At 33.8% G+C, this 72,089-nt stretch overlaps 5 protein-coding genes across 6 annotated transcripts; 1 reads left to right on the top strand and 4 right to left on the bottom strand.

Annotated features, from left to right (window-relative positions):
* Positions 1 to 17,169: 17,169 nt before the first annotated feature.
* Positions 17,170 to 22,643, top strand: IQD32 (IQ-domain 32). Its single transcript, XM_078317366.1, has 6 exons — positions 17,170 to 17,580; positions 19,371 to 19,862; positions 20,135 to 20,311; positions 20,476 to 20,556; positions 20,723 to 22,175; positions 22,315 to 22,643. The coding sequence occupies exons 1-6, from the start codon at positions 17,455 to 17,457 to the stop codon at positions 22,332 to 22,334; spliced, it is 2,349 nt and encodes a 782-aa protein (XP_078173492.1). The 5' UTR covers positions 17,170 to 17,454; the 3' UTR covers positions 22,335 to 22,643.
* A 2,138-nt stretch (positions 22,644 to 24,781) lies between these two features.
* Positions 24,782 to 30,264, bottom strand: LOC144567333 (Zinc finger C-x8-C-x5-C-x3-H type family protein). Of its 2 annotated transcripts, XM_078317438.1 has the most exons (4): positions 29,972 to 30,263; positions 27,354 to 27,569; positions 27,101 to 27,225; positions 24,782 to 26,311 (listed from the first exon to the last, which is right to left on the bottom strand). In XM_078317438.1, the coding sequence occupies exons 1-4, from the start codon at positions 30,038 to 30,040 to the stop codon at positions 25,045 to 25,047; spliced, it is 1,677 nt and encodes a 558-aa protein (XP_078173564.1). In that variant the 5' UTR covers positions 30,041 to 30,263; the 3' UTR covers positions 24,782 to 25,044. The 2 variants fall into 2 exon arrangements, with proteins under 2 accessions (XP_078173564.1, XP_078173565.1); XM_078317439.1 differs by lacking the exon at positions 27,101 to 27,225 and having other exon boundaries at positions 29,972 to 30,264.
* Positions 30,265 to 46,437: 16,173 nt separating this feature from the next.
* Positions 46,438 to 50,500, bottom strand: LOC144567268 (TLD-domain containing nucleolar protein). The gene is made up of 7 exons (XM_078317365.1): positions 50,257 to 50,500; positions 49,513 to 50,142; positions 48,933 to 49,105; positions 48,133 to 48,377; positions 47,510 to 47,709; positions 46,865 to 46,990; positions 46,438 to 46,682 (listed from the first exon to the last, which is right to left on the bottom strand). Exons 1-7 carry the CDS (start codon positions 50,413 to 50,415, stop codon positions 46,584 to 46,586), a joined length of 1,632 nt encoding a protein of 543 aa, XP_078173491.1. The 5' UTR covers positions 50,416 to 50,500; the 3' UTR covers positions 46,438 to 46,583.
* Positions 50,501 to 54,797: 4,297 nt separating this feature from the next.
* On the bottom strand, positions 54,798 to 56,846 carry LOC144567746 (peptidyl-prolyl cis-trans isomerase Pin1-like). Its single transcript, XM_078317910.1, has 2 exons — positions 56,277 to 56,846; positions 54,798 to 55,243 (listed from the first exon to the last, which is right to left on the bottom strand). Exons 1-2 carry the CDS (start codon positions 56,689 to 56,691, stop codon positions 55,119 to 55,121), a joined length of 540 nt encoding a protein of 179 aa, XP_078174036.1. The 5' UTR covers positions 56,692 to 56,846; the 3' UTR covers positions 54,798 to 55,118.
* A 5,396-nt stretch (positions 56,847 to 62,242) lies between these two features.
* Positions 62,243 to 69,877, bottom strand: MP (Transcriptional factor B3 family protein / auxin-responsive factor AUX/IAA-like protein). Its single transcript, XM_078317364.1, has 14 exons — positions 69,143 to 69,877; positions 68,760 to 68,872; positions 67,946 to 68,044; positions 67,645 to 67,701; positions 67,395 to 67,547; positions 66,800 to 66,884; positions 66,599 to 66,689; positions 66,205 to 66,369; positions 65,515 to 65,634; positions 65,331 to 65,406; positions 64,571 to 64,712; positions 63,296 to 64,248; positions 62,810 to 63,000; positions 62,243 to 62,615 (listed from the first exon to the last, which is right to left on the bottom strand). Exons 1-14 carry the CDS (start codon positions 69,231 to 69,233, stop codon positions 62,501 to 62,503), a joined length of 2,451 nt encoding a protein of 816 aa, XP_078173490.1. The 5' UTR covers positions 69,234 to 69,877; the 3' UTR covers positions 62,243 to 62,500.
* Between the last annotated feature and the right edge of the window lie 2,212 nt (positions 69,878 to 72,089).

Below are 72,089 nucleotides of genomic sequence, written 5' to 3'. Positions count from 1 at the left end.
GAGTGCGTATCCTCTGAGATATCTCAACTTTTGCGTGACCGACGTGTCCGGTGCCTATTCGGGAGTGATGTAGGTGGTCAGTATTATGTGTGCTTTGAGATTCGTGCAGAACGTATTTAAACAGTTGGGATTTTCCATAAAGTCACGCAAAGCTTGAGATATCTCAGAGGATACGAATTCTACTGAGTTGGGGACGGGTCCGAATCCCCTAAAATAATCCAACTTTTGGGTTTTGGATCGAGACCGTCCGATTTGAATCCGTCGTTCGAGATTACATCGGAATTCGGATTCATTGTTCGGAATGTGTGCGTTCCACTTGGGATAGATTTTCACAGATTCGAATTGAACGGTCCAGATCTAAAACCCAACTTTTGAGTTACTTCACTGATCCGAACTCGTCGGGGACTTGGGGTAAAAAAGAGAGAAAAGAAATGAATACAAGCACATGGCTGTAAAGAGAAGATTCGAAGCAGAGAGCGTAGTATACTTGGATAGTTGGATAGGAATCAACTCTGCTGCTTTTCTATAAGAAAAGCAGCAGGTTGTTTTTCCGAATCTAACCGTTCAAATTTGTTGAGATTTGTGCATAAAAAAGTTTTTTATAGAGATACGTGAATATAAAATTTTGAACGGTTAGATTCAGAAAAGCAGCAGATTCATATCCAGTTGGATATGTGCTAAGAGTAAGATTATAGCTAGACAGCAATAATAATTAAGCTGCGTGAAAACTGACAAGATTCCGACAAATTTTTGACCTTTTTGAAGCGCGTAGTTAGACTGAGAGTTTAATAATAGATCCATATTTCTTGCAACGTACTCCATTTTGTTGTCTAGTTTCCTTTCTCTACAACTTTTTTTAGTTTTTAACTTTTTATATAGAAGTGCTCTGCGGATTTTGCTTGTCAGATGAAAATTTAAAGAGAACAATTACCGTCCAAACCTGGCTAAAAAAGAAAAGTGCGAAAGTCACATGGCTTATTTTTATTTGTAGTTAGATTTTAAGGGTTTTTTATTTAAGTTACGTTAAGTACTAACTGATTGATTTTTTTTAATTTGCTCTATATTTATCTTGATAGAATAGTTTATATATATTTATATCCTCATTTAAAAGTGTATTATTATGTTTAAAATGTTATATATTTTTTGTATTAATAAGAATAGATTACTAATTAGCAGTTAGATTCTAATGTTTCGTTATACATGATTTTAATATTTAAAATATATATTTATTTGTTATTTGTTGCATGTAAATTTTTGACAGAAATTTATTTTTCAGTGAATATTTATTTTTTGAGAAATCAGTAAATATTATATTTTGGGCGTGACAAGATTGGGATCGATTTTTCACCTTTTCGAAGCACGCAGTTGGACTGAGAGTTTGATAATAGATCAATGTTTCGTGCAATATTGTACTCAAATTTCGTTCGTGAGTTTTTTTTTTAAAAAGAAAAAATTATATCCAAGTGCTATGCAGATTTTGCTTGTCAGATGAAAGTTTAAAGAGAGCAAATCTCTTCCAAATCTGGTTAAGAAAGAAAAGTGCTGAAGTCACATGGCTTGTTTATACTTTTAAGTTAGATTTTAAAGTTTTTTTTACTCATATTATTTGATTTTTTTTTTATCTTGATCGAATAGTTTTTGTATTCTTCTTTCATTTCTATGCCGAAAATATTATATACATTTTAAAATAAATATAACTCTTTATATTACTTGCAGACATTACTACACAACTAAACTTATTTCAATTTACATAGTTTTAACATTTTGAAAACATAACTTATTATTTTCAAATTTGCGGCATGTAAATTTTTAATAGGATTTTTTTAGGGCTCACTTTTGAATATTGAGGGCACAATTTTTTTTTCCATAGTTATACCGCTTTTGCCCTTAATTAAAACTTTTCAAATTGTTTTGTTAAACTAATTTATTTTGTATAAAGGAAAGTGTTTAATGAGAACAATACAATAGATGGCAAGCTTTCTAAAAGGAGTACATGCATCTTATTGAAGAAACTACTATTGACAAATTGACAAATGTATATACTTTTATAGAGCATTTATCCCCGCAGATACCGTAAAAAAAAACATGGGGGGACCGCTCAATCATTAATGAGCGTTTAAAAAACTACGGATATTTAACTTAAAGCATCAAAATATTTACCTTGAATTTGTCAGGTATTAAACCCTCTACAATTATCTCTATTTATGAAAGAATAAATCAATTCATTAATTGTCCCCGCACAAAATTTCCTTTTTTTTTGAATCGTCCCCGCACAACTGGGGACCATTAAACATGGGGGGACCGCTCAATCATTAATGACCGTTTAAAAAACTATGGGTATTTAACTTGAAGCATCAAAGTATTTAACTTGAATTTGTCAGGTATTAAACCCTATGCAATGATCTCTATTTATGAAAGAATAAATCAATCCATTAATTGTCCCCGCACAAAATTTCTTTTTTTTTTGAATCGTATTCGCACAACTGGAGACCATTAAATAAACAATCCTCTCACCCAATGACAAATACTCTGAGACATAATGATAAATATTTTATATTACATAGGTAAATACTTTACATTATATGGATAAATACTTTATGTTACATGTATAAATACTTTATGTTACATGCATAAATACTTCTCAGACATACTTGCAACTTTCAGTAAAACATCAATGATAAATACTCTATGTTACATGAATAAATACTCTATGTTACAAGGGTAAATACTTCTCAGAAATAATAATAAATATTTTTTTGAACATCAATTAACAGATAAGCATTTATTAACGGAGATTGTTATTAGATAACAGTATAATTAATGCGGAGATTGCTTTTAAAGGAATAATTAATGCGGAAATTGTTATTAGAGGAAGGCATAATTAATGCGGGGATTGGTATTAAATGACAGTATAATTTAATGCAGGGATAAAATGAAACTTTTAACGAAATTAGTGGGGGATATATGACAGTTAAGGAAGAGAGAGAGTGCGGGAAAAATGGGGGGATGAGAGTGGGGGGTTTCATATAATTATTCTAAATGTAATATTTAATAAAAAGTAATAAAGTACTATCAAATAAAGTACATAAGAGAATTGAGTTTTCAAACTTATTATTCATATCATCTGTATTCTTATTCATATGATTGTGTTTATCTCATTATTCAATCTGATAGGATAACTTATATTTTTACATGCTCATCTTCTTCTTTAAATTAATAATTTTGATGCATTTAAAGGAGAAAATAAGCATGTAAAAAATATAAGTTATCCGATAAAATTGAATGATGAGATGACACAATATGACAATTAAGAACACGGATAATATGGCATGAATAATAAGTTTGAAAATTTAATTATCTTATGTACATTATTTGACAGAACTTTGTTACTTTTCAATATTACATTTATTCAACATATATAAGCAATGTTATCAGAACCGGATCGGACATTGAACCGGTAAACCTTCGGGTCAACAGTTCACTGGTCAAACCAACGGATCAACTGGTTCGATTACTGGTATTTTAAATACTTATATTTATGAAATATGATTATTATTATAAATAATCAAATACAATCATGTTTTCAAATAGGAAAATATCCATCGTACATATTACACTATAAAACTTAATTTTATAGATTAATAAAATTTCTCATCCAAATATAATAAAACTACTTATTTTATCAAAAAAATGACAAAATATTTGCTTTAAAAAAATACACAACATTCCAAAATAAATAAAAAATGTACATATAGATAAGTTTAATTAAGTTCGTATAAAAACTCAATTACGTTCATGTTTTCAATGAAAAATACATTTTTATTTTATTTTTGTTTGTTTAAAACATGAAGTATCACTTCATTAACTGGGTTATAAGACATAGCAATAATTTAAAAAAAAAAAAAAACTGTACACACAATGGCCATGTTTGATTGTTTGAGTAAGAGGTGGAGTAAACCCCTTACTCCACGCTTAAGGAGCCAAACGAGGAGTAACATAGGCGGTTTAAAATGGAGTAAGATTTGAGCTAAACCGGAGTAACTTACACCACCTAGAGAGGTGATTTAGCTTACTCCACAAAATATGATTAACTTACTCCGATTTAACTTTACTCCACAACCAAACATGATCAATAAGAATTAAAATAAATTGAGTAGGAGAAGGCATGTGCTCTAAAAAGTTACATCTTATTCAACTCTCTAGACACTATATTCCAGGTGAACATGTGCTCTAAAAAGTTACATCTTATTCAACTCTCTAGAGTCTAGACACTATATTGAGGTGAACATGTGACCCTTCTTTCTCATTGGATGCTTAAAAGAAGACAAAACTCACTTAAACCGGATTTTTTTTTAAAAATTGGTTTGCGGTTTTCAATAAAAACCGATCAATTGAGTGATTTTTCCGGTTCAACAGCTTAAAAGATCCTTCAAACCAATTGAACCGGACAGGTGATCAGTTCTGATTTTTCCGGTCGAACCCACTGGTCCGATCCGATTCGGATAACACTGTATATAAGTGAATGCTCTGTAAAAGTATTTACATTTGTCAATAGTAATTTTCATAAAAAGATGCAAGTTTTTTTTTTAGCAACTTGCCATCTATTTTATTGTTCTCATTAAATACTTTCCTCCATATACAAATAATTAAGTTTAACAAAACAATTTGAAAAGTATTAATTTAAAAAAAAATTGTGCCTCAATGTTCTAAAATGAGCCCTCAGAATAGCAGCGTCTTTTTTTAAAATTTTTTTTTTTTTAGTTTTTATTCAGATAATATATTTTTCGGAGGGAATTTCAAAAAAAAATCTTACTTATATTTAGTGGCGGACCTATGTGAATTGAAAAATATTTTTTAATATTTACAAAAATTATCATTATTAGTCCCCCTCGTAAAATAAAATTACATGACAAGTATTCATGTAGCTTCCCGTCTCAATTTTCTAATTCCAACCTTGATTATATTAATCGGATCTTTCTTTTAGCTATAGAAATAAAGACTGCATATTTTATTTAAAAATTAATATATGACAATTTTGTATTTTATGCACGAAAGCAATCAATATCGTAATTTCTCTATGCTTAATACTTCTTCTAAAATCTTGGTGTAATATTTCATTTTAAGAGAGAATGCCTTAAGTAAAAAAAAGTAAATCCGGCAAAATCTTAACGGGTATTTCATATTTGACAGATGTAGTAACAATTTAACTATATTAAGGTGCTTTAATGCATCCATTAAGATGTTTTAAGATGTCTAAAGTGAAATAAAGTTAAACTGCTAGAATTTTCCAACTTTTGACATTTTTATCCTTATTACTCTTTTAATTGTTAACCTAATATGCGAGGACAGTTTAATTTTTTATTCTGTACTAGTTCATCTACTTCATTTATTTTTAAACTATTTAATTCGCTTTAAAATTACTTTACCAAACGCAAGGAACGTGTGCAAATACTAAAAAAAAATGAGAACTATTGTACTTTCTTAATTAATTACTAAAAACTGATTAATACTTGTGGGTATCAAACTAATTTGGGCTGTGCAAATAGAACTTTTACCATTTCTAAGAAAATTTTGTTGAGTAAAGCTCTGGAAATAGTTGTGTTGCTAGCAAATGAATCTTTTTTTTTTCCAATTATATTTTCTTTAGTGGCTGTTTATATAGATATTTATTAAAACGTCTGATGATCCTACTTAGTCTACAGATGGCACCATTTGTAATTACCTGGCAATGATTTTTAATTAATTATTCCAAAAGCACAAGGACAGCAATTAAACATAAGATATATCATGGCTTAAGAAATTCAAAGAAGCTTCTTCCCCCAGCTAACTAGTACCTAACTAGACAAACTAAAGGCATAGAAATTAAATATACCTCTCTTAAATGGCATCATATTATAAAATGATTTTTGAAATGACATTTCTACCGTATCATTAATGACATTGTCTTTTACTCGTTTCCACAAACATGTCACGTTAGCTAGTACTAGAATAATGACTTGGTTTTCAGTGTGTTTTAAGAGTAAGATTATTTTTTTTTTTAAAAGACAAAAAATGTTCATTTCATTGCTGAAATATAATAATTACAAAGACCAGTTTTAAGAGTAAGATAACATATAAATAAGGACGATTTCTTGACAATTTTAACAATGTATTTTTAAATCAAATTAGAAAATTTTAGAATTTTTTTATGTTTATGATGTTGGTTTTCAGTGTTAATTGTGCAAATTTCATACAATTCAAGTATAAGTTAAATTCAATCAAAGATCATTGAATATAGACTCTGGTAAGTTTTAATCTTTAAGTCGTCTTACGGGTAAACAAAATTTACATCATATTTTATGTACATCGTATAAATATACTATAATCACATTTTAAACCTAAAATTGTAACTTACTTTTATCATTATCAAATTAATATTTTTTTCATTGAATCTCAACCCAAAAAAAGAAAAATATAGAAGACTAAATGAAGAAAAAAAAGATAATGAAAACTTAAAAAGCATGAAGCTTATCACATGTGTAGTAGATGGGGGCTAAAATAAAGAGGGATCACCTAAAAATAAATATGCATCTCACATACAGTACAAACGCACTTAATTTCTTTATTTCAGAAAGGCATCACCTCCTATTAAAATCCAGCCTAACCCAATCCAATTCTTTGTTTTGTTGTACCAAATGACAAAAAGGAGTTCCAACACTAGAACAATCACATCGTTCGCTAAGTATTGATTAGTCATTACTTCCTAAAAAAATATTGAAAAAAATACAAGTAGGCTAGCTTGTGTAAAGATTAGAGAACTTAAAATAACATTGGAGATATATAAAGGCCCAATGAAGAAAGAAATAGAGAGGTACTCCCCTACTCGGAATAGCATCCCAAGTGGGCGTAAGTGGGCAAGTGGCTAATCAATCGATGGACCCCACAAGCCTTAAACTGCACGTGCCGGGGTACAATGGACCTGCGGTCACAGGTTATCCGATGCACTGCATCGAGGAGTGAGTGACACGTGACGGCAGATGGAGTTGTACATACGAGGATGGAACGGACCATGTTAGGTGGGGTCCACTCAATTCCAAGGAAGAACAGTGAAAACCCTGAAATGTAAATTATGCAATTATGGTGAGGGCTTTTATTTGAGGAAATTTCATGTATACCTCCTCAAAAACTATGAAATTATGCATTCATCCGTCTGAAATTTACCAATAAATACTTAGTTCAATTTTTTTTTTTTTTTTTATATATTTAACTAGTTATCTTTAACACGCAATGTATTATAACATTATAGTTTTCAAAACATGCTTGAATACAAGATAACAATTCTCAAACTAAATCTCGATAATTAAAACGAACCTGAATGTTTTATCATTATCGATGTTGTAGCTATTAAATCAATCAAAATTAATCTTTTTCTTTTATGCATTGCTATGGTTAATAACCAGTGCTGTAAATAATAATATGCGCTAATCAGACGGATAGAGTATCACCAAATGATTAATCGAGAATAATCGTCTGATTAATCAGAAAAATTCATGACATTTTAGTCACCGTCAACGATTAATCGTCCTAAACAAATGTTTTTTACAACACTAATATTAACATATATTTTGTTTATATAAACATTTAGTGAGCTATTATGTATAGCTAGTTGCCTAGTTTTTATGTTTAATCAATCATTATAATTATGGGAATTTTGACGGTGAACAGAAAGTGAACTGGTTGAAGTCAGATTTCTCTCGATACTATCTAATATCACGCTCTCAACAATTCATATTGATCATTAAATTGACAACATGAATTCATTTAGATTAGTATTTTCAACTAAGAGTATCATTCAAGTAATATCAAATATTTATTTATTATTAGCGCAAGATCTCCAGTTCCATTTTGTAGCGGCTGGTTAAATGCCGATATTTTTATTTTTACCCAATTTTTAAAATATTTTAATAAAAATAACTAGGATTTTGAAAAAAATTTAAACATATTCAAATCGTGAAAAAATCCACGGCCCGGAATAAAAATTCCCACCCGTGGAAAAAATCCACGGTCCGGGGGAATAAATAGCATTTTGATCTGCCTTTGTAACCGGTGGCAATTATTGATGATTTCAATAATGATTAGTTCTTAAAATTTCATGATGTGCCAAATTTTGATTTGCCTTTGAATGATAATTAATTATATTATATTGATAATCAAAGATGGTCAGAAGTTTTAATTGTTTAGATTTTCTTAAACTGCATCAAATTTAGGGGTGCAAACGGGTCAGATACGGATCGGATAGTGCTCAACCCATATCCGTATCCGTATTTTTTTTCAGATACGAATACGGATCGGATAGTAATCGGATACGGATACGGATCGGATATTAAACGGATATAGATACGGATCAGATATTTTCGGATACGAATACATATACGGATATAATTCGAATTTCTAATTCAAAATATATATCTAATTAACTTGTTACACCATTACAAAATATATATTTGATTAACTAAAATTCACCAACATAACTATAACTTTAATTAACAATACCAACACAAAAAATACTCTTTAAAGATATTCTAATACAGAAGATAAATAGACACAAAAAAATTCACTCAAATCTTAACATATCCGAATATCCGAAAAATTAAAATATCCGGATCCGGATAATTATCCGTATCCGATTCCAAAACTCAACCCGTATCCGTATCCGAATCCGTAACTATCTGTATCCGAATCTGCAAAAATTTGGATACGGATCCAGATTCGGACGGGTAATATCTGACCCGTTTGCACCCCTAACCGAATTGCATCAAACTTTATGGAATTACATATATTATTTTATTGAATTGTAATTTTTCGCCGATAACCTTAGAGATTTTTCACCGATAACCCTAGAACTATTTTTATTACAAATAATTATTTTGATTTACATCTACTATTTTAATTGATGAAAATTTTTCACCGATAATCCTAGAGATTAACTCACTGATAACCCTAGAACTATTTTATTTATTTACAAAGAATTATAGTCTAAAACTTATAATTAATATATACCTTTTATTATGAGAAATAAAGTCCATGATATGTATATCATTGCACAGACGTTCTGGTCAAAACCAACTTTAATATAGGTATGATCTTTTTTTGAAATCCTAAAATATATGTATGATCTTAAGGTAAAATAATATTGTATTTATATCTGGTTTTAAATACAAATATGTCCTATTTACATTTCCTTGATTCGGTCAAAACAAACTTTAATATATTATGTATGATTGAAATATCAGAAATGATGAATATATTGTATTGAAATATTAGAAATGCTGAATATATTTCCTTGAAAATAGATGAAATACAATATAATTTGATTTAGAAAGACTGCAACAAATAACTCGGATCAACATTTTTCAGGTCGGATTTTTCACAGCTGTAAGAAAAATTAATATATTTCTTTATGTCTTATTGTAAAAAAAAAATGCTTGAATTCTGAGTTATTGATCCCGATTTAAAAGTCACTTCTAAGTAATACATAAAATATTATCATCATTCTAGTACATTTAATTTTTAAAAAATTGTATCAATTGTGAGAATTTTTTTTGAATAACAATCATTAAATAACTTAAATTTTTTATTTTTTTACAAAAATAAATAAACTTTATTTGTATGTGTTGACAGCTGACAGTTTCATTATGAACCCAAATTTGCATCTTTGGTTAACATAGCAAAACATCTCCAAAAATCATGAAAATTGACTGACATGCAGTCTTAACATCGTAGAACAAGACTGTGAAGTTTCATACAAAATATCCAAACAGATCGTGATATATCATCTCTAAAAAATTGCCCAAACTGCTAAAGGAGTGCTTCTGAACCCAACTTTGCACCTCTGGTTAACATAGCAAAATATCTCCAAAATCATGAAAATTGACCGACATTCAGTTTTGACATCGTAGAACAAGACTGTGAAGTTTCATACAAAATCTCCAAACAGATCGTGAGATATCATCTCTCAAAAATTGCCCGAACTGCTAAAGAAGTGCTTCTGAACCCAACTTTGCACCTCTGGTTAACATAGCAAAACATCTTCAAAAATCATGAAAATTAACCGACGTGTATTCTTGACATCGTAGAACAAGACTGTGAAGTTTCATACAAAATATCTAAACAGATCGTGAGATATCATCTCTCAAAAATTGCTCGAACTGCTAAATGAGTGCTTTTGAACCCAACTTTGCACCTCTGGTTAACATAGCAAAACATCTCCAAAAATCATGAAAATTGACCGACGTGCAGTCTTGACATCGTAGAACAAGACTGTGAAGTTTTATACAAAATCTCCGAACAGATCGTGAAATATCATCTTTCAAAAATTGCCCAAACTGCTAAAGAAGTGCTTCTGAACCCAAATTTGCACGTCTGTTTAACATAGCAAAATATCTCCAAAAATTATGAAAATTGACCGACATGCAGTCTTGACATCGTAGAATAATTTTTGAGAGATTTCATACAAAATGTCCAAACAGATCGTGAGATATCATCTCTCAAAAATTTCCCGAACTGCTAAAACAGAGGTGAAGTTTCATACAAAATCTCCAAACAGATTGTGAGATATCATCTCTCAAAAATTGTTCTACGATGTGAAGACTGGATGTCGATCAATTTTCATAATTTTTCGAGATGTTTTGCTATGTTAACCAGAGGTACAAAGTTGGGTTCAGAAGCACTCCTTTAGCAGTTCGGGCAATATTTGAGAGATGATATCTCACGATCGGTTTGGAGATTTTGTTTGAAACTTCACAGTCTTGGTCTACGATGTCAAGACTGCACGTCAGTCAATTTTGATAATTTTTGAAGATGTTTTGCTATGTTAACCAGAGGTGCAAAGTTGGATTCAGAAGCCCTCCTTTAGCAGTTCGGGCAATTTTTGAGATATGATATCTCACGATCTGTTTGGAGATTTTGTATGAAACTTCACAGTCTTGTTCTACAATGTCAAGAATGCACGTCGATCAATTTTCATGGTTTTTGGAGATATTTTGCTATGTTAACCAGATATGCAAATTTGGGTTCAGAATGAAACTGTCAGCTGTCAACACATACAAATAAAGTTTATTTATTTTTGAAAAAAACAAAAAATTTAAGTTATTTAATGATTTTTATTCAAAAAGAATTCTCAAAATAGATACAATTTTTAAAAAATTAAATGTACTATAAGGATGACAATATTTTATATATTAGTTAGAAGTGACTTTTGAATCAGGATCAATAACTCAGAATCCAAGTATTTTTATTTTTTTACAATAAGACATAAAGAAATATATTAATTTTTCTTATAGCCGCGAAAAATCCGACCTGAAAAATGTTAATCTAGGTTATTTGTTGTAGTCTTTCTAAATCAAATTATATTGTATTCCATCTATTTTCAAGGAAATATATTCAGCATTTCTAATATTTCAATACAATTATTCAGCATTTCTAATATTTCAATCATACATAATATATTAAAGTTTGTTTTGACCGAATTAAGGAAAATGTAAATAGGACATATTTGTATTTAAAACCAGATATAAATACAATATTATTTTACCCTAAGATCATACATATATTAAAGTTGGTTTTGACCAGAATGTCTGTACAATGATATACATATCATGGACTTTATTTCTCATAATAAAAGGTATATATTAATTATAAGTTTTAGACTATAGTTCTTTGTAATTAAATAAAATAGTTCTAGGTTTATCAGTGAAAATTTTTCATCAATTAAAATAGTAGATGTAAATCAAAATAATTATTTGTAATAAAAATAGTTCTAGGGTTATCGGTGAAATATTTCTAGAGTTATCGGCAAAAAATACAATTCAATAAAATAATATATTTAATTTCATAAATTTTGATGAAATTCGGTGCAGTTTAAGAAAATCTAAATAATTAAAACTTCTGACCATCTTTGACTATCAATATAATATAATTAATTATCATTCAAAGGCAAATCAAAATTTGGCATATCATGAAATTTTAAGAACTAATAATTATTGAAATCATCAATAATTGCCACCTGTTACAAAGGCAAATCAAAATGCTATTTATACCCCTGGACCGTGGATTTTTTTCACAAGTGAGAATTTTTATTCCGGGCCGTGGATATTTTTCACGGTTTGGATATTTTTAAATTTTTTTCAAAACCCTGATTATTTTTATTAAAATATTTTAAAAATTGAGTAAAAATAAAAATGTGGGGGTTAAATGACCTGCCATTGTCATCTACCGACGAAGTCTCGATACAGACGATAAGCAAAGATGTTCTTAGAGCATCTTCAATCTAGCAATTGAAATTAATTGCTAAATAACAATTATGAAAATTTTAGAAATTAAGCAATCCACTCCTATATTAGTACAATCAACCAAACAATTGAGAATTAAACACTTGACCAATAAGAATTAAACATTTGACCAACTCATCTTTAGAAAATAATATCTTATTAAGCAATTATTTCCAAGAATTGTTAAATAAGCAATAGTCATACAATCCAGCAATTACAAAAATAATTGACACATCAGCATAAGCAATCCATAAACAATCACTGTTGGAGATGCTCTTAGAGCATCTACATCTCTAAAACTCAAAAAGATTTCTAAATAATTGTTAACTATTTTTTAAAAATTATGATCTTTAAAGTTTCTAACTCTCACATCCCTAAAACTCATTTTAGAGTTTCTATTAAGCCACGTCAGCAACAAATTAAAATAGAAGAAACAATTTGAGCCAATCATTTGGCCAATATAGAGTTTATAAATAGTTTTTTAATAAGAAACTTTCATCCATAGTTTCTAAATAAGAAACTCTCCTACATCCCTGAAACTGAATTAGAAACTGCCACGTCAGATTAGAAACTCTAATAGTTTCAGGAATGCAGATGCTCTTAGAGGACAAGATACGAAGTGATCTCCCTCCCCGTGCCAAGGGAGCGAAGGGACTTATCCAAAGGTCGTTTGCTCTTTCCTCCAGTCACGTGATTGGTCGCGGGATACAAGGGCCCACCACTGCGAGATAAACGAGAAGAATAGCTTCTCCGTTTCTCGTCTCCGCATTGATCAAATCCGAATCAGGTGCTGCGTTTTTTCGTGAAATTTGTGTTCGTCGTCTCCATTATTTTGAAACAGCAGACTTACAACTGGACCGTTCAGTGAGAGCTTGACCAAATTTAGCAAAACAAAATTTTATTTGGTTCTTACTGGTAGCTGCTACCAGTATTTCTCAAAAAAAAAAATTTATTTGGTTCCCAAAATCGGAGCCGAACCAAACCGATTTTTTCTAGTTACTGTTTCTGTGAAATAAATAAAAAAGTGTTATCGTTATTTTAAAAATAAATAAATTACGAGCTACGTAGATAATAGCTGCACATAAAGGTGCAAATGGATCGGATACATATTAAATAGTTGTAAAATTATACCCGTATGTGCTTTTATTTTTCGGATATGGATCAAATATTAGATGAATATGGATACGAATCACATATTAAAAGAATATGAATATTTTTGTTTTTATAATAATGCATAACATAGTTTTTTTTCATAATATATATTAAATTATATAGTATATATCTACTATTCCGAATATGGATAGTTCAAATTTAAAACTTTATCTGTATTCTTATTCATATCTGCACGAATATTTAAATATCGGATATCCGTATCTAATTTTCACATACTGATTCAAATACATATGTTCGATGTTCGATATTCATATCGGATATCTGTATCTAATTTATATATTTTTTTTTTCACTTACATCTTGGTTTTTAGGGGCATTCTATGGTCAGGTTAACATATTTTGTCAAAAATTTGAACCCGCCCAAATGATACGCACATGTTCTGTGGGTGATTCAGGCTAAACGGATTGTAACTTTGATTGAAATATTTAGATACACTTTTACTAATTTATTAATTATTGTTTACTATAACTTATGAATCGTAAGTTTGTTTTGACTAAATAGCAAAAACATTTACAGATATATAGACAACAAATAGGAATTTAGGATAATATTTTTTTCATTTATTGATTGCATGATACGAGTTATTCTTTATATTTCATTGATGATTAAATTGCAGATATAAGGCCCTGTTCGGCTGCACAGTGGGAATGAGAATAGGAACGGGAATATAAAAAGTTTGAACTGAAATTTGCTGTTCAAGTGGTAAAAAAGATTTCAGTCTGAGTGAATTTTTTTTTTCCCACGTGAACAGTATTTTCGGGATTACATCCGAACAGGCCCTTAAATGTTTCAGAAATGTATGGTTTAATGTTGAATAGGTTTGAATCGGTTTGAAGATGATTTTTGTAAAGACAGATTCACAATCAAAATCAAAATCCCATAAAAAATAGGATTTGAGTGCCCCTTTTTGTGTCATTAATATTCTCCGCTTTTCAACCGATCAATATAAAAAGTTTAAATTTCAAACAAAGCGTAATCATGAGATTTTGACATAAAAATGATATGGATATATTTTTTTCATTTCCATGGTTTGTCAGGGTTTTCTTACGAAGTCACCGTCACCAGGAAGTATTATTTTTCATACTTCTTACGTCTACAAAAGATTTGTTTTGCTTTTGCAGAAAGATTGAGGCTATGCTAACATACATACTACGGATTGATCTATGCTTTACATTCATATTTTTATTTTTAAAATTAAAATAATTGATTCAAATGTTAAATATAATCTCTGAATTTACTTCAAGACCAAATTTTATATTTTTAATTTTTTTACTATTCTTTTATATTTCAAAAAAGTGGTCCTTCATTTGAATGTTTATGTTTAATTCTAATATTTAATCTTGGTTTTATTTTTTTTATTCTATAAAAGTATTTTAAAAATAACAAAGTAATTTCAGGGAAGTTAGGAAGGGGCTTTGAAAATTAAGAAATTGTGAGAATCCTGTGAAAGAATGTCACATCAAATGACCAGAGGAGCTGAAGTCTATGAATCAAGGAACTCAATGCTCAACTTCCCGGGAGAGTATCCTCTGTGGAGTATTCTCTGCGGAGTTATGCAGAGCTTTTAATCTGATTCGTTCATTTTGATCGAACGTACCAGATCAGAGAAGGCTCAAATTTTGAGATCTGATCTGGTCCGTCCGATCAAAACGAATGGATCAGATTAAAAGCTCTGTACAGCTCCGCAGATGATAGCATTCCCAACTTCCCAGTCCCTACCAACTTCTTGGAATTATTGCCCAATAATACACGCTTTGATTCGTATCGTTTTTAAGGCGTTAAGGTTCATTTCTTAATTAAACATCTCCTTGGGAAATCATTTGCTTGATCGAGACTCCACAGCCATTTGAAAGTTAATTGATTAATAATCACTTTCTCAAATTAGAGCAAACAATAATTTAATTGTCGTATCATTTAGTCTATAAAGTCTTGCTAAAGTAATTTCAGAATTAGGAATAAGAAAAAAATGCTAGAACTTTACGGTTTATTATTTAATTTATATGAAAAAATAATTAGACATAATAAAGTATTAAAAATAAAAAAGGCGGAAGTTGTAAACAAGTTCATTGTCTATTTTTTTTTCTTACCATTTTTAAAAGAAAAAAAACAATAAACAAAATTGATAGGATTTTCATAAAAAAAATATTTTTTTCGGGAACATAGATTCTGTGCTCCAATCAAATCGATTGAATAATCTGATCAATCAAATTACAATCCGAATCAAACAAAACAAAACTTACCAGTTAAACTTAAAACACTATAAAAATTCAATCTAAACCTATAATACGAGACTCGATAACTAGTGATTCTCAAACATATACAAATTCAATATATGTAATATTTACTAACATCTTGGTTCATTTATTTTGTTCGATTTATTTGGCTAATTATAAAAAAAATTTCAAATCGAAAGTCAAACTAAGTAATTCTCAAACTTTCATTAATCAAATAAGCTGAACAACTATATCGTTTTATTTCAAAATATATATTTAGTTCAGCTAAAAGCAAATTACCTGAACTACTACTTTGAACACTAATTGTTGGAAGTTGGAAGTTTAACATATAGTGATATGATGTATGAGAAAGGGTTTGAATGGGAACTCATGCATAATTTAATAAAAAAAATGGATGACCATAATTCACGTAATTAATAAATGTATGTTTTAGATCTGTCCTGAAAATATTAAAATGGCTATGGCGGTTGGATATTTGATTATTATTTTTAACAATACAAAATGGCAATGGGTAATGTTTTTGCTCAAAAGAACAATTCAGTGCTTCAAACGGGAAGTAGAACTGTAGAACAGTAGAAGTATCGCTTTCAGTTATCTTATCTACATGACTACATGCAATCTGTTAGCGGGAGCCTATTTCAGCTATCTCCAACCCGACCCGTTATGCATCTACAAAACGTCGAACGTTTGGTAGGTTCATCTCTTCGAACTCACAGTTCCTCCGCTCCCTTGATAGTACAACCCTCTGTGTAGCAAGTTTAAGCTCTACCTTTTGACAAACGAAAAATTCGGGTTCTATTCGGCGGGTTCAAAAATTTGTGATTCGGGTATAATTCGGGTATAATTCAGGAATGATTCGGTTTCACAAGGAAGCAAAAAAAAAAAAAAACCTAAAAAAAATGTATATGTACTTTAATGTTTTTAATTTTCAATTTTTTTAGTAAAATTTGGAGGAATTTTTTTTTTGAGAAGTGTCCAAAAATTGAAAATTTATAGTATACATATGCTCATGCAAAATTTCATCCAATTAAGCTGCATCACAGACTACGGAGTACAGAGTGCGGACCTCAGAGTTGAGATAAGGAAAAAACCAAATTGGACCGAGCGAACTTTACGAATAAAACACGAAAAATTCATTAAAAAAACATATTATTCGCGTTTTACTTGCGAATAAATCGGTAAAAGTATGGTCAAGCGTTTTATTCGTTGTTCGGTTATCTCTAAAAAACATTTTATTCGCGTTTTATACCCGAACAAAACGCGAATCATGTTACTATGCCTTTAATCCTTTATGACTTTATCTATCCTCAATTCCTCATTCTCTTGAACTTACTTGTTACATATTTTCTTACAGAGAAGTGCATCATTGAATTATAAATTTACTGTGGCATAACGGAACAGAGACGTTCCTCCTGCGGTGCAATATAACGTCTTGGATTCTACCCAATCTTTTCACGAGATACCCACGTTACACCAAAAAGAAATAAAAAAAAAGTAATATTCAATAAAACAAAACACAGTATTACACACAATAGAGGGAGAGCGACGACAGTCGAGTAAGAGCAGTAGCTCAGGAGTCAAGACACTGAGCTGTGCTTGTCTAGAGATATATTCCTTTATCTAGTGAGAGAGAGATCGAAACGACCGGGAGTTGCTTATGAGAGAATAAATAGCTTAAATCATATTCAGGCGCAGAGAGAGAGAGAGAGAGAGAGAGAGAGAGAGAGAGAGAGGTGAGAATGGGGAGATCGAAAAATGCCTGCTTAAATATCCTCACCTGCGCCGGCGCTGGAGGCGGAGGTGGCGATGTCGCAGCCGATCCGACGAACTCAGCAGCTGCCGCTAATGATTGCCACTGCGAAGAGGTGTTTTGATTTTTTTATTTCTTTCTTTCATTTTGCATTTGATTAAGCGGTCATTTGCTCAGATCTACAGTTTCACTCGCCACTTGCTTTTTCTTACTTATTTTGCTCGCTATTCTTCCTATAGCGCATTAAACTGTGTCTTTTTTTTGCTTCGTTGTTGCTCTTGCTCCTTCAGAGACGTGCTAGCAATTTTTTGGAAATGGAAATTACAGTAACAAAACACAGCATTTTTTTTTTTGGTCCTTTGTTGTTTTTTTATGTGGCTTTTACCTGATGTTAATAATTAGGGACTTCAGATTTAGCAATTCAAATTCCTGAATAGTCTGGTAAGGTGAAATGTAACTCCCCCACATCTGGGGCATAAGCTGCAATGCAAGTCCCTATATTTTTCAACGGCTGTGCAGTTTGTTTACATCAAATTGGCAATCATGCATTAGAACTTTAATTTGAGGTGTTAATATTTCTAATACGGGGAATTTAGTGAGTAAAATGGCCAGCTAATTTGTATTGTAATTAGATCTTATCTAGTTTTTTTTGGTTCTTAGGCTCCTATTAAATTTATGATAATAAAACATATTTACACTGATCTTTTTTTGTTTTTTGTTTTGGACAACTGGTTTTATTATGTGAATAGTCTTTTGAGTTTTGAAATTAAGGTTCTAATTGAATTATCAATTGTCGTGCAAACATATATTCATAACAATTACATCAATTTCCCAAATTTCACCTCTTTTTTGAATTCATTATCTTCAATATATATCTCCTTCCTGTTATGCGTTTAATTACCTTGTAATCCCTTCCTATTTTATCATCACCATTATTTCAATGTTGAAGTTGAATAGCATCTCCACGGACCACCTATACTTAAACTGAAGCAGCATAAAGTAAATTGAGTTTATTTGTTCTACTAGTATCATCGCCATTATTTTACTAGTAATTCAGTTGTGTTTTGGTTATCGAGTTTATTAGTTTTGGATACTTGGTAAACTGGATTCCTGTTGTAAATTTAAAGTAGAATAGATTATTCTGGGGTAAAAGTTTTTTTAATTTTGGGAGACCATACAATTGAAGGGAGGAAGAAAGAGAAGTTTTCTTATTAGATGATAGTTTCAACAATGTAGTTAATGTGTCAATTTTTAGGTAACCAAATGTCAATAATTATTTTACTCAAATAAAACACCTGAACTATGAGACTTAGTGCTATCACTTTTGGATTAGATGATTTGTCGGTTTTCTGCCTCAGTAGCCAACCTCGCATTATTTTTTTTTATCTATATTTTTGTTATCATCACAAGATAACAAAGTGTATGGATTAGAAAATATATACATCAACAAAAGGTCATTTAGGCTTTTTATAAGGCTTAAACTTTACTGTGCTGATCGAATGCCTACCTCATGTTTTGTGCTGCATCATGTCACAACAGCATTCCGGCTTTGATAATTCAATGCCCAAATTTCAAATATTCCAACCGTTGATATTGTTCCATGCTTCATGTGTTGCATGCATGTGAAATTTTTTAATATTTGAAGCTCATTTCATACATGATCAGGGTGGAGAAATCAGTGAACTACTGATACTTTTGTGCCTCTTGATCTTGTATAAAATGAACAAAATTTAACGATGTCTGAGCAGCATGATGTAGAACAAGATCAACTGTTTGAATCTGCTATTTGAAATTTTGAATTGTGAAGTGACACCAAAGTGTAGTGTGCCTGATGTTGCACCAAAGCTGCCCAGTACATTTTAACAAGTTTCATACTCTTACCTTGTTTTCCTTTTTGCCTTTTAGAGCAAAGTACTGTCAGACAAAAGCAGATGGAGTTTTAGGAGAAGATCAACCCGGCACAGGGTACTAAGGAATAATGAATCCACCGAGGTGGAAACTGTTACCAACAATAAGGAAAATCCAAATGCTGATCTGATAAATGATAGCAGCAACAACTTCTGTTCTCCAAAATATTCCTCAGCTACTGATAAAACAGTCGAACAAGAGAAACCGAAAGAGCACAACATTGTAGTAAAAGAGATCGATGAGAAGCCCAGAGAGAGTGATATAGTGATTAAAGAGAGTGTCAAAGAAACACACGAGGAGTTGAAAGAGAACTTGGTTGTAGAAGAAAGGGAAGAGAAGCCGGAAGAGGATGTAGTGGTGAAAGATGTGGAAATGAATTTGGAGCAAGGCAACTTAACAGCTAGTGAAGAAGTGGCCAACATCCCAGAGCAAAAAGAGAATCTTGAGCAGGCAGCAGTTGTCATCCAGTCTGGTTTTAGGGGCTACACGGTAAGTATTTGATCTTTTTGTTGTATTTATTGTTTCATTTTGTATGGACACATTGTGCAAAGATCAAATTAACATTGCAAAACTATAGAAATCCATCTATGTTTGTTCCTTGAAACCAATGATGACTTATAGTAAAATTTAAAAAAAGAAGAAGATATTTTCTCAATGACTTAGCAGTACCTTCAGTCAAGATATTTACTTGATGTCTTTTCTGAGTCTTAAACTCTCGTCTTCTTCTTTTGACTTCTCATGTTGGAAAATAAAAAATTTAGGCTAGGAAAGAAACAGTGGTACTGAAGAATGTTGTGAAGATTCAAGCAGTGGCACGTGGATTCCTGGTACGGAGTCAGGCAGTTGGCACATTGAGATGCCTCCTTGCCATTATCAAAATGCAGGTTGTGGTTCGGTCCCGTCAAACACCCAAAAAGTCTGACATAACTGGTATTCAGGTGCGTATTTTCCACCTTTTTCTGAACAATTCTTATTTAACTTTCTTAGCTTAATTACATGTCAGAATGGACGCCTGGCATTGCTGTACGGGTATCCATTGGCTTGTAATGTATATATTTTTGTTGGCTTTCATGTTAAAGTGACATATTTTGTGACTAATCAGGGAAGTGGAGGTGCCTTCGGCCAAGGAAATAAAACATGTACTTCCAATGATAACTTGCTTTTGAATGGATTTGCTTGCAAGGTATGATTAATTCCCAATTTAATGTGATGAGTAAAATGGTATGATTATTCATGGGACTTTCCCTTTTGCCAGTAGGGTATTTTTTGAATTGTCTAGTATTTGTAGTTTTGACAGGTAAACTGGAAATAGTTCTTTTTCATTTTTTTTTTTTTTTTGAACTTGTCAGATATTGGATACAATGCCGAAGACAAAGGCAATTCACATTAAATGTGACCCGTATAAGCCAGACTCCACATGGCAATGGCTTGAGAGGTGGACTTACACTGTAACCCCATCCAATGGCTCACTATTACCTGATCAGAAGGAAATTATTGAATCAGAGACACTTACAACAGAATCAAATACTGAGGACTCACATGCAGACAGTACACTACCGTCAGATGCCCCAACTTCAGATTCAAATTGCAATTCTCATGACGAAATCAAAAAACTAGAAGATGGTTTTGGTACAGCTGCCATTCCAAAAGAAGAGCCGGAAATGAAATTGGCTGAGAACGGAATTCATGCATGTGAATTAGAAGAAGAACAATCAAATTTATCCCCAAAAATTGAAATCATACATGAGAATAACTCATCTTGTGAAATTCCTGAATTGGATGATGTGACTGAAACCAAGTCGGAAGAGAATGATATGCAGAAGAGTAGTAACAAAAAGGCAACAAACCCAAATTTTGTTGCAGCAAAGATGAAATTTCAAGAACTGAGTTCAAATTCAAATTTGAGCGTGGGTCGGTCAATCAGTTCAAACTCAAAATCTTTCACCTTTCCTTTGCAGGCTGATGATGCTTTATCAAAGAATGATAACAATATAAAAAATCATGAAACTAATTATATTACAGTTGGAGGTGCTTTGATTAAAGCCGTGTCAGAATGTGGAACCGAGATTTCTATCTCATCTACACTCGACTCACCTGACAGATCTGAGATTGAAGGAGGTGAAATTGTGCTTGAAATTGGAGCCTTAGAAACCAAAAATTACCAAAAACATACCGATTCTGTGGTAACGGAAACCCAAATTGAAGCAGAAACCAAGAACCCAGATTTAGAGTTCCCACCTGAACCAACCAAAGAGCAAAAAGAAACCAAAACCGACTCCATCAACACTGCCACCAAATCAGTTGAAACTGAGAGTCTCTTACGGTCACCAGTAGTAACTACAACAGTTACTGATGTGTATGGTACTCCTTCAAGCCAAAGCTCAGTGAATACCAAAACAACCAAGAGAGAAAGGAAGAAAAAAAAACCAAGTAGCATCTCTACCAAGAGGTCACTTAACAGCCCAATAAGCGATGCAAGTAACAACAACAATGGGGTGATAAAACGACACGGATCGATGAGTCATGGTGGTGACACAGAGCCACGGATTAGTAACAGCTCACTACCTAGTTACATGCAGGCAACAGAATCAGCCCGTGCAAAACTGCACCCAAGTGTGTCCCCAAAGCTGAGTCCGGATGTAAGTGAGACTAATGGGAGTGGGAAGAAGAGGCATTCATTGCCGATTGTTGGCACTGGTGGGGCCGGGGCCAAAGATTCATCCCCACGCATGCAAAGGTCTCAGTCACACCAGGCTGAAGCAAATGCTAAGGGAAACGGGACCCAGTCACTTGGTTCTGCTGGTAAGCCTTTCTTTGTTGATTTATTATTTACTGCATACTTTACACAAGTCTGAACATGCAGCTTACTAGGAAGGACGTATTGAAAGGAATTCACTAGATTGTTGCCTAACGTCAATATTTCTTTCTGTTCAAATTTCAGATAAGAGATGGCAAATATGAGGTGGTCTATCTAGCAATATTTTATATGTGAATTGTTTTCTAGTGGTTTCGTTTTTCTTTGCTTTCAAATCCATTTGTTATTTTAATTTGTTCCTTTTGATTATTTGTTATAGTGTTTTAATATTTTCCGAGGTAATGTATGATGAGGCCATCAGCTTGGTGTGTGATTATGTTGTAAAAATAGTGACTTTCTGCTTCTTAGGTTTGGGCCTCGGTTCTCTATTTTCTGTGTGTGGGTGTTGTTTTTGTATGATATGGTTGCTTTGTAGAGTACACTGAAAGTATTATATGCTTTGATTACTTGTGAAATCTAATGGCTAGATATTGAGACGAATACATGTCTGATTCTTTTACAATAATTTCCAGAAATGTCATTTGAATTTAGTTTTACCTTATGCCTTGATTCCTGAAGCACAATTCTTATGGGGATTAAATCGGCTGGGGAGGAAAACGGAAATAGATTGGAATAGATGTTTTATTCGAGTTGAATAAGATAGGAATTGCGTGAAATTGTGAAAATTGTAAAAGTGGAATTGAGTTTGAAGTTTTGCAGGAAATTTTTTATTTTTTACAAGGCCCTCTTCTACTCTGTTATGAATCAATTCTCTATTTCAGGGGATCGTGGAATTGAGGAATGGTCTTTTGTAAGAGATGGAATTGGCTCATCTCTAACCTGTGGTTTTGCAACAAGTGTTGCTCATAAAACCCCTCTTCTGTGTTTTGTCGCATCATTCTGCTTGTTAGCCAACCATCCAAGTGTTAGCCCAATTGGACTTACAGTTCAAACTTAGAACGTAGCCCAACATGCTAAAGTTTTAAGGTGGGGTTTTGTCCAAAAGCTTTGGACGAAATCTTTTTTTTAAACTTGGACCTAAACCGTCCAATCGGTATTAAATTCACATGGACGGTACGGTTGAAACTTACCGAATCGTTTAAATTTATTTAATTTTTATTTGTTAGCACGAATCTCAATGCAGATAGGACGGTTTGGATCCGAATTTGAATATAATTTGTCCATAACCTTTTGGACAAAACCCAATTTCAAAGTTCTATTAAATGATTAATTACTGTCTGTAAATTAGGCTGCTTAAAATTTAGCAATGAGTACGGGTAGTTATTTTGTTTGTCCAGAACCAAGGGAAAAAAGGATCAAGCAAACACTTCCACCGTTCCACGTATATTACTGGAATATGAACATTGTGGCTTCTCTTATAATATTCTCCTTTTCTCTTTGTAAGATCCCCTGTTTGTGCAAGGGAAGAAGAGAGCCCGTGCTTTTCTTTGGGCTGTTAGGACCGAGCTATCAGGGACTATTCATGATCACTGTATTATTATTATTATTATTGTTATTGTTTTATAAGTTACAACTTACAACTGACTGAGTACTGCCATGATTTTATGGAAATGGACAGCCTAGCTTCTGCTAGTCACAGAAATTGAGTGACCCAAATTTGTGGAGTCTAGCCATTCTATAGGATACTCGCAAGTCAAATATTTTTTGAATATTCCTATCCACAATGTATTACAAAATTTTTAAATATACCATACCAAAAAATAAAAAATAACCAAGTTTTCTAAAAAAATTGAATTTTGACACAGCCACATCCCCTAAATGCGGACCCCTTTTCTGGAGACCGCATCTAAAGAATGCAGACCATTAATGGGGGCTGTATCCCCTAGATGCCCCCCCCCCCCCCCCCCCCCCCCCCCCTTTTTTTTTTTTTTTTTTTTCCCTTTTTCCTTCTCCTATGGCGGCAGTTCAATTAAAACCGGCCGAAATGTTTGACCAATTGATACCGCAGTTCAATTTAAAAAAAAAAAGTTTGACCTTTCGGCTAGCAGAGAGAAGGAAAAGGAAAAAGAAAATAATAAAAAAAAAGATGGGCTGCATCCCCTAGATTCGGTTTCTAGAAAAGGGGTCCGCATCTAGTTGCATCTAGGGGATGCGGTCAGGGTATTTTTTGAATTTTCATGATTTCGTAGTTATTTGGTTTTTTTTTTTGGAATATGGTATTTTTAATTTTTTTTGCAAATGGTATGTTTAAAAATTTCGGCAATGTTTTGGTCAATTCTGTTACTATGAGATGAGCATATATAAAATTGTTCTCACCGGGATATTTTTGCTCCGGATTTCTTCATTATTTTCAAATTTCAACACCTGACATGTGAATTCTACTAAGACAAGTCCGAAATGAAGTTGTCTCGGATAATAATCAGCAAGCTCAAATTATGTATAATCCTTCCAACTTGGGCCTAATAAATAAATTCATTTCGTCAACTAAATATTCTGGAATCCCAATAGTCTTCTTTTGAGAGCTTGACAGGGGCTGTCAAGGTCTGGAATCCCAATAGTCACCATGGTTATTTACATGTAACAAGCGAAAAGAAACTCAAACGGATGGAAATTTTCTATAACAAATAACATTTTCAAAAACATGCGAAAAGTTTTTCAAAATTTCTTTTGCTTTGATTACCACAGCCTCCAATTCACAAAGAGGCCCAATACACTATTTTTTATTTTCATTGGAATAATCTTTCATAGAAATCAACCAAAGAATCCACTAACAGGATCTTGGATGATAAACATCATCCACTGAACCTAACATACAGAGCAAAACAAAAAATAGAGGGAGAGAAAAACAGAGGACACCAATATGCTCCTCCCCCTCTACCCCACAAAAAAATAAAAAAAATGCATATCAGAGATGCATTAAGTTCTACCCACAATACCATTACTATCTAGCTTAACTCTTTTCTTCGCTCTCTCATCCCTGGAATTCATTGAATTTTCATGTAAATACGAGCAATTATCCCCATGCCGGCACCCCCTCGCTGTATTATAAAAGGCACAAGTTTTTTTCATCTTAGACTTTGTCCCCTCACGTGTACCCGAAAACCCATGTTGCTGACCCTTGAACTGCACTGCACCTGCACCTGCACCTATTGCCGTTACATCAGGATTTGTACTTCCTAAATTTTCACCACCATGCTGCTTTATAAGACTCTTTGTACTTCCTAAATTTTCACCCCCATGCTGCTGTATAAGACTATTTGTACTTCCTAAATTATCACCCCCATGCTGCTTAATAAGACTCAAGTAATAGCTTGCATCCTTTGCTGGAGTAACACTTGCCGATGATCTGATTGTGGTTGTGATAATTTGTGGCGGCGGAGGCGGTGGTGGTGTAGCAACTGAACCAACCATAGTAGTTCTGACACCACTAAATTGAGGTATCATATGAGGCCGAGGTGGAGGTGGTGGGAGTGAGGCTGATACTGTGTTAGTTACCATTGGTTGGGGTGGTCTAGGATTGGCATTTGTGTTTCTCATGCTGTTAAACAAAGGAACGTTGTGATGCATAGGCTGAGGTGGCAGCGGAGGCAGTGGACCTGAAGCAGTGGTAGGGACCACTGGTCGGGTTGCCCTAGGGTTAGGGTCATTTGCACTATTAAACAATTGAGCTGAATGTTGTGGCGACGGCAGTGGTGGTGGCACTGGGAGTGGAGCTGACAGGGGCATACTAGCAGTGGCGGGTTGTGGTGGTTTAGGATTTGGTTTTTGGTTCTCAGTAGTAAGCAACATCTCAATCAGAGAGGGATCACTTAAGATTTTTATAAGCAGGTTTTGATCGATCAGATTCCCTTGCTCTGCACTTGTTAGTGCAGTTATTGCAGCTGCAGTGGCAGCTGCAACATCAGCATGCGAACCAAGTCTTGATAACATCTTTGACATGTCAGCAAGAGTGGGGCCCGAACTAACACTGCTTGGTGGGACTTGTGCAGGAGGTGGTGCGGTGGTTGGGTGCGGGTGCAAAACTGAGTTTGATTGATTCGATATGCTTAGGCTAGGCTCTGATTGGACTGATTGAGAGTCGAACAGGTCTGATGGGTCATCGTCTTCAATTGCGGTAAGAGGAACCAGATGGATCAAAGAGTCGTCACGGTGGGATTCTTGTGCTTCAGCTGAGATGCTAGGACTATACAAAAGAAAAAAACAAAGTTAAGAATATGCAAGATAATGATTTTCTAAAGCTTATGAAAAAATATATCAGCAACCTTTATTCACAATTCACCCTCCACCCCCACCCCTTCCCAAGTGTTGTAAAGGACATTTCCATTTGGTTTAAATTTTTGTGTGTCGTCTAAAGTAGAAGAATGGTGATCATAATAATCCCTCATAAACATGTTTCACAGGTATATTAAAATATATTTCACAGTTTTTATTGCATTTGCCCAAAAAATACCAACATTTCTCAATTTGCAATTAAGCACCCCCACATTTTGAGGTTATTTGCAAGCAAGACCCACCCAGCATAACCAATTATTAAGCCAAGCAACCAGTTTACTGCATTAACCTACAATTTTCATATTGACAATTTCAAGTGAGGCAGTAAGAAATTATCCCAAATTCTATTTTTCTCTAGCCTAATTTTATTTCAAATTGTGCTTAATGCAAAAGAAAGCAAAAAAAGCAGAGTTGGGAAAAACTTGTCAGTGTCTGTTGAAATATACGTACACGAATAAAACTGTTCTAAATGTGAAGTACCAGTTGCAAAAGTCCCAAAAACTCCAGGTGTATGTTTAAAATAGGAGAAATGTTTGGTATCATTGGAAATATGTTAAGATGCTGGCATATGTCCAAAATCCTTGCTCTTATATATGGAAAGCATACAACTCAGGTAATAACCAGCTTGTATCTGCATGATACTGATTTATTACATATACTGAACAAGGGATTATTTGAATAAAAGAAGGTCTATATTTACTTTGGAGGAATAGTAGATTGACGTGGATAAATTGCTTCAAGCACCCCAAAAGTTCTTTGATTTTGTTTAGCTACCTCTTTGCTTTCTTCCCCAGAAACTACATACCACTCTGGATTCAACACTATCTGTAGTTAACATGTCAAAAGTATTTAGAAGAAATGATTATACTTGTAAATCAAGATTTGAATTTCGCAACACATAAATTGGTTTGCCATACAAAGGGACTGCTGCAGTAAAAGGAAAATTTCAATACCTTGGGAGGGCATTTCCAGCGAATAAGAGGGATCTTGGAAATATCTGTCTTGGGGCGGTTTTGATTGTGTACCGACTCAAAGCCAGGTGGCAATGGGGAGTCGTCAGAGGTGGACCCAGAACTGGTGTGCATTGTCCATGAATCTTTTGCTTGAAGATGATCCTGTGCACTGAGTCCAGACTTACATGGCGCATCTTCTGACAGAAAGAGCCGAACCTGAGTATACAAACAACATATGAGCACAATTGGGCATCTTAATAAAATTTTAAAATAATTCATCCTCTATTTTTGTTTCTTGTCATTTTTTAACTGGTTATGAGTGTACAAAATAGATTTATCTTCACAAGTTCATTAGTCTTCAATATTTTAATATTCGGAGATTTTCTCTTCCCCCTTTTAAACAGTAAAGCAAGATTCAGAAATAGTACTGTGCTTGTATTAATCTGTACACGGAAGTACCCCATAGAACAAACAGATAAAATTAAGCAACACAAAAACATATCTTGTGCTTTGCAAGCAAAATTACAGATTTTATATGGCATCATATATATTAGACACAATAAAAAGAATATTAAGGGCTAAAATAGTTTGTTTTACAAAATTAATTTGAAGTATCACCAGGAAGGAACTCTTATTGATTTTTTATTTACACTGCACATCCCTGAATGGTGGATCCAGCAGCTGACAGTAGAGCTGTGTACCAGTAGAATTATGCATAGCCAAAAAATTTGTACAATTGTCAAATTAAGGTGGCTATTTTGTTCCCTGGTTTTTCACACTTTCAGAAAGGAGGTGTATTTCAGGATTACTTGTTCTATGATCTTTATGCTACAATGAATAAATTACAGCATGAAATTCCCATTAAATTATGTTCAGAAATGGAAATAACTGCCTGACATTGTTTTCTGTTTTTTCTTTTCTAAATTTAGCACGTGCCACCAGAACTGGTAAAGAAATCTGCTGATTTTTATTTTATTACTCAATTCTTTTTATTTTAGTGCTTTTAAATTTCATGGACACTTTTGGTGCAAGCTAAGTAGAAACTTGTGCAATCCAGGAGCAAGACCAGTTTATAAAAATTGCCAGAGAAACCATGCCCTATCTGATTTTCCATCTGTTTTAAAGATTTCAAAAATAATGCGGTTGTTCCAAAGGGGAATTAGACTGATTTTATTCTCCATTCCGGTACTTTTAGATCAGGCTTTTCTATTGTACTTCTATCACTAATTCCCTTTGGAATTACTTTTTTGTGTGAAGGGCAACAATGGAGTGATAATTCCATAGAATTTTACAAATTCTCACTCTACACTTCATCATTTCTGATGCTTAAGAAAATAACACTGCAATGTTAATTATGGAAAGTTCATTAAACAATCATATTTAGCATATGGTTTAGAGGTTTATTTAGAAAAGTGAGTTTGCAGGATTATAAAGTCACTGCAATTTTCCTTCTTGCTTCTTAGATAAGTATAGAACGTCCCTCACTGTTGTTTCAAAGTAACCATCTTTTATTCTTAGATAAGTTGGGAAATTCCAATTTACAAGACTTCAAATAAATCTGTGTTCTTGGTACCTAAAAGCTTAGTCCATACTAGATCTCAGATCAGCCATTTCTTGATGTACAGTATTGGCACCCACTTTATCTTGACAAACAGGTTTAAATTTGGAGATTTTATAATTACAAGCACAATAGAGCAGCAGTATTATTTTAAGCTAAATATAAAATAAAACAGAACTTCAAAATTAAAATATCAGCTCAAATTGACATGAACTTTTTTTTTTTTATTGATTTGCTGTTTTTACCACATAATTTCAGAAATAGTTTTGGTCTGCATGGATTTTCTTAAAACACTTTTACTGTAATAGGTTATTTCAAGCAATTATTTCTATATCGAAGAAGTTTCAAAAAATAAAACATTTAAGCTTTATTAGTCGGATGCTAATTTCTGTCCTTCACCATGAAGAAAATTTTCACCAATTCACAAAAAAAAAAACAAGGAAAAGAAAACAAAAGCACAATATTTGATCCCAATTATGCTGAAAGCTTATTAGGTTCTACTCGAAGGCATCCGCCTTGATTCCATACAGACAAAAATGGTTGCTTTCGTGTGCATATTACAACTGATATTACATGAGGATTTCATTGGGATTTTGGCACACCAATTGTGCAGAAATTAGATATCGTTTAATTAAAAAAATTGAGTACTTTCAAAAATAGCACAAATAACAATGATTAAGAAGATTGCAATTGAACATATTCTTGCTAGAATTGTCTTAATCAGTTGAAATTTTGCAAGAAGTTGTTTGAACAATAATAAATAAGTTTTTGGAATGCACCACTAATTTTTTCTCAAGTTATATAGTTAAGAGAAATTTTATATACATCACGGATCTCTCTCAAGTTTGTTTAAAGAGTGACATGTAGACCGCAGCCTAAATTTTAAATTTTTTTTTATTATTACTCAAATCTCGCAGAAAGTTAACAAATTTTAGGGAATATTGGATAAAGCTCGATTCAACAATTGTCGATTTATCGAACAGGAGCACTTATTTTATTATGGAAGGAAAATAAACAAAGATGCTTATTTGGATTGATCCATGTGTGAATTGGATTATACCTGACAAAGATTGACACCAGGGGCCCACGAAACCCTCTTCAATCGCCGTGTTCTTCCAATTTCTACCATAGAATCGACGGATTGAAATGTCACGATAATTTTAGAGATCCAAACCTAAGGATCTTAACAATTCCTACTTTTTTCAAACCCTAATCGCGCCGATTAGCGTTCAATTTTTCCTTTTCTCCGGGGGGGTGGAGGGGGAGGAGAGAGAGAGGAGAGGCAACTAGGCTTGCGAGAAGAGAAAACCCTATCGGTTACACGAGGCACTGCTCTGGAATTGTCTGACGAATGACGACTCTATTTCTATTATTTATTCTTTTATTTTGGGTTTCGGCGGTTTTCATCGCAATAGAGGATCAGCATTCTTCTGGCGGTGATAGTGCCCTATTTGTGTTACATTTCCATGATATACGGGCCCCGAAGAATATCTAATAATGTCTTGTCAGACTGTGTGGCTATGTACTTGTATTTTAAGAAATACAGGAGATCCCACCCATCTATTCTAAGTTTCTAGCTTTAAAATCTTTTATGGTAGTTCTTCTCTGCTTTTTTTTCTGTAATATCATATGTAGCGAATGAATGACCGGCCTTCTATCCGTTGCATAAAATTCCACACAGCTCGAGTTTCGGGGATTAGGTCATATACACTTTGCTTGTTCATCAGGCATTCAGGCTTTGAGATCTGAGATCTCCGTTGTTTAATTTAGCTACCAGTCTATGACGTGTGATCGCGGCATTAATGCTGATTTTTGTTATGATTATTTAAAAGGAAGCAGCTAACAGTCTCCAACTCCAGTTCCTCAAAAATTTCTGGATATTTTTAATTAATTCTGTAAACATCAATACTAAATCATGTAAACTAATTCAACAAATCTTGTCAACATAAAAATGCGTGAAAGCTGTTAAAAACGCATGACAGCTGTTAAAAACGCGTGAAAGCTATTAAAAACACGTGACAGCTGTTGAAAACGTGTGACAGCTGTTGGGGACCATCTTCTGTGAACATACACATAGTATCCTGTGAACATACACATATTATCCTATAAACATACACATATAATCCTATAAACATACACATATTATCCTGTAAACATACATATTGTACTTGAAATTATGGTAGTTGAAAGCGCGTCAGAACTAAGCTAAAAATAGAAGGCTTATACACGGAGATTTTCGGGGGACTGTAGCCCGTGGGACATTACATTTTCTCTATTTAAAAATAAATAAATAAAATGTATTAAACATACTGTATATATTTAAGGGAAATTTTTTTATACCACTCCAAAATTTAGAAATTATCAAATTGCCACTCCAAAACTTCAAATTATCAAATTACCACTCTAAAATCATTCAAATTATGAAATTGTCCCAATTATACATCTAATATACATATTTTATTAAATTTATTCTGAAAAATATTGTATTAAAAACGTATTTTAATATTTCCCAAATTACCCTTCCTTTCAACATAGAAAATTAGAAATGGAGAACTTCCATTCGTTCCCTTCACCTCTTTCACCCTTCCTCCGCCTCTCTTTCACCCTAAACCCGACAAAAGGAAAGCTAAACCCGATTCCGCCCCCCTCCTCCGCTAGGCCGACGTCACCTCTCCTCCACCTAACCTCTTGCCTCTCCGCCACTTGTTACATTCCGAAATTAAAAAAAAAAAAAAAAAACTTGATTAAAATTGATAAATCGATCAATTGACTTAAATAAAAAGTTTAATTAACTTAACGATCGTTCAGAAATTTTCTGACCGACTAAAACAGAACTAAAATTTCGTAATATAAATAATGTATGAAATTATGTATAACAAAATTTAGAGATTTAGAAATAAAATAAAATATAGCACTAGGAATAAAATTATAATTATTCGGTAAATTAGAAACTTAGAAAATCCGTTACAATTCCTTTGAATTTTTAGAAAAGAAGAAATTGATTTAATTGGATTCGTGTGAATAAATAAGTAATTGAATTCCAAATAAAAGTATAATTATACGAAATTATTCGTACAAATAAATTATATAAATTATAATTCTCGTTCATTTAGAATTTTTAGAGAACTAATGGAATATATATAATTATATAAAAAGAGATCGAATTATTCGAATCTTAAATTGAGAGATAAATATATGAATTATATGTACAAATATAGTTACAAAAATATTATGAAACTTCGACTCGAATTTATAAAAGAAACGGACCATAAATCAATTAAATGAGACTATACTTGAATTTCAGAATTTTGTGAACCCTTAGATTTATTTCAACACGGATCTTAAATGTTGTAAATTAAATGTTGGAATTTTATTAACCACCCATCCCACCCAGCACGAATCTTAAAGCAGTCATTTAATACCCCACCCTCTCCCTTCTCTCTTTCTCTCCTCTCCCTCTACGTGACAGAAAACCCCCCCACCCGTCCCCTTCCCCTGTCTACGCCAAACCAGAGGGGCTCCGCCCCCTCTTCCCTCCTCCGTCGCCGGTGAGCCGCGCCGCGCCCCATCTCTCTCCTTTTCTTCTCGGTCCGACCCACCAGACCCGCCAGAAACCCGCCCCCTCTCCCTCTTTTCCCGCCTCCCCTGCCCCTCCGCACCATTCCCTCCTCCTCTCTCGCTGACCCCCGCCACCACCACGAAAACCTCCCTCTCTTCTACCTCCGACCCGTGGACCCTCTCTCTCGACTTAATTCTCTCCTTTCACCTTTTGCCACTGATTTTGCGAGATTTCGAAGAAACCCTAGAAATATGGAATGGTGGTGGTGCTTGCAATTTCGGTCCTGCTGATGCCTTCCTGTGGTTGCCTTGGTGTTGGCTGGTGCCCGAGTGAGACGGTCGTGAGGCGTGGCGAAACCCTCGGAACCGATCACTTTCTTTCGACATTTTCTCTTTCGGTTAATTTCTAAAATTCTTGATTTGTATCTTGATGAATCGATTAATATCGTAACACTTGAATTGACTAATTATCGAGTTCGGATTGTTGATTTTTCCGACTCGGTCAGATTTAATTGATATCGTAGCATAATTGTAGGAAGTGATTTAAATGAATTAATGGGACAATGATCTTCCTATAACTGATTAGGTGATGTTGGGAAATTTATTTGGAATGCTTGATCTGTTTTGGTTGTTTTAATCAAAGAAACTTGTTGCACACCCTCTAATACCAAGCACTGCAACAATAATTCTAAATTATCTATCTCACTGGTATAGCCGGTACCACTACTGGTACGGTTTGTGTTGTTAGGAACCAAAGTATAAATTTTATAAGATAAGGGACTGACTTGCTAAATTTTGAGATCCTTGACAAATTTTCCTTGTCAGAGGGACTAAATTACAAAATAGTTATGCCTTTTTGGCCGACAAAAATAAATAAATGAAGAGATTTTGGGATAACTAAATTAATTAATTTAACATGATCTTTTGGTTGGATAGATAAAGAATAGAGTGGATACATAATTTTAGTTGAGTTTTCTCGGCTTAGTTCCAAGAAAAAAAAATATAACATTTATGTAAATAAGAAGGGGTGGTACAACTTGCCCCTGGTTCGAAATATATAATAGAACCGTGTATATTCAATATGTAGACTTGATTAAACTCTTAAATTATTGATTAGTTGAATATGGCATAAATGAAATGAAATTGTGTAATTTAAGACCAAATTGGTATATGTGATAAATTAGGCCGTGGCCGTTACTGTTGGCTTGTGGATGAATTGATTAAATGAATTGGGGGCCTTTGTTTATGTATGCATTGGACTAAATTAAATAAGTAAGCCATTGTATTAAAATGTATGACATGCATGAGAATTTTATACATGGGCCTTGAAAGTGAAAATAGTTATAATGAACCTGAAATGAATTGTAAATTTTAAATAGGAGGCTTAAACCTTTACTAAATTATGGGTCTTTAATTAAATTGAATTGGAATAAAATAATTGATACGTCCAATGGACCAAAGTGTAATAAGGTGAAAGTTTATATAAGGGCCGACCATATATATATAATTTTGGAATTGGACTTGAATTGAAATGATTATAAATGAGCCGAAAGGTATAAAAGAATTGACGAATTGAAAGACGGCTTTTGGAATTTAAGTTTTGAGAATGTGACCGAACTAAACCAAGTAATCGTATAATATAGGTGTAGGCTCAGTCGAGCAAGATATCGCGAGGTAATTCGAGACGCCCGATCCGTAAATAAGCGGTACGCTCGTCATAATAAGGTGCGGGATTCTTGGACTTGTTTGATACTTTATTTTCAGGAATTAAACTGTTATTGTTTGTCATGTTGAATCTCATTGATTGCATCATTGAATTGTGTAAAGCATTTGCATAGCCCAATCAAATTAAACTCGAATTGATATGACTTGAGTGATTTGCATGCTGGTATGGTTGTAGGTTGTGTCGATCTATCATGATCTGATTTGATTGAAAGTCACCACGATTTGATTGATATGTATGTGAATGGATTTACGAAGTTAAGCACTTGGATCCAATGAATTTGCCAAGTCGGGCTGTATGCTGACTTGGATTCCCAGGATCCTAATGGCCTTAGGTGAACGACCCTCGATGTTCCCAGTACCGGTTGGGACGAGGGAGGGTGATTGAAAATCGTGGGTGACATGTGTAATGTCTGTGGCTCGGTGGCATTCTCCTACGTGTTAATGCATTTGAAAGGTCAATTGAATATTACAACTGTTGGAATGATTCCAGAGAGGATTTTCTTTATATGATTCAAACCAGACCTTAATAAACTGTTAAGCCAAGCGATTGCAGATGGGTGTCAGATAAAGGGTCCAGCGGTTGGCCATCTGTAGGTGCCAGTAACCCTACAGATGTGGGTTTGATAAAAGGTTCAGCTCGAAAGAACATCTGTAATTGCTACAAGCCCTAATGAATTGAGTTAAGCCAAAATATCTGTTGTGTTTGAAATTCATCTTGGAAATTCTGTTAAATGTGATTCATCTGATAAACTGTTGTCAAGTATTGGCATTCTGTTATTTATGATTATATATATCTGTTTGCATTGTTATTGTTTGGGTTTCATTGTTGAATATAGAGTTTGATTGCAAGTCCAATAATCTAAACTGTGGCAAATTTCGCACTGAGAATTTATTCTCACCCCCTCTCCCGATTATTTTCAGGTTTATTACACGGACGCAGCAAATGAGGATATTGGCAATGCATATAAAAGATCCACTGCCTTGCGTGTATATGTGACGCTTGATTTATACACGCGGCAGGCTGTCAGACCCGGTGGATTTGGGGTGTGACACCACTAGTTTATGAATGAACTCGAATTTAAAATGGTTTGATTTACAATATTCAGGTAAGCACCCATGGATCCATATGTGTCAATTGTTATCGTTTTTGAGACTTGCTGTTTAGAAAAAGATAATTAATTTGACCTGAATTATATAATAAAGATTTTGTAATGTTGTTCTGAAACTATCCAATGGTCGGACTTTGATGTAGTTAGAGAGTAATTAGATTTCAATCAACGTCTCATGAGGTAATTTTATTTGGAGAAATGTGCATCCTTGACCTAGTTGATCTTGAATTAAGGTGCAGTTTAGTTAGAGTGGACTGTTTCAGAATTTTGTTGAAGGAAAGCAACTGGAAAATTTGCTTCAAATCCACTTTAGATACAAAAGAAATGAATTTTAAATCATTTTGTGGTTCTGTCAAAGAAGTCAAAACTTGAATTAAACTTGTAAATTATGTAGGTCAGGATGTCCTTCTTTGATAAGAACAACAAGTATTTCTATTGTCCTTTTTAAAGTTTCAAAGCTTATTTGTTTTGAATAGCTGGAGTTGGTTTCATGAATAAATTAATTTAAGTTATCCTAACTTTGCTTCTTCAAAATTATACGTTACAAATTAAATTTAAAGTTCCCTGTAGAAAGAAAATTGGATATTGGGTTTGAGGTAAAGTACTAAAGAATCAAGTTAGCCAGAGATGCATGTTTTCCTGGAAACTCATCAGCTTTTCTTCTGACATTCATATAGCTGCAGTATAAATTAATTCATATATACATGACTCAAAAGCAATACTTAGTTACTTGATGGCTTGTGAAACAGTTGCTAGGTACCCCTTGAAGTATCCTACTCTCTTGGTTAGTTAGTTAGAATGGTGCATGCTTTAGGGAGGGCATTGGAGGTGTGAATAAGATGGACAAGTCATGGATTCCCAGTGGGTAAGATTTTTATTTCAATTTGAATGGATGTTGCATTAGTATGTAATCTAACATTATTTCTACAATTGTGTATAGGTGTGACCCAGAAACTGCATTTAGGATAGAGGCTAAGATTGAAGGATTCCTCAAGAAGCAAATTGACGGTCGAAAGGATTATGTCAAGGGAAAGACATTAAAATGGGTGGTGGATTCAGATAGATTCTCTTTGTGTGATTTGAGGAGTGACTTTATTTGACGATCTATGTTGGGGGAGTTGTCAAACACCAAAGATATGGATGTCTGACAAAAATGATGGTAGAGAAGTGGAAGTAGTGTCTGAGTCACAAATATCAGAGATGTTTAGGATGTTCCAAAATGAAAGAAAAATCTCACTTCTTGTAGTAGTTTGTGATTTGGATAGAAGCTCGAAATATAGTGGTGTGAATTCCACTTATCCATACACTCCATCCCAACCATCACCAACCATAGCACTTGGTAGTCAAAGTCATATAGGGAGCTCCATGGATGTAATATTCAGGTCATCCTGATCAATCTGATAACCTTGACGAATATGTGGGATTCAATGAGGAGAGCCTATATAGTTCCGATGTTGAGGGTGATCTTGCTCATGAGGGTGCTAACCATGCTCTTGAGGGGGTACACGTTGATCCAGAGGAGGATAATGTGCACGAGGAGCCAGCGGTAGATGATATTGTGCAGTTCGAACCTATCATTGCGTTTGACCCTGAAAATCTTAGAATAGAGGTTAATGCGTTATTTCCTGATGTCGATACCTTCAGAAAGGCATTAAGGCATTTTGCCATTAAAAATGAGTTTGAAATCCATATACTGAAGTCGAACAAGAAAAAGGTTCATAGGAAGGTGCAAACATCCTGATTGTCCTTGGAGAATTTGTGCTTCTATACTCCAAGATAACAAAACCTTCATGGTATGCATGCAAAATTTAGGTATATTTATGTGTAATTCAAATTTGTAATATACTGTGTAATGATAAATTTGATTTTTTATAACTGTAGGTGAAGTTATTACCAGCTGAACATACATGTCCATCCACTACCATGGTTGACGGGAAGATGGCTTCTAAGTCTTGGGTTTCTGATAGGGTAGGCGATTGGTTACGAAAGCATCCCTCAGCTCGAGCAAAGGAAGTAAAGAATAAGTTAGATGATGAGTTCATGTCAAGGTGACTTAGAGAAAAGCTTGGTCGGGAAGGCAAGTTGATGTTGATCAAATCCACGGGAAGTGGGAGGAGAGCTTCCAATTGCTGTACAATTTTAAGGCGGAGTTGGAGAAGAGATCTCCCGGTAGCATTGTTGAGATACATTGCAAAAGTGATGACAATAAGATGTTCTTTAGCAATATTTTTGTGGCTCTAAAACCTTGCATAGACGGGTTTGTACAAGGTTGTAGACCACATTTAGGGGTTGATTCGACTCATTTGACGGGCAAGTGGAAGGGATGACTAACAGCTGCTGCCGGTATTGATGGACATAATTGGTTGTTCTCAGTTGCATATGCAGTTTTTGATACAGAAACTACGGAGAATTAGATGTGGTTTATGAGTCAGTTGAGGAATACAATAGGAACTCCACTGGGGTTGGCTATCTCTTTGGATACATGCAAGGGATTAGCAGCTGCTATTGCAAGCGTATTTCCCGATTCAGAGCATAGGGAATGCATGAGGCAGCTGATGGAGAACTTCAAAAAAAAGGTACCGTGGTGATGTCTTTACTACTCATATGTGGCCTGCAGCGAAGGCGTACATCATAGAAAAGTGCCAGCACCATTTGAGTGAGATTAAGAAATTATCACCTGAGGCTATTACATATCTCGAGAAGAATCACAAGCAACTATGGTGTAGAAGTAAGTTCTTGGAGCTATCAAAGTGTGAGTATGTCAATAATAATATATCAAGGAGCTTCAAAAGTTGGATAAAAGACTTGAAGGATTTGCATATCGTTGATCTCGTTGATCAGATTAGGGAACGATTAATGGTGACATTTGACAAGAGGAGGATTGTTGGTGCCAAGCTTCAAGGTGTGATTCTCCCAAATGTGATCAAGCAATTGAATACAAAAAGCAAGAATGTCGGGAAGGTGAGCATTAGTAGAGGTGGTGATAAGTGTGCAGAAGTGAGTGAAATGGACTCGGATGGCAATGCTTGGAGGCATGCGGTGGAGTTGGATAGAAAAGAGTTCACTTGTAGAGAGTGGCAGATCAGTGGAGCACCACACATTCATGCTATTGCATTTATTGCTCACTTCGAGGAGCCCGTCTTGAGGATTATGTACACGACTATTATTCACTTCACAGATTCAGAGTTGCATATGCCAGTGTGATCAGACCCATGACCGACAAATCATAATGGATCAAGCATGATCCGGGGTTCACGGTTTATCCACCCAAGGTGAAGAGACCACCCGGGAGGCCTAGAAAAGAAAGGATCCCTGGTTTTCTTGAGAAAAGGTCCAAAAAACAACAAAAATGTAAGAGATGCAAGCCGTGCTTTATATCTTACAATTTAATATTTCACATTTCTTATTTCTTTTTTCGCATAAATACTCGTTTATATCATACTGGTTCTACACATTCAGGTATTGGGACTACAGGCCCAAAAACATTTCGTTTTTCAAAGGAGTTTAACTCTGCCACAATTGCACCTTTATATTTTTGGAAAATTATTTATTTGACGACATTCTTTAATAGACTTCTAGTCATGATCCTCAATATTTATTATATTTAGCGCTATATTATATACAAAAATATTATTGATAACAATTTCATCTCGGTTCCATCTTATTTCATTCATGATATAATTTATCGAGATCTCTTTATTTTCATGAATTTCAGATACCCGAGTTTCTGCTGGAACTCCAATATTATTTATAAATTTGATTCTCTTCTGGACCTTTATCTGAAATTATCATATCCTCGATTTGACCATTTTCATTATTTGCTCCTTTTTTCGAGGATTTTTATATTTTTAATCTTTGGAACTGATTGTTTTTTCACGCTTCATCCGTGTTTTAATTAGTCTGTCCAACAGGGACACCGACTTTAATTGGAGCATTAGCAGCTGGTACATGTGATTTGATTACTTTCTTTGAGTCTGTGAATGTGTCTGGCAATTGATTCACTAATCTTTGCAAATGAATTATATTTTGAACATTTAGTTCACATTCTTTAGTATGAGGATCAAAATTGGACAATGATAATTCATTCCAACTAATATCTTTTTCCAGTTGATTATTTTCTCCCCCTAAGTTGAGAATATTGATTCATGACAATCGGCAAAACTAGCTGTGAATAAATCTCCCATCAATGATTCTAGATACCTATTATATATGGAGATTCAAATTCAATATAAATTCTCAACTTTCTTTGATGTCCCATTTTAGTGCGTTGTGGTGGAGCAATTAGAATATATACCACACATTAAAAAATTCTTATATGAGAAATGTTAGGTATGTGATCAAAAATCAAATATAAAGGGAAAGTTTTATAATAACTTGTTGGCATGGTGCGAATTAGTGTTGTTGCATTAAAAATATCATATCTTCTTTTGATATAGGAACATCTACAGGATATTCAACATTAATTTCGACATTGTCTAGACGTATTTTCTTAATCAAATCAATTAAGCAAGTAATCTTGCAAACACCAGGTTGCGATTTGACAATAAACATACATGTGATCATCTTATTGATGCATCAATTATAACCATAACATATTCAAATGGTTCACATGTTGGATATAATGTTTGATACCTTGCATATTTAGCCTATATTTGACTTGATTTCGTACCAAATTCACGTTCTAAATTGTCAAAATCATGTGCATTTCATTGATATATCCTTAGAATTTGGTACTGCTGAGAGTTTGTTTGTTTTCTGCAGGATTGGAGCAAAATAAACGAAGAAACGGCGTTTTTGGACTCTCTGGTACGGCCCTTACCAGGCTTGGTACGGCCCTTACCAGGTTTGGTATGGCCCTTACCAGACTTAGTCGATCCAGCCTCCCTCCCATCTTGTACGGCCTAGCCGTACCACTTTGGTACGGGCCGTACATAGATGCCGCCTGGCAGAATTCAAATCTTGGCAGAGGCTATTTAAAGCGAGGGATCTCTCCATTTTTGGGATCCACATTTCATTCCAGATTGAGAGCTCAGAGAAAGAGAGAAAGAGAGCAAAGGAGCAAGGAGAGAAGAAGAAGGAAGAGGAAGAGGCGAAAATCGACGGATCAACCCCTTCTCCACTCCCGATCTTCGATCTAGTTCTATCATGCCTCTCTTTATCTCTTTATTTGTATTTCTGGACAGATCTATGACTTGTGAGTAGTTGATCATTGTTTCTAGGGTTTGTAGATGGATTTTCTTGATTTGTGTTGCTTTTCTTGATTTGGATCTTGTATGAACTCTTTTGATTGTATTGATTGTGTATTTGCTTGTCTTGATTGCTTTGTCTTGCTGTGATTGCATGTGGTTTGCCTATAGTGGTAGATCAACCCTAACAAGGTCATGTGACCATTGCCTTCTCTCAACCAAACCAATCCCTTTAGGTAGACTTGTTCGAATTGAAGCCGAAAGGTTGAATTCTCCCCTAATTGACAGATTAGAGGATACCTTAGATCTCCAATCAATCAACTAGAGGATCTGGACCAAAACACGAGAGTTGAGGTTTAGAAACCCTAGAAGGTGAAGAATTGACTCTAAAACCTAGATCTTGAACCAACAAACGAGAGTTGAGATTTAGGAACCTTAGGTATGGTCAATTGAACCTTTCTCAAGAGTTTAATACAAGGTACCAGCAAGAAATGCATCAACTCGAACTTGTAAGCTCTGTTCTGGTAAATCAGTACGGGTCTTACAAGAGTGGTGCGGCCTACCCGTACCAAGCCCCACTCGGCTTGGTCGGACCAGGTTGGTGCGGCCTAGCCGTACCAACTTGGTAAGACCCGTACCACTAGAGGCAAATCAGAGATGAAGTCTGAAACCCTTGAAACATCTTTTATCCTAAATCAAAACACAGTTTATACCTTTCCTTGCACAGTTACTATTCTATTGCATTGTTTGATTGCTTGAGTTGATTCTTTAGGAATATTAAGTACCAAAACTCCCTCTTTCTCACTTCTAGTCTTTAGTCGAGATAAGTAGATTCTAGATAAAGAAACCGTCCCTGTGGATCGACACCCGATTATACTCCTCGATAGGGTTGTGCACTTGCAACCCTAATCGGAAGGTGTAACCGCGGTTTTAAAAGGTACGCTCCCAAGCGTACCGAAACTTGCGTTGCGCTTTCACGCGAACAATGTTCCACAAATATCATATTGTATACGTTCTAGAAATAAAATCAACACATAAAAAAATCATCAGATGAAAGAATATTCTGGTTCTTTGATTAATGTTCACATTAATTCTCTATTATTTTTCGCATCATTATTGATCCGGAATGGCCCAACCGGTCATGCCAAATTATAAACATATTCTTGTATGTAAACTTCTGGTTTACAATAACATGTTCTTTAATTGTATTAATATATGTGTAGTACAAGTCGGAGGAAAAACATATGCATTGTTTTCCATATATTCAATATTTTTTTTTCAATAGTTGTCTCAACATGATATCCATTTCGGCGGATATTCTTAAAACTTAACAAATTCTTTTGAGACTTACAAGAATATAATACATCATAAATTTGTGTTCCTCTATATCACAACAATGTAGCTCTTCCGGAGCCTTCAATCAATTATCTCATTTATAACAATTGCAAATAACAAAAATAAACATCACTACAACAAAAATAATAATAATAATTGCAAATAAGAAATAAATATTGTAAACATTACTTAATTGAGCGAAATATATAATTATGTTTCTTTGTTGAAACAAAAAGTAATAATAATAGCAAAGAATATAATAAATAAATAAATATGTTTTCTATTCTCTCGTATATTGTCTTTTTGCAAATCTCACAAATATTTTGTCATACTTCAACTATTTTTGATTTGTTATTATTATAATAGTTTGACAATAATTTTCAAATCAAATCAAGACAATATGAAATACACACATTGTTCCATTTAAGTAGCGCATCTATAAAATAAATTCAAAACTATTGAAAATTTGAATTTGTTCCATGAATGCCATAGCCAGCTCCAAATTTCGTTATTTTTCATTGGAATATGTGTCAGTACATGGAATTTCAAAATTAAAATTAGTTGCAAATATTGCCAAGATTATGAAGTTAAATAATTATTTACATAATTTAAAAAATATATTGGATATTTATAATTACAAACTTGTCTCTTAACAAAACTAATCTTGCCGAATAAATTAGCTTCTAAATATGCATTATCAACTAATTTGCTCGTGTTAATAGTAATAATTGCAAATAAGAAAGAAATACATTACAAAAATATTTTTTATTAATTAATTTATTTTTGAATACTATCATTACTAATCAAGTGATTAGTTTTTATTTTCTTTGTTAAAGTAATCAACAACATTCAAATGAGTAACATCAATTTGAATAAGATTGAGGTCACCTTCACAAATAAAATTTGTCTCGATTTTTTTTCTTTATTATTATTGATGCTTGATATAGGTCAACAAAATATTTGCACGTACGACAGGTACATGGCCAATAACATTTATCACCATAATAATAGCATGAATTATTTTACTCGCTATTATGTCACTTTTCTCATTCTTTTTGTTCATTAATTTTTTTTTTCACTTCTAGTGGTAATTCTTTTTGTTTATTATTTTTCCACTTCTAGTGGAATGGTGCGTCTTTTCTTCATTACCATGTCCATATCTAAGAGTGTGTCCATCATATTATTTTCCACTTCTAGTGGAATTATTATTTTGTTCAACCATAAGAAGACAAGAAATATACTCAAAACATTTCTAGAAATCTTCTTCAGGAAGATTAAATTATTAAAAAAAATATATGAACATCACATTAATTTTTGCACATTATTTAAATTTTCTTCATTATCTTTCCACTTCGAGTGGAAATATGTATTTTTGTAATAATCACCATGATAATAAACTCATTCTTGTCCACAATTTTTTTTTTCAAATTTATTATTTTATATTGCTATATTTACTTCAGGAAATGGAGCAGAACCAATTGAATTATTTTGTCCAACTCGTTATAATCTCTTCAACCATAAAGAGATAATAAATCAACTTAGAATATCTTTTAACTTTGATATCACATTATTAGACCTATTATTTCGACTTGTTTCCATACAAAAATCTATGTTTTGAACCAACAAATAGTGCCTTTTACATTGAATATCCATAGAATGTGGTACTGCTATGTTTTGGTTCTTACTTTGCAGGAATCAGGCGAAATCGGGCAAAATCAGGCAAATGGCAGACTTCAGGAAGATCTGATGCGAGTCGCATCACCCAAGATCCGGGTCGTATCAAAGCCCAAAGCGACCTGCGATGCGACCCTCACTCCTCACTTGAAGACCAGATGATGCGAGTCGCATCCACCTGATGCGAGTCACATCACGGGTTGCCGCCCAATTCAAATTGAACCTGACAAGCCCCAAGTCAGACCCGTTGCCTATAAAAGGAGATCCTATGCCAGAATTTCGAGAGCTTTTTCCCCTTTTACATTCCAGATCACTTAGAGAGCAGAGATCAAGAGAGAAGAAAAAGATTGGAGCTTGCTTGAAGAAGAAGAAGAGAAGAGAAGATTGCAAGATCCTCTCCAATCCACCTTGGATCTTCGAGCTTCATCATGATCTGCCTATTCTCTCTCTCTTTTATGCTTTCTTTTACTATGTTTGAGTAGATCTTTAGTTCCTAGGGTTAGGATGTAGTCTCTAAACTTTGTCTTTGAGTTGCATGTTGTTTTGATCTAAGTTTGAACTTGTGTGATTCTTTGTTTGAGTATTCATTGATTGCTTAATTTTGATTGTTTGATTGATTCTTGATTGTCTACTGTTAGATGTCTATAGCATCTCTTCTAGTAATTTGGCATTGATGTTTCTTGCAATTGTGATTTAGTATTTGAAGTAGATTTATGATCAATAGTAGCCGAGAGGTGAACTTTCCATTATCGAAAGGTTGTGGATACTTCTAGCAAACCAGACAATCAATTTAGGTTAGATACCAGTAGGTGAGAGCTACAGGTTGAAGCCTCGCACAAGAAATCAACTTAGATACGAACACATGTCAGCTCAGCTCGAGGGCCAAGCGACCCGCATCAGAGATGATGCGAGTCGCAACATACGGGTCACATCAGAGATGATGCGAGTCGCATGATAGGTCCAGAGAAGGCAAAGTTTGGGATGAAACCTGAGACCCTGGGAACGCCTTTTATCATTGTTCAAAACCAAAACCTTTAATTCCTTTCATTTACTGTTAATTGAATTATCGCTCGAAATTAGGAAATATAAACAAACCAAACCCAACTTTTCACACTTCTAGTACCTAACTCAGATTAGTAAGAATTTAGAGTCGAATTATTCCGTCCCTGAGGATCGATACCTTATTATACTATACGGATAGGGTTGTGCACTTGCAATCTTAGACGAGAGTAGATTCAAGGTTTAAACTGGTACAGCTAGCTGTACCTGAAACTTTGTAGCATACTTTTGTAAGCGAACAAACTTCTTCAAGAATATTAAATTATTGAAAAAAAAATATGAACATCATGTTAAATTTGCGCATCATATAATTTTTCTTTATATCTTCTTCAGGAAGATCTTCTTAATATCTTTTGAAATCTTCTTCAAGAAGATTCAATTATTGAAGCAAAAAAAATATGAACCACTATACAATATTTGTACATCATATAAATCTTCTTTAAGAAGAATTTTCTTTTAAATCTTCTTCAGGAAGATTAAATTAAAAAAATGCACTTCATTTAAAATTATATGAATCATACTAAACATCTCAAAATAAATATAAATAAATTGATAACTATTTTTATTTAGCAATTACTAGAAAGTATTATTTATATAAATAAAATTGAAATAAAAGTTATTAAAATTACCTCGAATCTTCAACTAGTAGAGCTCTCGTGCTGAGAACGTGTTATAAAATAAAGATAAACAAGCATAAGAAAAATAAACAAAATAAAGAGAAAAAAGATGGCAATCTCTTTATTCATATATTTCTCATGTATGTACAATTCAAGATTACAAAGTCTCTATTTATAGGCTAAATAAATGGAGAAATGAATTTCAATTGTAGTGGGCATCAATATGCATGGAGTAGTGGGAAAATAAATTGAGAATTAATATGGGAGTTACAAAATGAATAACATCCACGCATTTAATATATATTCATAACATTTTCAACTTAGATTAATTTTATTTTGATTAAGTTATTTAACTATGCGAATTGTTCTGAAAATTTTGCAACATCGAGAATACCAAACAAGCTAGCTTTTCATGAACGACAAATTAAATAGTGCCCTTAGGTACAGATTTCTGCATATGCTACCGACCCTTCGATTCCAGAAAGTCAAGGACTACCTTTGCAGCTTTGCTATATTTCTTTATCGTTTCCTTAAAGCTTTCAAATCAGGATCTTCTAAGAACGATCACGACTGAGGAGACCTCCTTTGTACAGCTCCATCGTCGTCCTTCCAGACCCTACCAGTTCCTCGCCACTTGTCCATAATAGCCATCTTTGCTAGTGCTAATTGATATTATCAGCTAGGATAAAGCAGGGCCACTCGTTGAAAAATTAGCAATGGAAATTGTTGCTGAGATTTAGATATTGGAATTCTCCGATTATGATACTCGCCAGTATTATACTTCTTTTTCTGAGTAACTTTAATTTGGTAGATATGTCAAATATTTGAATGTGTTGTGTACATCAGCATGGGCATGTTAGAATTTTGATCTGGCGTCCATATAACGCTTATTGTTTCGCGCCGTATGATACTACATTTTTTAACGTCTCCTCGGTGCTGACTTTGATTTTCAATTTCAAACGATAGTGATTCACTGATTTGTTATTTTTATTTTTCTATTAAAAAAGTTTCGGCCCAAAATACATAAATGAGAAGTTCTGTTTAGCTGCGCAAACTTCCCAACAATTAAACATAGACAATAATATTTACAAAATGATGTACATAAATTACAAATAATTCAATATAGATTGCAACAATATCATTTGTTGGGATTATCATTTTTCAGGTATTGTCATGATCATCAAGTATGTGGTCTAGACTATCCCAATCAGAAGTTCTCCTTTTCTCTTTTATCCGGTGTTTCTTTGTGACCTCGTATTCTGTGCAATGTCTGAAAAATTCATGTACTCAATGAAATTCAACTAAACATCCTTAATAAATATACAAACTGAGATCGAAAGATCAATAGGACAGAAAATGCTTAAATAGATAATTCTCCTAGGAGATTAGTATATAGAAGGCTAATAAAATCAACGTTCCTCTCGCCTGACTCGGTTTGGATTAGAAACCATGTCCATCATCATCTTCTCCGGTGAATCCTCCCAATTCCCAAATGTTTTCAAATCAACCTACATAGAATTTGAAACAACAATGACATAAATATGCATAAAGTAAAAATTGGTAGATCTCCAAATTACCCAACCAGTGTTATGATCCTCCCAATTACCCATTGATCCTCTGCTTAAGTTAAACATCATGCTAGGTATTATTAGTTATAGCTGTAAGATCAGCAATGTTGCAAAATGCAAACCTTTCTACGTTGTTCAGAAAAAATAGTCTCTCTCTTCTTGTACACGTCCTGCTGCCGTTTTGCACTCTCTCCACCCAAACCCCAAACCTCCACTTCTAGTATCTCCGCTTTAGTCGGTAAGAAGCCCTGGATTGCACAAGATGAAACAACTATTCATTGGAGACTCTTGCAAATCATAGCTAATATCCAATAGCATTTGCAAATATAACATTGGAAGTTTCTCGTCCCAATTAAAGTCATCAATTTTTAAGTCTAGAAACAATATACAATGTTAATACATGTCAAGCAAAAGATGATTAGTCCAAATTCTGACTTACATTAACTCAACTAAATCTATCATAGCTAGTTCAATCAAGCATGGAATATCTAATTTTTGTTCCTACTTGATATTAGTTCGAAATGTTTTTTTTTTTCTATTCGACTTTCTTGTTTCCATTTTTTTGGTAGAGGAGAGAATATTTAACAAAATATTCCCCAATAATTGGTTTTATTGCAGAATCTCCATTACAAAAGCTTGTCAGGCTTATTTGGAATAATTCGGTGTTATCACAATTAACAATAATCCCTTCAATTTAGTCTTTTCAATTTAAAGCAGACATGTACCAAGTCGAAAGATAAAAAAAATAAAACCAAGATAAATGATACCTGATTGGGAAAGAGAGGGCCATGTTGGTACGTCTTGTCAACAGCATGGTGGCGAATCACAACCCGGGTGAAATCCTCCTCTAATAATATTCTTTCATTGCCAAGGCTCCCACCAAAGGCAACGCAAATAGGTTTAGGGTTTGCTTGGTAGACCCTAACAGCAGGCTGCACGTGGCAATACACAAAGTTTTTCTCCTTCCCTGCAATACCAACATCCATAGGCTGTGTCTGGAAGAGGGATAACTCAGAGATAATGTTATCCCTACCTCCAACATGGATAACTTTATCCCTGAGTTATCACCAATCTTGCTACCAAACACAGTCATGGGGGATTCTTTTAATATCTTCATTATTAGGTGTAAAGGACCTGACTCGTACATGCTATTGACGCCAAACAGTTATTGGTTTGTTAAGATTTCAATAAACCAGATATGACTTTGGAGAAGAAAGTGAAAACTATAAACTCGAGCAAGTAACCTTGCACCCAATCTAGCTGCATGTTGGTAACAATACCTAAATTTTCTAAATTAAGCTTGCTGCCTTTAACAATGTTCCAGAAATATATCACAGCTAGAAGCATGAGGCTGCATACATTTAAAATATATTAAAAAATAACTATTCACCTGAAGGAGGAAAGGCCCGAAAAATCGGGTCTATAGCAAAAAGGTATGCTGAGCTTCCAAAATATACATCTCTGCTTTCCAATCCTTGTTCGCTTAATATACCAATAATCCATTTATTTGAAGTCGTTCTATTATCAGCTTCACTGGAGTTGGCTACCATGGCTGAAATAAAAAGCAAAATAGGACCATTGTACCCTTCAACATTCGACCAGAACCGGCTCAATCCCCTTCCATGTACCGATGCCCTGAAAAATGACAGCATTTCCTCTCGTCAAATTGAACTTTTTTTTTCTTCAATCAAGCGACAGTAATGTTCCCTTTGTATCAAACATTTGTTTTGGAAATAATAATATGGTCCAAAGATGCTTGTTTGGTCCCCAACCTTCCTATCTCATATTATCTTGTCTGCTGCCATTAAATTTTTCATTCCAAAAGATAAGCTAGATCAATTGTACTACGAAATATGTCAATATGGTGACCCGTGTTATGATACATTCACAACTTAATCACATCAATTCTAGTTCAAGTGTTCCCATCTCTGATTATTTTTATTAACTACTATAAGCTTGGCAAGCTCATCATGAAATATTTGTAATTTTGTTGATTAAAGTGTAACTTACTAGAAGTTCAAGTCTGAACTTGCAGACCCATACATGCTATTATATACATAATAATAAGTAGATAAAATCTACAAATAAATCATCTACATATCTCCATAGGTAAGAAAATTCACCGCCTCGGAAATAAGAGGATAAATTTTGATAGAGACAAGAGCAGAAAAGTTCAAAATTGCAACAAACCTATATAGAAGGTCATCATCATCCATTCCACCAAAGGATGCATTCAAAAGTTGATCACTCAAGGCACCTCGAAGAGAAAGAGAAACAGCCCATGCCCTACCTCGTGTTAATAAATAAGTATCATGACTTCCTGCAGCAGTGTCACTGGCTGATACTGATTCCCCAAGGCTTTCCTGCATCAGGATAGCAAGTACAAAAATATATATATATATCAAGTGGGGATTTTAGAACTCAATGCTTTCCTGCATGGGTCAGACGTAACCCATTAGAATTTTTTAAGTATGTTTTACATGTAATTTCCTGGCTTGGCAGGTATTTAAATGTGCATAGTAGGGCACAATTTCACCTTAACATCTAGTGAATCAAAAGAAATGAATACTGGTAAATGGTGCTTTAGACAACACACTGCTTTATAAGGATGACCATGGTACATAACTAATATCACCATGCAATCCACACTATTAGTAATTGCAGAGTTCTAGTATCATGACACATATAATAATATAATAGGCATCAACAATAATTTGCTGAGAAAAATACCAATTACTAACATATAAACCACTCCACATATTTCACAAACCTCTGAAGCAGCACACAACTGGATCTTCTGTTGCACATACTGTGCAAGACTGTGTGAAATTCCAACCACTGCAGACGTTACCCAGCCCTGAAGTTTTTGCACTGGTATTTCCATATCATCAGCCGAAAAATCAACCTTCCAAATATCACCATCATCTCCAACAAGACCACTACTAACCAGAGCAGAATTAAACAAATGGGTCACGTCTGGCAATACCAAAATGCCCTTCTCAACCTTTACTTGCCTCGAAACCCCTGCACCGTGCATCAGTACCCAACACATCCACAGGAACATGACCAATTGGGTCGGTACGAATGACCCGGTAACCTTCCCTGTACCCTCTTCACCCAAATCAAAGTCCAATTTTTTGCCTACACCAGCCTCATGGCACATTGCCGAAAATAGTTGGTAGAGTCTGGTAAGGGATTCGGATGTTGGTGTTTTTACACAGCACTTATTGAAACCTCGCAAGAAATCTACCCATGTTATTCCTGCTTCTGCAGTAGCGGTTTTGAAGAAAATAGAAGTAATGGAGGAGCCAAGATGAGATAGTAGTTCGGGAAACTTCTCTGGTACTAGAAGCAATTCAGATTCTGATTTGAAGTTTGATGTGTTAATAGAAAACGTTTCCTGATGAAAAAAATAGTTAAATCAGAACAATAAGAGACAAATGAATTAATTTGAGTTCCAAATTAGAGTGATCTTAACTCAACTGAATTCTGGTATTCTACAAGGAATTAGTACCTGGAGGGAAGAGAGAGGGATGGTGCCGTCGGGAGAGGACAGCTTGGTGAAGGAGGCACGGAGGTAATGGAGAGATCCAGTGGAGACAGCAAGAGACTCCTCCTCTTGCTGCTCCAGTGACTGTGCGGAGCTCCGGTCGCTCGAACTGGATGCTCCCATCTCTCTCTCTCTCTCTCTCTCTCGCGCGCGCGCTCCTGGCTCTTGCGATCTCCAAGGGACGAGGAACGAGAAAGAACTGTTCGTGTTGTGGCGAATATTAGGAGAGAGGTCGGTATTCACGAGTCCATATCCTCTGAGGTAATATAATATTTCAGTTTAAATTTGGACTGTCCGATCAGAATCCGGGCCAATCGTAACCCAAGATGAAATGAACGGGCCTCTTTCATATTCGTGCGGATTCTAATTGGACGATCCGGAACTAAACATAAATATTCTGTTACCTTAGGTGATATGAATTGCGGTTTTCGCGGTCTGAGAACTCGTGTCGTGTCGATTCGTGGGGGGGCCATGATATCATTTTATTACGATATTGCACCCCAAAAGCAATTATTAAAGTTAGAAAAATAATTATTAAATATATATTTTTGAGTAAAAATACTGTCCCCTCCTTTTCAGTCCCCTATCTGTCCTCCCCGATTAATGGTTTATGGTAGTTAATTAATGCAATCATTAGTAGTTCCCCGCTAACTATAATTGAAAATTCCTCGCTGAACTCGCTGAACTTCAAATTTTCCTTCTCCACGGCTTCCTTCTCCGAGTCTCTTTCTCGGCGTAGTGCACCGTCGAGATCCGGGGAGGAGAGTGTGGTGCACCGTCGAGATCTAGCAAGGATAGCGTGGTGCACCTTCGAGATTCGACGAGGAGAGCGTGATGCACCATTGAGATTCGACGAGATCAGGCGAGGAGAGTGCGGTGAACCATCGAGATCCGGGCGGGAGAGCGTGGTGCACCATTGGAGGGGTCCATGCTAGCCCAGCGAAGGTTGTCAAAGTGGAACATATGAATACTTCATTTGTTAGATATGCATACTTCATTTGTTAGATATGCATACTTCATGTTAGATATGAATACTTCTTGGAAGAGGTGGGGTGAGAGAGATGAATCTGACAATGAATTTTGAATTGTATAAATTATTTCGAACATGTATGAATACTTCGTAATCGTCAGTATGAATACTTCTTGGAAGAGGTAGGGTGAGAGAGATGAATCTGACTTTCAATTTTGAATTGTATAAATTATTTTGAACATGTATGAATACTTCGTAATCGTCAGTATGAATACTTCTTGGAAGAGGTGGGGTGAGAGAGATGAATCTGACTTTGAATTTTGAATTGTATAAATCATTTCAAACATGTATGAATACTTCGTAATCGTCAGTATGAATACTTCTTGGAAGAGGTGGGGTGAGAGAGATGAATCTGACTTTCAATTTTGAATTGTATAAATTATTTTGAACATGTATGAATACTTCGTAATCGTCAGTATGAATACTTCTTGGAAGAGGTGGGGTGAGAGAGATGAATCTGACTTTGAATTTTGAATTGTATAAATTATTTCAAACATGTATGAATACTTCATAATCGTCAGTATGAATACTTCTTGGAAGAGGTGGGGTGAGAGAGATGAATCTGATTTTGAATTTTGAATTGTATAAATTATTTCAAACATGTATGAATACTTCGTAATCGTCGGTATGAATACTTCATTTGTTTAGATATGAATACTTCTTTATTTAGATATGAATAATATATAGATTCACTGTAGTGGTCTCCAATCTTGGCAAATGTCGCTTTCAGACGGTTGCGGTCCCCAATCCAGACTGTCACAAGACGTCAGCGGTCCCCCTAGTCTTTACTGGTCCCCTCCAACTTGTGTTTACATATGACGAATGGTTCTGATAATAAGTATGAATACTATACGTTTTGACTATTAATAAAATAACATTAATCTTGCTCTTTGGTGGTAGTTAGCACGTTTTAACTATTTTTTTGTCTTTTAGTGCGAAGGACAGATAGGGGACTGAACTAGAGGGACTGTTAGTCGATCCCTATATTTTTTGTATTTGCATAAAGAGTGACTCAAATTTGATGAGAACGAAAACTAACCAGCAATCTATTATGTTGTAAAAAAAATAAATATTATTTCTGTTTATCAAAAAAAAAATATATTATTTCTGTCGGCACTCAATCACAGATGAAGGTTTCTCAAATGCCACCAACTTTGATACATAATAAATATGAAAACTTATTAGATAAACAATGATATCTTTTCCAATCTCAAAATGTGGTATCGTGCACAATTGATGTCATGGATCTGCAAATTTTGTTAGCATATTCCGTTAATTATTCTTTGAAACAATAAATTGATTTAAAAAAGTATAACGACACGTAAGTTTTCTTTTTTTCTGTGGAAAAACTTATATCAACAATTTATATCTTCGGATCAAAATAACTTTGCAAAAGGTAATCAGATGCAATCCCTTTTAACTGCGACACACTCTAGCATCAAGTTAGTTGCATAAGAATGTCTCAATATCATCAATGTTGCAGAAATAAGAAATGTAGCATTTACATAATTCAATCTGTGTAATATCAATTTAGGCCCCCATTTTGTATCTGTTTCTTTGATAATATTGTATAATATTTTTTTTTTTTGAAATACCGTGACAGAAGCTGTCAGGTGTTGTTGGATAATATTGTATAATATCAGTTTGTGTTCAGGAATGGAGTGCTTTTGAGGAGATCCTTGAAGTTTGATATTTGCTGCAAGAACACAAATCTTTCTCTTGTGTCCATATATAGAGAAGCCAGAACGATTTGGCCGACAATTTGGCAAAGAGAGGAAGGGTAAATGGATGGGACTATGTCAGTCAATACTTCTGAGTTTAGGATTGAACTTACATATCGGCACCTAATAGCTTCTATTAGGATTTAAAAAAAAAAAAAAAAAAAAACTTACATATCGGAATTTGGCTTAGATTGCTGACAATTGATAAATCAATACTTCTGAGTTCTGATACATTCTTGTAGTTCGACAACCCAAAACACTACACCGTAAGATTTTGCATTTGCCACCGAATTTGTTTTTTCTTATTTGTTAAGCTACCCCTTATACCAAATGTTGTTTCTTTTCTCTCTAATCCTTTTTATTTATCTATCAAAATTAAAAACTATATATATTATTATTATTGCACCTCGTGTTTCACATTCCTTGTCTATATTCAAACATATTTACTTAATATTCCTGTGCTCTGTATATGAATTCACAAGTTTATATGAAGTATGTAAAGTGTTTATCACTTTTTTTTTCTAAATAATTATAGGTTCAAGTTAAATAATATGTCGAATAAGTAGAAATACAATATTAAAAAAATATATTCTACAAGGACTTAAATATATTTATCATCAAATATAAACTTTTTTTAAGACAAATATGTTAACATATCTGAGGCGCAAGAGAGTGCAGATGATGTGTTGTTATCCCTCAATTTAAATTCTTGAGCAAGCAACTGTGTTGGACACTTCTCTCGTCCGCTCTCCTTTTCTATATATCCTGTTGTAGAGCAAATCCTAAGTGTCCATTATTCTCTTCCCGTACGAAATTTCCACACTAGATATTTTAGAATAGTTTTTCTAATTTGTTTCAGCACGAGTTACAAACAAATGAAAAACATAAATCTACAGTAACGGATTCTGCAAGGGAGGGGAAAGAAAATCAGAAGGTATACGACTTCCATATCTGTAGTTGTGAACTCTTTATAGAGAGAAGCAGAGAGGTAGTAGAGCAATCAAAATGTCTAGTCACTGCCATGGAGAGCAATGCCATTTTTACTGATTAGGCGAACTCTTTCTTCATTATGCTTTATTCCCCGTAATTTAAATTTGTATACGGGGCCAGCTAATCTGCAATAGAGCTACCATTATCAACAATATTACCTGAGCTGAAAACATTACCCCCTATAATTCCAAACCAATCCGATCAGAAGCTTTCTGGAGAGTTAAATAAAGCACTGAGATGCATATTAACTATTGGAAAGCCAGGTATAGGAACTAACTGTTATAACCAAAACCCAGCTTACATGACAAAGTAATCCAACCTTCCCTGGATATTGGTCAGAACTACATCAAATTTTACGGAAAAAATAATATGGAATAACCTGTACTCCCAGACTTAACACCTTAAACTCAAACAGAACCCGACTCTGAAATACAAAGACTGAAGAGAAAAATACGAACAACCAAATATCTGAAAATCATCCAAACCCGAATGATATAATTATATCCTACCCAGCTCACCCATTCTCTGCCTATAAATTAATACATGCTCCATGTGGAGGAGGTACAATATGCAGCCTACCCCTACCCTCCCGCTCTTCACCCTTTTTAATGTTCGAAGTTCAAACCACTAATATTTACAACATATGAAATTAGCTCTCCTCATCATTTAGATATTAGAAGCCCATGAGATTCAGCCTGAATTATTTCTAATCCCCTAACCTTCATTGCAAGTATTAATTATTAAAATAAGTCATAGCAAAACGATTGCCTCAATATATAAGCACTTGTCATTAGACACCGAACAAGGAAAAAAAAAAAGATTATGAAACCATTGTTTGTTAAACCGCAGAAAATACTCCGTACAAGTGTACAGCCTAGTTAAAAAAATATTCAAATAACAAATTTTAAGCTAATCATGTTCTTACTTGAAGAAGACAGAATCATCCCTAATCACTTGAACTCTTCACATTCATCTTCTTCTTTTTTTATTTCTTTTAGCAAAAGAATACCAAGTTAATATCAGTCCTAATTACTTCAATAGACTACATTGTTAACAACAGAAGCATAAAGTGACAACTAGCTTAATCAGCGAGTTCTCAAAATGATATGGACCCCACTGTCAGTATCAACAATTTCACTCATCTCTCCAACTTTAAGTGCAAAAGCAGCGTCTTCAAATGGTTTCTGCATTTTGCCACGCCCAAATGAACCTGTGAACATCAAAGTTTTATTTGGGAAATATAATTTGTGTGGTAGAACTAAGGCGTTCTTAAGCTCACCAAGTTTTTGGTGAGCTTAACTCCAAAACCTATCAGATTGGCTTCAACCGACGAATCCAAACTGTTGAAAATAATCCACTTCACACAAGTGATGCGTATATACATGCGAAATTTATAAAATTACAAATTAATCTTAGGTCAAAAAATGATGAAAAATGAATGTATTAAAATTAACTTATAAACCCTGTCTAGACTAAATTAATTTGAAAATTTATAAAATTTGCATGTAAACATATCACTTGTGAAGTAGATCGGTTGCAATGGTTTGGATTCGTCGGTTGAAGTCAATCCAACAGATTTTGTAGTTAAGCTCACCAAGGCTTGGTGAGCTTAAGAACACTCTAGTTTTACTCTAATTTGTGCATCTCAAAATTCAAAATATTTACTGTTAGATGAGGTACAATCAAGAAAATACCAAATTCTACCCCTACAGAACACCAGACTGTTCCACTGGACCTACTACTAGTAAATTTTTTCTCTAGAGAAAACCGTATGCAAGATTCTTTTGTTTATTCTTCAAAATTAGGGGTACACATAAATAGTGGAATTATTTAGGATTTGCAAGAAATCATAGGCTCAAAATTGAACTTGCTAATTGAAATAGAGCAAAGAAACTGCAAGGTCATGCATGATTCTGATCTAACATTTGGAGGCACTATCAACTGTTAACATGTTATGTATACAGGTAGATGTCATATTCACCTGAATTGCTATATCAAATAAACCAACTGCTGGTACAAGTACAAACCAGAGCATACCAGTTCAAATTTACAGTCCCACTTTGTTTAATTTGGGGACTAATTCGTATAGTTTTGATGCTGTACTTGGTGATTTGTTCATCCAAGTTTCCCCCAAACCAACTTCCACCAAATCTACCAAAGCTTTACCTTCCTGAACTACTTCCATAAGCTAACAAAAGCATTGAACTACTCGCAAAATTACCCTAAAAAAAAGGATCACGTACCAAGATCACCTCCGCGTTTATACGAGCTACAGTCAGAGTGCTGAGCCGCAGCCTCCTCAAACCGGGTTTTGCCCGAATCGATCTCCTCCCGGATCTGCTGCAGCTTCTCCATTGCAGCGGAGCGTGTGGTGGCAGATATAACAACTCCTTCCGGATCCTTCCAGGAGGCCTTGCGCCGGGATCCCTGGTGCTTTATCAGAATATGCGACGCCTTCACTACTTGTCGATTCGAAGAAGAAGAACTACCGGGTTTGTCTTTCCGCTCGTGACCCGGTTTACTATGGTGCGTAGAGTGATTGTGTTTGGATTTCTTGGCGGAAGGGTCACTGGCGCCGCCGTCTTGGTGGGTTTTCGGAGCGGGTCTTGTTTTCTCGGAAGGTCGCTTGTTGGATTTCACGGTGTTTGGCGGATCCATCGAGTCGAGGCGATAGCTTGGCGCTGTGGTCTGTATGGACTATACTGCTATCGGGTGCTACTTTTCGGTGCCGGCTGCGCTGCGGCAAGCAGGGGATTGGGGACTACCGTATAATAAGTTTAATAATTAAGAAACGAAGAGAGGATTTTCTTGTAGGTAAGTTTGGATGAAACAATGAAGAGAGTAAGCATAGATCTTGAGAATAATAGCTAATTTAATATTTTATTGGATTGGTGAGAAAATTTATAAAAGATACCCCATAAAAAATAGTTCATATTTGCTAATTTAAACACATTCAAACGAAAAATAATAGTCTAAAATAATATTAATCCGGATTAGTGAACTATTTTCACTCATCCAAACGCATCCGTAGACTTTAGTACAAGATCCAGTCACTATTATTTATAAAAGATTATTACTATTTAGTACATACTGTTATTACTTAACTAATTAGCTAACAGAAATTAGTTACAATTCAGTTCTTGAATACTGATTAACATAATTTTTTTTTTACAAACAATCAGTAGAAAAATCTAGCCAATATAGATTCATTAACAACATTTGCTTATAAACTTGTTATTTTAACGGATATATTTACACCTTGTTTGGATGGAGAGTAGAGGAAAGGAGAGAAAAAAAAATTCCGTTGAATCGTGTTTGGTTAACAAAAGAGAGCTGTTATTTTCAGGGCATAAATTCAACTATTGAGAGCAAAGAGAATTTTACCCATTTTATTCTTCTTAAAAACTTTCCTAATTTTTTTTACTTTTAATTAAGATCTGCTATAATTCTGTGTTATCAGAACCGGACCGGACCGCCGGTTAAACCGAAAAAAATCGAAACCGGTCACTTGTCCAGTTCAGTTCTGTTTATAGACCGCTTAAAACTTATTTAACCGACCAGATTTTTATAAAACTGCTGAACTAAACCGATTTAAAAACCCGGTTCAAAACAGACTTTATAAACCTTGCATATATTGCGCATTTCTCCAAATTTCTTAATTTTTCTTACCTCTTCTTCCCAGGCTAATATAGAAAGAACAGACAATTTGGCACTCCTTTCTCATTTCCCCTTTAATTTCCCCTCCTGTGTCAATTTCCCCTTTAATATGGAAAGAACATACAATTTAGCTACTGCTATTGGTATTGGATATGTTATTTAGTATATGAGAACCTTTGTACAAATTTTTTGAACTTAGAATGTTCATTTTGTAAAATTGTCATTCTTTCTTGTAAAGACCTAGACATAAAATTAGAAGTGAATGTTTTACAAAAAACTAGTAATTGAACTGGTTGAACTACTGGTCCAACCAATGAAACGTTGACTCGAAGTTTTATCGGATCGATGTCTGGTTTGGTTCTGATAACATTGCTATAATTTGAAAAGTTAATAACCGGTTATAAGTTCATGCAAATTGTTGGCCATCAAAAATAGAAATTTGATTATTTTATTGTCTCAATATCTTATGTTGTCTTTTTTACTCGAAATTTTCTTCTGGTTTTAGGATTGAATGTTTATTTTTTTGTTAGGAAGAATCAAAATGAATCAAAATATTGAGAAATTATATATGTGATTTTCAGGTACTTTTAAATTATTAACACAAAAATGCTCAAGAGCTCAAACTTTGAACCAAAGAAGACCAATAAAATTTGATCAAACTGAATAAACAATACTCATAAGAAAACTGCTATAAAAGCCTAAACTATTAAGATATTAATCTACTTAATGAATTAAATTTGTATCATGTTGTTGTTTTTTTCATTTTTAATATATAATACCTAAAAACGTGTTTATGGGATTTGTAAATGCTGAACTAGTTCATTTGATTGATGAATTAATCTCTAAAATGACTTTATTGTCTTTTTTGAAAATATATGAAGAAGATATTGAAGAACGGATGATATGCTAAGTTGGATACACATCAATGTTTTTTTATTGAAATTTAAGTCTCGATATATAAAATTATGTTATTATATTGATACTGATTTTTTAATGTTATTTTATTTGACGATGCATTATTTATTTTAAAATAAAATGTTTCTAATATTTTATATAACAATTATAAAAATAATTCACAACTTCACATATTTATCTACTATTTATTTATAGATAAATATTTATAAATTGGACAAATATTTATATAATGCTAATTTATTTCTTTGTGGAGATAAAATTAATACGTGATTCTTCTTACACATAATTATAATCCTTTATAAAAAAACTTTGTAGTGAAACACATAACATACAAAAAAATAAGGTAATTCTATTCAATATATTTTCAATTGACAATAAATTATATATTTTCAAACATGTAAGCAAGACCGTGCTATAATCCTATCAAATATATTAAAATTTTCTTTTATGTTATACTTCTTCTCATTTAATTTCCTAATTTACAGCCGCATTTAATTAGAAACAAAAATAAGAAAGTATTTAAGAGGGCTAAAATTGGCATTTAGAAGAAAGATTTCTCTTTGCTCTCAATAGTACAATTTTTGTCATGAATATAGCCGCACCCTTGACAAAATTATGTCGAGGTGAAGGGTACATGAGGTGGAAGGTTTAACCTTGTATCATTGTAATCAATATAATTTGTTTTCCTCTCAATTGGGATGTAACATATGGAAATAAATTTTGTTACAAATATTTTTAGAAAAAAAATAACACAAATGTTCAACCATATATCTTACTAATAAAATTCTCATATAAGTTTTTTGTCACAAACCTACAACAATCACCGAAATTCTCATTAACTTTCTAAATTTTAATCAACCAAACAAGAAATAAGACGGAAAGGAAAGTTAAATTTATTATCTCATTAATCATCCAAACACAAAGAAGTTAAATATGCCAGTATTCCTTTTTATTCCATTCTATACCATTTTATTCTTCACCTCCCCTTCCTCTACTCTTCATTCAAACAGGGTGTTAGAGAAAATATATAAGTACAATGTCTATAATATGTGACATAAATACTTGAGTTCATTACATAAATAATAAAAAAAATTAAAAAAAAAAGAGAAATATTCTGGTCCCCCGAGCCATCATACCTGAGCATGTCCCCCAAGTAATTTAACAGAAAAAAAAAACATTCTAATGTTGTCTAACTTTCATTTCCAACGCTAATGTTCAAACATTTAAAGTTATATTTATAATCTTTTAAAATGTTACTTGCAAGTATTTAAACATCTATCTGAAAGTATTTCTAGATAGTTTTAACTCTTAACTATTTTTGTCTTCAAATCAAAAAATAAAAGATTATTTTCACACACTCTTTTTTTTATTTTTTCGACGATCCGTGATTAATTTTACTAATCTAAAATATGAACGTTTTTTATTCGATTTTATCTTTCAAATAAAATCCATGAAAAAATACATTTGAGTAATTTTGAAGTCATTTGTTTTTTTTTCAAAGTAAAACTCATGAACACTTTAAATTTTCAAGTTTTTCAATTTCAATTTACAACCATTATAATTTTCAAGGCTTTGCACATGAGATTTATATGTTTTGCACATGAGATTTATATGTTTTGCACATGAGTTTTATACATACAGTGTTATTGTTGAGGTTTAAATTCTTTGTATATGAGATTTATACGCTTTATTTTAGAGATTTGAAATGTTATTAATGAGGTTTATACGCTTGTACATGAGGTTTATACGAAAGATTTGAAGGCTTGTAAACAGAGGTTTAAATTATTTTGAAGCAAAATAAAAAACTTGAAAATCATAGAGATTTAAAGTGGTAAAAAAAAGACAACACAAATATAACTCGATAGTTATTCTTCATGGATCTCATTTGAAAAAAAAAATCGAGTAAAAAACGTTTGTATCTTTATATTCACAAAATTCATCACAGATCGTCGAAAAAATGGACGAGAATGATCAGAGAAAAAAAAAAGGCGTGTGAAAGAAATCTTCCCTCTTTTGACTTAAAACAAAAGTAGTTAGAAGTTAGAACTATCTAAATTTAGAATTTAAATGATTTTAGATGAAGGTTTAAATGATTGTGAGTAATATTTTAAAATATTATAAACAGAGCTTTAATATTTTGATATTAGCGTTGAAAATGAAAATTAAATAACATTAGAAGTTTTTTTAGTTAAACTACTTGTAGATGTGTTCGGAAATTTTATCTGAGATACCATTATTAGACTCATGGAGAAAAAAAAAATCAAAGTTGGAACACGCAAGCTTTCTTTTCCCCTTAGCAATGTGTCATTAGTATAAAAAAATTATAATATATAATTCCAACAGAACCAACTAAAACAGTGAAACATTATTTTAATTTAAAAATAATATTGTACATGTGTTTTTAATTATTTAAAATTAAATATATTAAATTTGGGTTGATTTAAAAGAATAAAACTAGTGTGTGATGTAGAATTTAGTAAGCACAACTCTAAAAATTTGGATTGACTTCAAATCAATTTAAACTATTAAAACCGATCTACTTCACGAGCGATGCGTGTACATGTAAAATTTTAAAAAATTTGAATTCATTTTATACAAAATCAAGCGGTTAAAAAAAATGAAGTTCTATAAATTATTTTATAAGTTATTTTAATGCATTCATTTTTTTTACGACTTACTTTATACTAAATAAATTTTAAAATTTTAAAATTTTGCATGTATACACATTACTCATGAAATATATCGGTTTCAACGGTTTGAATTTGTCGTTTGAAGTGAATCCGATAGATTTAAAGTTTGATGAGCACATCACATACTAGCATTGCTCGATTTAAAACATATTTAATCTTCCATCAAATAATTTAAAATTTTAAAATATAGAACTCATTTAATAATTATAATGAATGACTGATTAAATTTCAAATTAATTTAAATTTAATACATGTCCTGTCCAGTGTTTTAAAAGTTGGTTTAGTCGGCCGAATATTCGTATTCGGTTGGAATCCGAATAGAAAATGAGTATTCGGTCTAATATTTGTTTTCGAATATTCGGCCGCATATTATATATTGGGCCGAATTTTTTCTAATAGAGAATAAGAACCGAATAAGTTATAATTTAATTTATTTAAGTTTGAACTTATGTTTTATTTATGCTTATTCGTAGTTTTGTAATTTGTACTGTAGGTTAACTTATTCTAACTTATGTTATATTTTATTTATGTTTATTTGTAATGTTTATTTATGTTTATTAGTGTTAATGTCTATGATTTTTCATTTGAAAATCCGAATATATAAATCCGAATATGCGGCCACATACCGTATATGCAGTATTCGGTGGCTTTCCAAATACCGAATAAGAACCGATTATTAAAACACTGGTCCTGTCTAAGTAACTAAATACACAAATCTAAATTTTTTTTTTTTTTTAATTTGAATAAAATTTTAAAATATATTAAGAGTTAGATGTCCGTTAGAATTACCTTATTAAATAACAAGCCTTGATCAACAATCCGAAATGAGAGTTCAGCTTCCATGACGAATGTTATTCCCCTTTTTTATTTGAAAAACAAAATAAAATTGGAAAGTATACTTGCTCAAAAAAATATTGCGGAGGATAAGACGACAGCAAAAGAAAAGATGGCCTAACTAGCTTCTGCACTAGAATGAGATAATTCTAATGTAAAATATACTCGGCGAGTTGATACTAAACTAAAGTACCTAAAAGAAAAGGCAAGTCATACAATAAATCTAACAATCAAAAAGACCCTATTGGTGATCCTGATTCCCGCCTATTTCTATTCTTGTCATAAATACATATACATCCTCATCGGTGTGACGGTGCCAACATCAAATAGAAAGCATCCCATAAAATTTTACAGATACTGAAAGGGATTTTCTATTGACCAGTTTGAGGAGATGAACTACTCAGGAGCTGCAATCCTTCCTCACTCATCTGTTGCACTTCAGAAGGGGATAGAATCCTGATGCATCTTACGCAGCTGACAAACTCCCTGTCAATTTTGAATTCAAGAATGTCATGGTATTGCCTAAACAAAAAACAAGTATGGCCAAACTGAGGTCCATGTAGCAACTAAAAAATGTTTGGGCCATTGTGCTGTGATTTGGGGAGAGTGAGAGAAAGCAAGTGAGAGAGAGAAAGTGAGAGTGAGTGAGTGAGTGAGCGAGAGTGAGGAGAGAGACGTACTCCCATGGATCATCTCCAACTAGAAGCACATCATTTTCGTAATCAACATAAACGAGCTTCCAATTAGAAATGTTTGGGCCATCTAACTTCCCACCAAGGCCAAACATGCGATCAATGGCAGACCTCAATTCACTGTAGTCTTTATATCTTGTCACATCTATTGATCTCCCAACTGATCCCAGCTTTTGTACCTTTTAAGAATATTCACTTTATAGATGGTTATTGAGGTACAGCAATTGGGTTCAAATATTTTCTAAGACCTAACACTAGATGTTAAGCTTCATAAGATGCTAGGTTAGTAGAGCGATCATTGCTTGGATTGGATCATACATTCGTAATTAAACAAAAAGTCGTTTATAGTAACAGTATCCATTGCTTGGATTGTGCATTCGTAATTCAATTCAAACAATAACTGAGAAAGCAATGCAATAGGTAGTCTGCCCCCCATCCCCTCCCAAACAAAAAAAAAAGCTAAATGTTTTGTACCTTGGTATATGTTCGCATGGGGTGTTGCGTAACTTGCTTCTTTTTACCAGCCCCAAAATTACACTCGTTTTCTTCAATACTACCAGACGATGTATCTGGTACCAGACTTCCGGAGTTATAGGTTACCTGCGATTGCATTTCCTGCGAAACAAAATTCGAACAACTCCCCATCTCAAAATCAAACCCCTTGCCACCAAATGGATCACTCCCCTCCGTCTCGAACTTTTCAAATTCAAACTTTCCATTTTCGGCACCTGAGAGGAAGCTCAATGGGTTTATATCAGTGCTGTCCATAATCTCTTGAAAAATATCTACCGGTTCATGGATCCCCAGTGCATTTTCGGATGCAGAAAGAAAAAGAGCATCTGGCTGCGTCTGATAATCCGAAGGTTGCATCAACCAATCATTGATCTTTTCCAAATTGGAGGAATTGATACAACTCGGCGGATCATTTGAGTTGGTTAATGCATCGCCATTAAGCTCAGGCTCTGAACTTGTACTATTGTGCATCTTTTGATTTTCTAGCTTGTCAGAAAGCTGGGAAGCGGAGGCTAAATCGGACTCATCAGAAGAGGTTATATCAGAAACTGTATGGTTAATGTTGTGGTTTTGTAGAGTGATCTGGTTCATAGGACTTTGGTAAGTTACCAGTTCAGTCTTTTCTAATGAACATGTGGGTTCCAAAACCAAAGTTTGGTTCCTTTTCTGAACTGAGTCTCGGTTTGCCAAATTCAAATTTGAAATGTTGGTTCCATGTAGAAGGTAGGTCGTCGGGTTGTTATTGATTTGAATGTTTTGGAGAATGCTAGAGTATATAGGTTGATGGCATCCAAAAGAACCCCCAAAGTTAAAGTTTGGATTTTCAGGTTGGGTCCGAAATTTCAAAGTGGATTCAGGTCCCAGATGTGAGATTTGATAGATGTTGCTTTGACCAACTAATCCTAACTCCGGCCCTGAAATTGCAAATAAACTATCATTATACTACCAAAGAAAAATAAGGAAAAGAATATCAAATATTGGAGTGTCACTGGTTCATACAAATTGGTTCTTATGCCAAACACACTCAAAAAAGCATCATTGCTACTATGGTCATTTGCTAATATTGCCGACTAGGTAAACTATGGAGACCGAAAACAAATTTTGGTCAGAGCAAAGCCTGCACAGGTATCTATGAATACTGGTGCAGAGGCTCATTTACAGTTCTTGCCAACCAGAAGTAGTTACAGTCAACCTCCTGACCTAAGTGTCACTACTCTTGAGATAAATATTAATTACCAGTGAACCCAGGAAGAGGAATGCACTGTCGTTTTCTTTCCGGAGATGGATTGGGAAAAACAAAAAGGCTCTCTGGTGTCTCAATTTCCCATATACTAACCCTGTCAGGCCTTTCTCCATAACCATGCTCATCCCATTCAACCTAAACAAATAATTGACAGCTGTGAGTAATCTTGAAAAATGTTACATCTAGTACTAGGGGCAAAGAAAGAAAAATGGTAATGGTCCTTCTCAGATATAATAAAAGAGATTATCCCGTATGAACAGATCTAAACTATACCTCCAGTACTCTCAGGCATATGTTTGGCAGGTAGTGATGATTTAAGTAATTTAAGATACTTTTATACACTAAGTGGAAGTGCATTAAGGTACTTTAAGGTGGAATGAAGTTAAAACACCTCTAAAGGTGGAGTATAGTTAACGTGCCAAATAATCAACTTTTGATCATTTTTACCCTCACTAATACATTTGCTAACATAGTGCATGAGGCCAATTTGTATTTAATTCAATACTACTTCATCTACTTCTCTATCAAACACTGGTGTTTTGAAGTGACTTGGTATTTAATTCGCATCAATTTTACTTCACTTAACAACACAAGTAGAGAGAGAAGGGAGACCGTGGCAGTTTAGGAATCTTGAAGAAATATGAGAGCTGGAATGAGATCTTTCCGTTTTTCAGGGATAAGGATGAAAATTTGCCTAATATTGCAATTGTACAATTACTAAATCCGTTAGGTTGAGGGATAAAATAAACTCACCTGTAAGCTGCGCCATTTAGAATTAGGCCATCTCAGGGGATCATGGTCATTAATTGACATGATTGTACCCATATACCTACAAAATGAGAACCCAATTTTTCAAAAACCCAGCCTATTTTCAAATTAGCAATGAAAGATACATTTTGGAAAAGCAAAAATTTTAAAAAGTAAAATAATAAGAAACCTGCGCTTGCTAGACTCATCAGTCTCAAACATCATACCAAATCGCATACCAACTGAGACTTGTGTGTACATAGCCTTGTGAAATTTTGCAAGGGGAATAACAAACTGAGATGGGCTCGTCCTGTAAAACCAAGTATATATAGTAAATAAAAGAATAACATCACCTACAAAGTGCCACATGATAACATCAAGACTCACATATGCACGTTTTTTCCATTGTGTAGTTCTTAAAGCATGTAATCAGCGCACTTTATTACATTAACAATAAAATAATTGAAAAAATAACTACCAAGTTTTCTCATTATACTGACCACTAATTTCTTATTTTCTTTTAAATCATTCACACACTCCACCACAAGTATTAATTTACCCTTAAAATAAATTGTTATCAATTCAACCTTGCAACTTTCAAATTAGCTTATGCAAACTGCAAAGGCATCGTGAGCATTCACCAGATTTCAACCGAATATGAGATTGGTACAAAAGGGTTTATAGGGGTAGGGTCAAAAGTGTCAACAATTTAACAGAAAATACATTCTCAGCTACACCATGTACATTTTGATCTAATCTGAGAACACCTAAAATAATGTCAACCAATTATAAGAAATGCAGGATTTATTTGGAAGTATGGTCAGATACTTGTAATTTGCTAAAAAAATAACAAAAAAAGTTGATTATAAATTGAACTAACCTGGGATTGTAGTAGATGGTGAAGGGGCTACGACTAGAAGCAGCATGAGCAGCCGCAGCAAGCACACCAATATGCATACTATCAGTGGAGAGAACTGATGATGGTAGAGTTGGCATTTGCCGGTTGGCCCTTCTCACCCCCACAAGTAATTGTGCCTTCTCATCCCTGCAAATTATTAAATTGAATTTTCTTCCAAATTATGACTTGCAGTCCGAAGTATGGAATTTAACCTAGATTTTGGCCTAAGAAATGGGACAGAGAACGCATATCCAACGTTTTTATTGAATTCTCGAGGAAATTCTAACATCAATCCACAAGCAAAAAAAAGGAAATAAAAATGCTGACTTCATAATATAATTTCAATGAAAATATAAAAGAAAATTTGCAAATATACCTAATAAATAAGACAGAATCCCCAGCCCGGAGCCGTTTTGCACCAACAAAGAGGCTCCAACCAGTTGTCAGAAGGTGACGCTTCGGTTGCCCTGGATTTGACAAGAAATTTCAGTAATCTGGTTGTGATGGAAATAAAGAGAATCTTTTACTGCATAAAAGTACAAAATAATAATAAATGGAAATCACAGAGTGGCCGTACCGCGATAAATGTGACGAAATGTCCAAACGTTGTCATGTAAATCTCTTACAATAAGCTCCTGATTTGGTGGTTGCATTGAATAATCCTACAAAAATAAAAATAAAAACTAAATTGTAACATAATCAAGAGTTACCAGTTACCACACAACACCTGACAAAGAAATATGAGCCAATCTTGCTGTTTTGATCTGTCTTTATTGCACATAAGCCCCTAAACATATCTCAAGTGCTGCAGATGCTACTTCCATTAAAATATGCTTTTAACAAAATTACATGCTGTAATGGACTACTGGACTAGTGATACCTTTTGTACAGAAATGTAATCCATCATTATATCACTTAAGAGAGGTTTTGGTATAACAAATCATTCGACTTGATTAATTAAATATATGCATTTAGATAACAGTTTAAGGGTCAATACATGTCTAAAGGCATAGAGGGAGGTTGCATGAAACAAAAGAAAAGTTGAGGGCATTAAGGTCTATTAAGGCTTTTCCTTTTGGTGGCGTGAGGCATGACAGCTTGACAAATATTGTAAACATTCCTCTCCAGTGGGGTATAATTTTTATTCTATAAATTGGATTTAAAAATGTTACCAATTGAGGAAAGAGTTTTTCAGCTGCTCTTCGGGGCACCGAGAAGCCGCCATGAGTACTAGTGTCACTTGCTGTTAAATTCTTGCAAAAGTAATCTGTCGGATGTTTGCTTTTGGTATGCCCAAAATTAGGTATTGGTAAAACCTCATTTTCCTAAAATGGAGAGGCAGAGTAAGTATAACGGCATGACTATAAACTGGCTTTCATCAATTAGTGAGTTTGAATTGCAAATAAGGAGTTCATTGCTTACCGAATTAACTGGTTGAAGCGTCATTTGTGCATATATCTCATCTGTTTCCTTGTCAGCCTGTGTATAAGTCGAAATAAAAATAAACACTATAACGATTAATTCAATGCCATGCCAGTCCAGGAATGTACTGCACCAATTCCTTACCAGTTTGATAACATACTGATTAAAGTCTCTATGACGCTTCATTGAGGACTTCTTTGTGATAAAAGGTTAGTTTGGTAAAATCTAGTACGGAGCAGGTGTAGCAACCCTTAATTGCGAACGAAAGTGCATACTTTCCAAAAGAGACAAGGATACTAACATGTAATGTCATACTATGAACTTGGCACATGAGCTGAGATGGCAGACTTGGATAGTTTGGAATTTGCGAGTTTGCGCTCTGTCTAGTAGTTGCTGCCACCTGATTTAGAGATTGCAAAATAAATTTAGGGTAGATTTTACGTAGCTCTAGTAAGAGCCTAAGAGGTATTTTTCATTTGCAACTTTTTTCCAAAATATAAAATGAAAATACCGTGTTGTATACCAAATTTTACTATTTTTTAAATCTTATTAATTTGTTTTGGATTTTTGAAAAATAACCTGAATATGGTAAACAAAAAAATACAAACATCAAATGGGGTCATTTTTTTAAATTTCAAAAATATTAAAGATTCTAAAAATAGTAAAATTTGGTATTTTCAATATTTTAATATGTGGATCACATTAAAAGGATAGATTGACATTTCGAACATAAAAAGCATATTACCACTTTATGTTTCAGACAGAAAAAATAATTTATAAATATTTTGCGAATATATATATATATATATATAAATCATTAATAAAATTTCTTGCACTTTAAATATTACTTGATGATACATCAAAGACCATTGATTTCGTACCATTGGAAATTGAAATCACATATATTCACAATAAAGTGTGCACCAAAATCTTATTAATTTTTATAAGCATGATAAATGCACTGCACCATATATATCATACAACTATAATGTCAGATTTCAAAATTAAACTTTATTTTTTACAATTGTTAAGATTGTAAGTGTTCCCTCTCCTTGTTTATAATATATATTTATACGAAATAGAGCAATTTTTAAAAGCGAGAAATATAATATTACCTGTTCACTGTGGCCTTGAGGGAAATAGTACACTAGATTACCGGGCTGTGGCAAGGAGACAAGAGGCCCAGCACATGCATGCCACAGCTCAGAATTCATCATCTTTTTCGTACCTAAAAACCAAAAATACAGAAAGAATAACTTGTAAGTGAAACTTAAAATTTTAAAAAATGATTAAACAATCACCTTAAAGACAAACTATGCATGAGCTCCATGCATTTGTTCTATTAGAAAACATTGCACGCAGAAAGAAAACAAAAGAAACAAAATATATCCAAGTATTGGTTGTTACACTTCGGAAAACAAAAAAAAACGAAAATCTTTCTTAGCATCTGTTACAGTTCACAAAACGACTATACTATGCTTGTATACTTCATTCTTACTTTGCATTTCTCCCAAAAGCTTCATTTCATCAAACAGTGAGGCCGCGTTGCTTGAACCTCCGGCCTTGACCTGGTCTTGAAGCGAACTCATAATAAATCAACGCGAAAAGTTGAAAGGAACTATGCTGCTACCAGCCAAAATAGCAAAAAGATCCCGACTTTAATGAACAGGCCTCATCTTTCTCGTGTTATTATACCAAAAGGAGATGCAATTTTCTCCCTCCCTCGTCCCCACTGAACAAAATTGAAGAGGAAAAACAGAGACTTCAAAATCTGAAATCGGAGTGGGGCTGCGTCTGGACCAGGTGTTTGATAAAAAGCGCTCGTTTTTGGCACGCCGAAATTAGAGAGAAGGAGAGAGAATCATGAGACGAGTGGTCGAATTGTGCTTTTAATCGGTCTTTTGCAATTCGCCTGACATAAAGATGCTGACCTTTCAATGGTAGAAGCCATGATTCTATCTGTTTCTCTCTCTCTCTCCCTCCCTCCCTCCCTCTCTCTCTATGCTCTCTCGCTTTCGCCTCTCTCTTTAGTATCCACTATAGAGAAAATGCTGACGTGTCGCTATAGAGGGGTATCACTGACAAGTGGGAACAGTTTGAACTGGGCTCCTTGTCAGTGAGACAGGTGTGATCACCGGGGGTGAGATGCAGCGAGTAATATTTAGAATTCTAGGTTGAGGTGGCAGGGTGTCATTGGATGTTGCTCTGATGGCAGCTTTAGGTACAGAGAAATACGAGCTCTACACGAAAACAGGACACTGCCATATTGCGCTCTCTCTTGGAATTGGGAATTCTTCTTTTATTTATTATTTTCTCTTTTAGTGATAGCTCATTAGCCATTTCGGCCTTGCACTGTTTCACATCACAGTATTTGAGTTCGGCTCACGGCAACAGTCACTGACTTTGTCATCTTAAAATGTTGACATTTTCATTGAACAGTTTGGATTGATTTCATCTGAAATAAAATGCTCATTCAAATTCTTTTCTGACACCTCGTTATTTTTAGGACTAATTTTGCTTGTATTTTCTTGATTTTCTATAATTTCCGGTTTCTCCGGTAAAACTTCAAAAAAATAAAGAATGGAAGTTGGTAGGGTGCTGTCGACTTAGAAGTTGATTAAAATTGAATTAAAATTATAAATCTCCCCTGCATTTGAATTAAGAAAACAAAATGAACTTAATGCGTGTAAAATTTTTTTAAAAAATAAAATTTTAGAATTAACGTCAGCACTGGTACCGTTTTATTCCCCAGCTATTTTTCCTAATCCCGAAGCTTCTGTAGCATGCAATAAAATAAGCTCTTAACATTTATGAGAAAAAAAAAACATCATTTTAACATCTAATAAAGATCGAGTAATTGGGCCACATAAAGCTGCCACGTGGCCAGTAAAATCCTGGATCGTGGGCCCAACAATGCGGAGGAAATCCCGGGGTGGTGGTCCCCGTCCCCATTTCCCAGTTTTTGCAGCAAGCCCAGCAACTGGCATGCATCGTGACGTCATTGTCGGAACAACCTTTTGTCCGGTTATTAACCACGAGAAACCCCACACAGCAGTCCCGCATCATTAGGTAAACCGGTAAATAACTGTAATTAGGGGGGAAATATATAAAATTGGCGTTTATTATTGGAGGATTGAATGGATTAGATTTAAAGAGCTATGGAGAAACAGAGATGAAATTAATTTTAGAAAATTAATATGGGGCTGCCGACAATGTTTTTTTCCAGAAATTTCTTCTTCTGCAGTTTTTTTTTTTTTTGAGAGATTCTGAGATAGTTCATATTTTGACTTTAAATAAAATTGTGAGAAATGGAAAATCTATCCTATTTTGGATAGATAGATGGTCAAATAAATGTGCTTGAGAATGCATCTATGATTGTATTCCCACTTATTTCATATTGTTTCAAATTACTCTTTTCAGTCCTAATTACGTTGTTGTTGATGTATTTAATTTTGATAGCATTAATATTTCATTTACTAAACAGCTTGTGGAATATTTGGAAGCAGCTAGTCAGCTACAATTAGATTTTCATTATTTTAGACTTAATTCTAACGACAAGGATATGATTAAGTGGAGATGAATTTTAATTAAATTTCAATATGTTATTGTATGTTCAAGTATTCGAGATACCGTATCTAAAAATTATGGTGCAATTAAATCTGTGACAATTTTTTAAGATTGTGCTCTAGAAGGTGAAATGATATCAATGGAGAAAAAAAAAAAAAAAGGAAGGAGACGCCAGCCATTTTACTCCTAACACCTCAATTTGGAGGTGAAATGGTGGTTGAATTTTCTTTTTACACCTTGTCAGGAAGGAGAATAGAGGAAGGGGAGAGGAGATGGATAATAGAAGGAAATAAAATTGAATTGAATGAAAAATTAACATATTTAACCTCTTTAAATAATGAACAACAAGGGAAAATAAATTTAATTTTCATTTCCGTCTTATTTTTTGTTTGGTTAATTAAAATTTAGAAGGCTAATGATAAATTTGGTGACTAATTTAAGTTTGTGACAAATAATTTTGGATGAAGATTATGGCCATGTTTGGTTGTGGAGTAAGAGGTGGAGTAAACTCCTTACTCCACGCTTAAGGAGCGAAACGAGGAGTAACATAGGCAGTTTAAGATTGAGTAAGATTTGAGCTAAACCGGAGTAACTTACACCACCTAGAGAGGTGGTTTAGCTTACTCCACCAAACATGATTAACTTACTCCGGTTTAGCTTGGAGTAAGAAATTTAATCCGGTTTAACTTTACTCCACAACCAAACATGACCTATATATGTAAGATATAGGGTTTGACATTTGTGTCATTTTTTTTGAAAATATTTGTAATAAAATTCATTTCTATTTGTTACATCTCAAATCATGTGATTTGGAAGGAGGAGAAATCAATTCTATTAATTATAATTATGCAAGATTAAACTTTTTTCCTTTGAATACT

This window comes from Carex rostrata, chromosome 16, assembly GCF_964058835.1.
Source record: "Carex rostrata chromosome 16, lpCarRost1.2, whole genome shotgun sequence".
Classification (NCBI taxonomy): domain Eukaryota; kingdom Viridiplantae; phylum Streptophyta; class Magnoliopsida; order Poales; family Cyperaceae; genus Carex; species Carex rostrata.
The sequence above is the reverse complement of the archived record's forward strand: the minus strand, read 5'-3'. Positions and strand labels throughout refer to the sequence as shown.

Coding starts and splice junctions, on each gene's coding strand:
- IQD32 (XM_078317366.1), top strand. CDS start 17,455: ATGGGGAGATCGAAAAATGCCTGCTTAAATATCCTCACCTGCGCCGGC. Junction 19,863..20,134: donor CTGGTTTTAGGGGCTACACG/GTAAGTATTTGA, acceptor TAAAAAATTTAG/GCTAGGAAAGAAACAGTGGT. Junction 20,312..20,475: donor CTGACATAACTGGTATTCAG/GTGCGTATTTTC, acceptor GTGACTAATCAG/GGAAGTGGAGGTGCCTTCGG.
- LOC144567333 (XM_078317438.1), bottom strand. CDS start 30,040: ATGGTAGAAATTGGAAGAACACGGCGATTGAAGAGGGTTTCGTGGGCC. Junction 27,570..29,971: donor CTGGTGTCAATCTTTGTCAG/GTATAATCCAAT, acceptor TTGTATACTCAG/GTTCGGCTCTTTCTGTCAGA. Junction 26,312..27,100: donor CAATCTACTATTCCTCCAAA/GTAAATATAGAC, acceptor TCTTTTGTATAG/TCCTAGCATCTCAGCTGAAG.
- LOC144567268 (XM_078317365.1), bottom strand. CDS start 50,415: ATGGGAGCATCCAGTTCGAGCGACCGGAGCTCCGCACAGTCACTGGAG. Junction 50,143..50,256: donor TCCCTCTCTCTTCCCTCCAG/GTACTAATTCCT, acceptor TTTTTTCATCAG/GAAACGTTTTCTATTAACAC. Junction 47,710..48,132: donor TCGGGCCTTTCCTCCTTCAG/GTGAATAGTTAT, acceptor TTGGTATTGCAG/GGAAGGAGAAAAACTTTGTG.
- LOC144567746 (XM_078317910.1), bottom strand. CDS start 56,691: ATGGATCCGCCAAACACCGTGAAATCCAACAAGCGACCTTCCGAGAAA. Junction 55,244..56,276: donor TAAACGCGGAGGTGATCTTG/GTACGTGATCCT, acceptor TGATGTTCACAG/GTTCATTTGGGCGTGGCAAA.
- MP (XM_078317364.1), bottom strand. CDS start 69,233: ATGAGTTCGCTTCAAGACCAGGTCAAGGCCGGAGGTTCAAGCAACGCG. Junction 66,885..67,394: donor AAAAACTCTTTCCTCAATTG/GTAACATTTTTA, acceptor TTATTTTTGTAG/GATTATTCAATGCAACCACC. Junction 63,001..63,295: donor CCATGCGAACATATACCAAG/GTACAAAACATT, acceptor TATTCTTAAAAG/GTACAAAAGCTGGGATCAGT.